At 49.5% G+C, this 60948-nt stretch overlaps 6 protein-coding genes and 1 long non-coding RNA gene across 8 annotated transcripts; 5 read left to right on the forward strand and 2 right to left on the reverse strand.

The window, feature by feature from the left end:
• Positions 1-15967: 15967 nt before the first annotated feature.
• Positions 15968-20370, forward strand: LOC132329705 (early activation antigen CD69-like). The gene is made up of 6 exons (XM_059851043.1): positions 15968-16258; positions 18070-18459; positions 18789-18887; positions 18990-19174; positions 19358-19458; positions 19549-20370. Exons 1-6 carry the CDS (start codon positions 16228-16230, stop codon positions 19664-19666), a joined length of 924 nt encoding a protein of 307 aa, XP_059707026.1. The 5' UTR covers positions 15968-16227; the 3' UTR covers positions 19667-20370.
• A 967-nt stretch (positions 20371-21337) lies between these two features.
• LOC132329605 (uncharacterized) lies at positions 21338-24217 on the forward strand. Its single transcript, XM_059850800.1, has 6 exons — positions 21338-21434; positions 22089-22316; positions 22673-22765; positions 22867-23051; positions 23639-23786; positions 23917-24217. The coding sequence occupies exons 1-6, from the start codon at positions 21338-21340 to the stop codon at positions 24033-24035; spliced, it is 870 nt and encodes a 289-aa protein (XP_059706783.1). The 3' UTR covers positions 24036-24217.
• A 3189-nt stretch (positions 24218-27406) lies between these two features.
• ECD (ecdysoneless cell cycle regulator) lies at positions 27407-46097 on the reverse strand. Its single transcript, XM_059851035.1, has 13 exons — positions 45878-46097; positions 44985-45102; positions 44547-44634; positions 43364-43542; positions 42475-42670; positions 41455-41583; positions 41181-41306; positions 40340-40425; positions 39477-39583; positions 38883-39060; positions 38370-38437; positions 38072-38292; positions 27407-28118 (listed from the first exon to the last, which is right to left on the reverse strand). Exons 1-13 carry the CDS (start codon positions 46065-46067, stop codon positions 27906-27908), a joined length of 1899 nt encoding a protein of 632 aa, XP_059707018.1. The 5' UTR covers positions 46068-46097; the 3' UTR covers positions 27407-27905.
• Positions 28430-28738, forward strand: LOC132329706 (uncharacterized). The gene is made up of 2 exons (XR_009487129.1): positions 28430-28568; positions 28640-28738. It is a non-coding gene; the product is annotated as an uncharacterized LOC132329706 (long non-coding RNA).
• On the forward strand, positions 34111-37677 carry LOC132329699 (uncharacterized). Its single transcript, XM_059851033.1, has 2 exons — positions 34111-37507; positions 37579-37677. The coding sequence occupies exon 1, from the start codon at positions 35075-35077 to the stop codon at positions 37178-37180; it is 2106 nt and encodes a 701-aa protein (XP_059707016.1). The 5' UTR covers positions 34111-35074; the 3' UTR covers positions 37181-37507; positions 37579-37677.
• On the forward strand, positions 46085-59544 carry FAM149B1 (family with sequence similarity 149 member B1). Of its 2 annotated transcripts, XM_059851036.1 has the most exons (15): positions 46085-46176; positions 46788-46892; positions 47033-47144; positions 48062-48204; positions 48559-48678; positions 49281-49451; positions 50365-50552; positions 50778-50905; positions 51462-51515; positions 51939-52051; positions 52737-52916; positions 54092-54218; positions 54548-54673; positions 55185-55266; positions 55981-59544. In XM_059851036.1, the coding sequence occupies exons 1-15, from the start codon at positions 46142-46144 to the stop codon at positions 56052-56054; spliced, it is 1758 nt and encodes a 585-aa protein (XP_059707019.1). In that variant the 5' UTR covers positions 46085-46141; the 3' UTR covers positions 56055-59544. The 2 variants fall into 2 exon arrangements, with proteins under 2 accessions (XP_059707019.1, XP_059707020.1); XM_059851037.1 differs by lacking the exon at positions 51462-51515 and having other exon boundaries at positions 46135-46176.
• DNAJC9 (DnaJ heat shock protein family (Hsp40) member C9) lies at positions 58031-60699 on the reverse strand. The gene is made up of 5 exons (XM_059851041.1): positions 60446-60699; positions 60063-60200; positions 59693-59947; positions 58969-59052; positions 58031-58571 (listed from the first exon to the last, which is right to left on the reverse strand). Exons 1-5 carry the CDS (start codon positions 60623-60625, stop codon positions 58440-58442), a joined length of 789 nt encoding a protein of 262 aa, XP_059707024.1. The 5' UTR covers positions 60626-60699; the 3' UTR covers positions 58031-58439.
• Between the last annotated feature and the right edge of the window lie 249 nt (positions 60700-60948).

The raw sequence follows: 60948 nt of genomic DNA on the forward strand, positions 1-60948 counted from the left end.
AAGTCAGCAGCCCAGGTCCTTGGAGTCAGATTGCAGGAGGTACATGGCACTGTCAATCTAGCCTTACTTGCCATGGGTGCATGCTTTGGTCTGGGAGGAATCCTGCGCAATGCCGAATTTCAGGAGCCAGCCGGCCACTCTGAGCCACAGGCCCTGGAACACATAGGCAGGCCCTTCCACCTAAGAAACAAAAGTCACCAGCCCAGGTTCTTGGTGTCAGTTTGCAGGAGGTACTTGGCACTGTCAATCCAGCCTGACCTGGCACTGGTGCCAGCTTCACTTGGGGAGGCATCCTGCGCAATGCCGAATTTCAGGAGCCAGCCGGCCACTCTGAGCCACAGGCCCTGGAACACATAGGCAGGCCCTTCCACCTAAGAAACAAAAGTCACCAGACCAGGTTCTTGGTGTCAGATTGCAGGAGGTACTTGGCACTGTCAATCCAGCCTGACTTGGCTCTGGTGCCAGCTTCAGTCAGGGAGGCATCCTGCGCAATGCCAAATTTCAGGAGCCAGCCAGCCACTCTGAGCCACAGGCCCTGGAACATAGAGGCCGGCCCTTCCACCTAAGAAACAAAAGAGAGACGCCGAGGTTCTTGGTGTCAGATTGCAGGAGATACTTGGCACTGTCAATCCAGCCTGACTTGGCTCTGGTGCCAGCTTCAGTCGGGGAGGAATCCTGCACAATGCCGAATTTCAGGAGCCAGCCGGCCACTCTGAGCCTCTGGCCCTGGAACACATATGCAGGCCCTTCCACCTAAGAAACAAAAGTCACCAGCCCAGGTTCTTGGTGTCATTTTGCAGGAGGTACTTGGCACTGTCAAGCCAGCCTGACTTGGCACTGGTGCCAGCTTCACTCGGGGAGGCATCCTGCGCAATGCCGAATTTCAGGAGCCAGCCCTCCACTCTGAGCCACAGGCCCTGGAACACATAGGCAGGCCCTTCCACCTAAGAAACAAAAGTCACCAGCCCTGGTTCTTGGTGTCAGTTTGCAGCAGGTACTTGGCACTGTCAATCCAGCCTGACTTGGCTCTGGTGCCAGCTTCACTCGGGGAGGCATCCTGCGCAATGCCGAATTTCAGGAGCCAGCCCTCCACTCTGAGCCACAGGCCCTGGAACACAGAGGCAGGCCCTTCCACCTAAGAAACAAAAGTCACCAGCCCAGGTTCTTGGTGTCAGTTTGCAGGAGGTACTTTGCACTGTCAAGCCAGCCTGACTTGGCACTGGTGCCAGCTTCAGTCAGGGAGGCATCCTGCGCAATGCCAAATTTCAGGAGCCAGCCGGCCACTCTGAGCGACAGACCATGGAACACATAGGCAGGCCCTTCCACCTAAGAAACAAAAGTCAGCAACCCAGGTTCTTGGTGTCAGTTTGGAGCAGGTACTTGGCACTGTCAATCTAGCCTGACTTGGCACTGGTGCCAGCTTCAGTCAGGGAGGCATCCTGAGCAATGCCGAATTTCAGGAGCCAGCCCTCCACTCTGAGCCACAGGCCCTGGAACACAGAGGCAGGCCCTTCCACCTAAGAAACAAAAGTCACCAGCCCAGGTTCTTGGTGTCAGATTGCAGGAGGTACTTTGCACTGTCAAGCCAGCCTGACTTGGCTCTGGTGCCAGCTTCACTCGGGGAGGAATCCTGCGCAATGCCGAATTTCAGGAGCCAGCCCTCCACTCTGAGCGACAGACCATGGAACACATAGGCAGGCCCTTCCACCTAAGAAACAAAAGTCACCAGCCCAGGTTCTTGGTGTCAGTTTGGAGCAGGTACTTGGCACTGGCAATCAGGCCTGACTTGCCACTTGTGCCAGCTTCAGTCGGGGAGGCATCCTGCGCAATGCCGAATTTCAGGGGCAAGCCCGCCACTCTGAGCCACAGGCCCTGGAACACATAGGCAGGCCCTTCCACCTAAGAAACAAAAGTCACCAGCCCAGGTTCTTGTTGTCAGATTGCAGGAGGTACTTGGCACTGTCAATCCAGCCTGACTTGCCACTGGTGCATGCTTTGGTCTGGGAGGAATCCTGCGCAATGCCGAATTTCAGGAGCCAGCCGGCCACTCTGAGCCACAGGCCCTGGAACACATAGGCAGGCCCTTCCACCTAAGAAACAATAGTCACCAGCCCAGGTTCTTGGTGTCAGATTGCAGCAGGTACTTGGCACTGTCAATCCAGCTTGACCTGGCACTGGTGCCAGCTTCAGTCAGGAAGGAATCCTGCGCAATGCCGAATTTCAGGAGCCAGCCCTCCACTCTGAGCCACAGGCCCTGGAACACATAGGCAGGCCCTTCCACCTAAGAAACAAAAGTCACCAGCCCAGGTTCTTGCTGTCAGTTTGCAGCAGGTACTTGGCACTGTCAATCCAGCCTGACTTGGCTCTGGTGCCAGCTTCACTCGGGGAGGCATCCTGCGCAATGCCGAATTTCAGGAGCCAGCCCTCCACTCAGAGCCACAGGCCCTGGAACATATAGGCAGGCCCTTCCACCTAAGAAACAAAAGTCACCAGCCCAGGTTCTTGGTGTCATTTTGCAGGAGGTACTTGGCACTGTCAATCCAGCCTGACTTGCCACTGGTGCAGGCTTTGGTCTGGGAGGAATCCTGCGCAATGCCGAATTTCAGGAGCCAGCCCTCCACTCTGAGCCACAGGCCCTGGAACACATAGGCAGGCCCTTCCACCTAAGAAACAAAAGTCAGCAGCCCGGGTTCTTGGTGTCAGTTTGCAGGAGGTACTTGGCACTGTCAATGCAGCCTGACTTGGTACTGGTGCCAGCTTCACTCAGGGAGGCATCCTGCGCAATGCCGAATTTCAGGAGCCAGCCGGCCACTCTGAGCCACAGGCCCTGGAACACATAGGCAGGCCCTTCCACCTAAGAAACAAAAGTCACCAGTCCAGGTTCTTGGGGTCAGATTGCAGGAGGTACATGGCACTGTCAATCCAGCCTGACTTGCCACTGGTGCCAGCTTCAGTCAGGGAGGCATCCTGCGCAATGCCAAATTTCAGGAGCCAGCCAGCCACTCTGAGCAACAGGCCCTGGAACACATAGGCAGGCCCTTCCAACTAAAAACAAACGAGAGCAACCCAGGTTCTTGGTGTCAGATTGCAGGAGGTACTTGGCACTGTCAATCCAGCCTGACTTGGCACTGGTGCCTGCTTCAGTCGGGGAGGAATCCTGCACAATGCCCAATTTCAGGAGCCAGCCGGCCACTCTGAGCCAAAGGCCCTGGAACACATAGGCAGGCCCTTCCACCTAAGAAACAAAAGTCACCAGCCCAGGTTCTTGGTGTCATTTTGCAGGAGGTACTTGGCACTGTCAATCCAGCCTGACCTGGCACTGGTGCCAGCTTCAGTCGGGGAGGCATCCTGCGCAATGCCGAATTTCAGGAGCCAGCCCTCCACTCTGAGCCACAGGCCCTGGAACACATAGGCAGGCCCTTCCACCTAAGAAACAAAAGTCACCAGCCCAGGTTCTTGCTGTCAGTTTGCAGGAGGTACTTGGCACTGTCAATCCAGCCTGACCTGGCACTGGTGCCAGCTTCAGTCGGGGAGGCATCCTGCGCAATGCCGAATTTCAGGAGCCAGCCCTCCACTCTGAGCCACAGGCCCTGGAACACATAGGCAGGCCCTTCCACCTAAGAAACAAAAGTCACCAGCCCAGGTTCTTGCTGTCAGTTTGCAGCAGGTACTTGGCACTGTCAATCCAGCCTGACTTGCCACTGGTGCCAGCTTCAGTCGGGGAGGCATCCTGCGCAATGCCGAATTTCACGAGCCAGCCCTCAACTCTGAGCCACAGGCCCTGGAACACATAGGCAGGCCCTTCCACCTAAGAAACAAAAGTCACCAGCCCAGGTTCTTGGTGTCAGATTGCAGGAGGTACTTGGCACTGTCAATCCAGCCTGACTTGCCACTGGTGCATGCTTTGGTCTGGGCGGAATCCTGCGCAATGCCGAATTTCAGGAGGCAGCCGGCCACTCCAAGCCACAGGCCCTGGAACACATAGGCAGGCCCTTCCACCTAAGAAACAAAAGTCACCAGCCCATGTTCTTGGTGTCAGATTGCAGGAGGTACTTGGCACTGTCAATCTAGCCTGACTTGGCACTGGTGCCAGCTTCAGTCAGGGAGGCATCCTGAGCAATGCCGAATTTCAGGAGCCAGCCCTCCACTCTGAGCCAAAGGCCCTGGAACACATAGGCAGGCCCTTCCACCTAAGAAACAAAAGTCACCAGCCCAGGTTCTTGGTGTCAGATTGCAGGAGGTACTTGGCACTGTCAATCCAGCCTGACTTGGCTCTGGTGCCAGCTTCACTCGGGGAGGAATCCTGAGCAGTGCCGAATTTAAGGAGCCAGCCGGCCACTCTGAGCCACAGTCCCTGGAACACATAGGCAGGCCCTTCCACCTAAGAAACAAAAGTCACCAGCCCAGGTTCTTGGTGTCAGTTTGCAGCAAGTACTTGGCACTGTCAATCCAGCCTGACTTGCCACTGGTGCATGCTTTGGTCTGGGAGGAATCCTGCGCAATGCCAAATTTCAGGAGCCAGCCGGCCACTCTGAGCCACAGGCCCTGGAACACATAGGCAGGCCCTTCCAACTAAAAACAAAAGAGGGCAACCCAGGTTCTTGGTGTCAGATTGCAGGAGGTACTTGGCACTGTCAATCCAGCCTGACTTGGCTCTGGTGCCAGCTTCAGTCGGGGAGGCATCCTGCGCAATGCCGAGTTTCAAGAGCCAGCCCTCCACTCTGAGCCACAGGCCCTGGAACACATAGGCAGGCCCTTCCACCTAAGAAACAAATGTCACGAGCCCAGGTTCTTGGTGTCAGATTGCAGCAGGTACTTGGCACTGTCAATCCAGCTTGACCTGGCACTGGTGCCAGCTTCAGTCAGGAAGGAATCCTGAGCAGTGCCGAATTTCAGGAGCCAGCCGGCCACTCTGAGCCACCGGCCCTGGAACACTGAGGCAGGCCCTTCCACCTAAGAAACAAAAGATAGCAGCCCAGGTTCTTGGTGTCAGTTTGCAGCAGGTACTTGGCACTGTCAATCCAGCCTGACTTGGCTCTGGTGCCAGCTTCAGTCAGGGAGGAATCCTGAGCAGTGCCGAATTTCAGGAGGCAGCCGGCCACTCTGAGCCACAGGCCCTGGAACAAATAGACAGGCCCTTCCACCTAAGAAACAAAAGTCACCAGCCCAGGTTCTTGGTGTCAGATTGCAGGAGGTACTTGGTACTGTCAAGCCAGCCTGACTTGGCACTGGTGCCAGCTTCAGTCGGGGAGGCATCCTGCGCAATGCCGAATTTCAGGAGCCAGTGGGCAACTCCAAGCCACAGGCCCTGGAACACATAGGCAGGCCCTTCCACCTAAGAAACAAAAGTCAGCAACCCAGGTTCTTGGTGTCATTTTGCAGGAGGTACTTGGCACTGTCAATCCAGCCTGACTTGGCACTGGTGCCAGCTTCTGTCGAGTAGGCATTCTGCGCAATGCCGAATTTCAGGAGCCAGCCGGCCACTCTGAGCCACAGAACCTGGAACACATAGGTCAGCATTTCCACCTAAGAAACAAAAGTCACCAGCCCTGGTTCTTGGTGTCAGTTTGCAGGAGGTATTTGGCACTGTCAATCCAGTCTGACTTGACACTTGTGACTTCATGGCTCTGTGAGGCATCCTGCGCAATGCCGAGTTTCAGGAGCCAGCCACCCACTCTGCTCACACGCCTCGAAACTCCAATACCCACCCTTTTCCCTGGGGAATAAAAGTCACCAGGCCGGGTTCTTGGTGTCAGTGTTCAGGAGGTACTTGGCATTGTCAAATCAGCCATTAAAAACTCCTCCTCTCTTATCTATATATCACTACCTCTAGCCCACCAAAAAAATCACTACTAAAGCTAATAAAATCCATCATTATAGGTTTTTATTTCTAACCTGTACTTCACGCATAACCCATAGAAACCATCGAACACCTTTAAAAACCATTGCACGCCTCGGCAAAAAATATATCTGACAATAAAACTCAATTCAAAGCAAACCTTTATCATCACCACCTGAACCGAGAGCCATAGCGTTCAGGAAGAACGCTCTATCCCTTAGCATCCACCAACTGTAAAGAGACCAAAACGATGCAATAGATTCCCAAAAACGACTTCAAAACCACGACATCAGAGAACTTTCAGAAATCGAAGCCCGCGCTCCCGGCACCGGACGGAGCGCGGCTCCCGGCAGGAAAGCGGCTCCTCCCGCGGCTCCTTTGGCACGCAGGGGCGGCGCCTCCCCGGAGACCCCTGCCCGCTCCCCCTGCCCGGCGGGGCCGGCACAGGGCCCAGGCGGCCCCTGCGGCGCCCGAGCCCCGCGCCCGGAGCGGGCAGAGCGGCCGGCCCCGGCCGGGCCAGCGCAGCGCCCGGGCCGCCTCTCCCTCCCGCCCGCCGGCCCGGCACAGCTCCGCTCGGCTCCGCACGGCTCGCACCGGCGCGGCTCCGGCACTGCCGCGGCAGCCCGGCCGCGCCAAATTCCCCGTCCGCCTCAGCGAGTGCCCGGGCGGTGCCGGGAGGGCTCCCGAGCGGGAACGTTCGGTGCCGGGCCACGGGCAGAAGAAGCGCCCTCAAATGCAGCGGCACAGCCCGATTGCAACCCTGTGAACGCTGCGAGAGCTGGGGGTTCCTGCAATTGAACCCCGAAACTGACGCCGCAGGCGGGGCTCGCCTCGCTTCAACAAGGGCAAATAAATGTGTTCTCCCCTTCAATTTCATTCCCAGTAACAGCAGAAAAGAAGGAGGGTTCCTCAAATGAAACCCTACAAATGACAGAGAAAGAGGGATTTTGACCTCAATTCAAACCCTTGAAAAGGAGAGACACCTGGGCTGCCCCTTCCATTTAAACCTTAGGATGATGAAAATGGGGTGGCTACCTTTAAATGAAACCCATAATACGACAACAACATTTTTCCCATTCCCCTTAAAATAGAATGCAAGGATTCCCTGTCACCCCTGTGATACCCCTAACAGTCTGGAAAAGGCAGATTTTCCTTCAATCAACACCCTTAAAACCACAAGTGAAGGGGGATCCCCACCGCTTCAAACACAGACAATAATAGAGGAGTAGCTGCTTCCCTCTCCTTAATTTCTTTTGTCCTCATAAGCTCCATTTCTTTTCCTGGGGGCACCGGGGAGGGATTGGCAAGATGAAATTGAAAAGGGAAAGGACAAAAGTCCCCGCTCCAAATCCACACGGGCTCACCCCTTCGGCTGCTGCTTCCCGGCACAAAGCTTTGTCCCTCGGCACCTCCTTTAAGCAAAGCTCCACGTATCCAAGCGCGTATCCTGGTGTTCCCCCAGACCCTGGGAGAAGCTCTCACCGTCCTTCTATGAGACAGCCCCGGGAGCCCCCCATAAACTCCTCTACTCAGCAGCTCCATGCAAAAGGGAGCTGAGGCAAACCCTCTCCCTAAAACAGCCTCCCCCCGGCTTGAGCCGGCCCCCCATCATCGTCACAGCTCCCACCTGGGGCTGCTCCGTGCCCCCCATCATCCTCACAGCTCCCACCTGGGGCCGCTCCGAGCCCCCATCATCCTCACAGCTCCCACCTGGGGCCGCTCCGAGCCCCCATCATGCTCACACTCACACCTGGGGCTGCTCCGAGCCCCCATCGTCCTCACACTCACACCTGGCGCTGGTGCCACGCTCCAACAGCGCCTCTCCCTGTCCAGCACACAGCCTGCTTCTCACAGACACACAGCAAACAGAAACCTGCTGCGGGTGTTGGCTTTTCTCAGTCCGTCTGGTTCCACAATTAAAACACGTTAGTGCACTGATGGCATTGAGGGAAAGCTTTCCAGTGGAGAAAACGGTCATTCTGGTAGCACACTTTGATACACCTTCAGAAAAAGCAGAATTGGCACCAACTCCTAAGGCCCCTCCTGAGGAACCCAGCCCTCCTTGGGACACCCAATATAGCAGACCTCGAAAAGGGAGGGGAAGAGTCAAGCTTGGAGTGGAAAAAGAGAATATAAGGACACCAGCCTTTAAAAAAGTCTTCGCACAGCAATAGTGGGAACCAGCCACATTTCTTCTTTCCCTGCTTTCTGTGATGACATCAATATGAAGTAAAAACACCCACATGAAACACAAGGCAGAGCTTGGATTTTACAGGTCTTTGTTTTGGCACTCTGGATGACAAATGCCTCTTCCAGGACTGCGACAAGATTTGGGGACTGGCAGAGAACAGAGGCATAAGGTGCCAGAGAGCCCTTTCTATTCCCTACGGCCCCTGCAGCTGCTCTTACAGTTTCAGGGCACGGCTTGGTTCATTCCTAGATAAAAACATTACGGCAATATTTTAAAACTACACCCCATCTCTAGTCAGAGTTTCCTACATTCCTGGGTAGAGAGTGGATAGAGAGAGGGTTTCTTCCCAAATGAATTTAGAGACAAATTCCTATTCTTGACCATTACCTATAAAAACGAATAACTTGACAGGTTTTAGCATTCTACACCCACCCCTCCCTGTGAATATTGTGGCAGCTTTGGGTCCCTCTGGGGGACGGCACCCAGCATGACCCCCCTCGCCCGCCACCCATCTGCTCATCCACCCCAGTGTGGCTCCCTCTCCCAGGGACCTTGGGGTGCCCCAAATGGCATCAGAGCCCCGAGCCTTCACCCCCTTTTCCTCACCCCCCAAAGAAGGCACAGAACGAGTCCAGCTGCCCTGGACAGCAGCGCAGCGCTTCCGTCAAGCCCTTTCCACACGTACATCCCCCCAGAAAGGGATTCTGCAGCAACAAGAAAGGGGACAGCCCTCGGAAGGGCTGAGGTTCCTCCCCGGGCTCGCTGTCACGGGCGAGGGGCAGCGAGAGGGAGTGACAGGGACGGCGGGGACGGGAGGGCACAGAGCGGGGCCACTCTCATCAGCGGGATGTCGGGAAAGCCGCAGGTGCGGCGGTGTCGGGCGGGCTGTCTGACCGGCACGGGGGGATCCGCCGAGAGCCTCCGGCCCCGTGCGGGGACTCCTGCAGGGGCCGAGGGGCGCCGGGCTCCGGCCCTCTGGGCTTTATTCTCCGGCACCCCGAGCCCCGCGGCTGCGGGGGAAAGAAGGAAAGGGGGGACGGGAAGAGAGGAGCCATAGCAGGGGATGCGAAAGGGCAAGGAGGGAGGGCGGGCTGTGGAGGAAAGCGGGAGGGGAAGGGAAAGCCCGGGAGGGGGGAAGAGGGAGGGTGGACAGAGGAGGGAGAGAGGGGGAATAGAATGGAGTAGCGGCGTAGGGACAGGACAGAAAGGAGCCGGGCTTGCGGGGACGAGGGAATGGGGTAAAGGGAGCGAGAGAAGAGGAGGAGGGGATGAGGAAGGAGGGATAGAGAGAGGGACAGGCGGGGAAGCCTCACAGAGCCCCGGCTCCACCCCGAGCCCGCCCCGGCGCCCCGCCCTGCCCGGGATGCTGCGCTCGGCGGAGCTCGGCTCGGTTAGGCGACACTCTGCTAGAGTCGGCTCTTGGGCTAAATTCAGCTGCGTTTTGTTAAACTCGGCTATTGTCGGCTGCATTCAGCTAGATTCGCCTGTTCGGCAACGCTGGGCTCGCTTCGGCCGAACTCGGAGCCGCTCTGTGCGTTCGGCGCGGCTCGGCTCGGTTCGGTTCGGCTCCCTGAGGTCGGGAAAGCGGCGCCGCCTCACGTTAAACTCGCACAGCTCGGGGCTCTCCTGCTGCCGTGTCCCGCGGGCGGCCCAGCCATCGCACGGACACGGACGGCAGCGCGGGCTTGGGCAGGAGCTCATTAGGCTGTGACCGCACTCGCGCTAATTAGCGGGCACGCGAGCAGGCGGCGTGTTTGGGCGGAGCTCGCTTCGGTTCAGGCAGCCTCGTAAGTTTCGCCTCGGTTCGGTCGAGGTCGCAAGGTTGGGCCGGTCTCGCCTTGGTTCGGCTGAGCTCGTTCGATTCGGCCGAGGGCGGCGTCGTTCGGTTCTGTTCAGTTAAACTCGGCTAAATTGGGTTTGTTTCGGCTCTTGGGCTGAATTCGTCCTAACTCGGGCATATTCGGTTCTTCGGCTACACTTGGCTGTTTTGGTCCATACTCGGCTATCATCGGCTCTTCGGCTACACGCTGCTATTATCGGCTAACCTCGGCGGGCTGCAGTGCCGCGCTCTGACCACAGAGCGGCAGCACTGCCGCCCATCCCAGCCCCCAGCCCTCTTTGCCACTGGTTTGGGGAGGAGGGAAGAAGGGAATCGGGGATCAAGTGAAGCCCAGGAAGGAGAGAACATTGTGGCGAAGGTGCGATTTTAGGTTTCGGCAGCCTACTCATTCCCTTACTATGATTTGTTTGATAGTGAATTCTATTAATTTGCCCAGGCCTGTTCTGCCCATGATGGGTGAGAGATCTCTGGCTGCCTTTATTGAGACCCCCGACATTTCCTGCTGTGCTCTGTTGCCTGCGCAGGGGCAGCAGGAGAGGCACAGAGCGCTTTTGCTGGCCCCGGGCACCTGGCCTGCCCCAGCCCAGCCCAAGAATCTCTGCGAGAATTCACTGTTGAAAGTCCCAGAAGCGGCTGCCCCGGGTCTGCGCTTCTTCACTGGCTCCAACGGAGTGGGGCCCTTTTTCTCAGCACGCTTTTTTCGGGACACGAACGTCGGTGCCCCCGCGGCGCGCCACACGTTTTGCCGCCTCGCTCGCTGCTCCCACACTGCTCGGGATCATTGCCGCACTCTGATGAGCCAAAACCTCCCACACCGACAGCCCCGAGCTGCGGCGGCACCAGCCCGAGTGCCCGCGGAGTCTGGCCGGGATGGGAGCGGCGGCGAGCGGCGCGTTCGGCTCATTCCGCAGCGGCGGCGGCACCTGGACCCCGTGTCAGGGCTGGCACGGGATGAACTTGAACGTGCCTCAGAGCCCAAAGCGCTGCAGGCGCCCAGTGCGGGCAGAAAGCGCCGCATCCTGCCTGCTGCGGGACCGAGGCTTCTCGGCGCTGCCCTCTGTGCCAGGAGCCGCTCCGTGCTCACAGGCAGGGAGCCCCAGCGGCCGTGCCCGCTGCGTTAGAATTTAGTGCCAGCCTTTTCTTGGCTCCTCCATTGTCTTGCCTCCTTTTTTGATTCCAAATCTGAAGAGGCCTCAGCTGCCTCCCTGCTTCTTTCCTCTCTCACCTTCCAGGTCCTGTTTCCCAGGCCTTGTTCTTTCCTTATAAAACCCTTGATAACCCGTTCCCCACTTCAGGCTTTGTTGGATCCTTGTTTTTCCGCCTTCTGGCTGCTGTGGGTGAGGGTCTGGCTTTGAGGAGCTCACCCTGCTCCCTCTGCTCCAGAAACCAGCCTTGAAGTTATGCCAGTCTCCTGCAGCTGAGGGCTTCCTTAGGCTCATGTGGAAATCAGAAATATCCAGGAAGCTTTTCCTTTCTTGAGGTTAGAATGGTTTCTACAAGTCCTTGAGATGTGAGCATGATGGTTAAAACCCCACTGAGCAAATTAAGATTTTCCCTTCTTCCCCCCACTGCAGGCTCTGTCCTCTCCCTTACTTTGTCATCTCAACAACTGCTAAGGAAACCTTCCTCATCTTGTCAATTGGCAATGCAACTGCTCTTTAGTTCAGGTTTAAAATAAATTTTAAAGTCAGGCTGTGCCCAGGCTATGGATTTGAATTTTGGATGAAGTTGTTGGTGCTTAGCAAGCTCTGTGCTGCTTTAAAGCCTTTCTGCAAGGCTCAAAGAATGACCCTGGCAGGGAGTGCAGGAGCGTTGTGCAATCCTTGTTTAGAAACCAGGTTGTTTTAAAGGCCATCTGGAGTAAGTGAAATGAAGGCAATGGAATTCCTTTGGGAAATGCTCCATTTAGGACAGACCCACAGTGCCAGAGGCTGTTTGTCTGATGGTCAGTGCATGCTCTGATCAGTGCAGGGCCAGCCCCTCAAGAAATGCATGAGCCAAAGCCAGCCAGGAGAGGAAATGTCACGAGCTGAGCTCAGAGAGCTGGCCAGAGGAATCCCCACAGATGTGCCTGGAGCATGGCCCTCCCCAGCAGCTTTTCTTACAGTTCAGTGTTCCAAAAGCTGAAAGCTGATGCTCAGGACTTTGGGATCTGGCTTGTAACTGCAGAGAGGATGAGCTCCCTTACTGAAACTCAGGCACTGGAGTGCCACAAGCCTGCAGCCAGATTGCTTCTCCTTCAGCTTAAATTATAAATAAAAGAAAAAAAGAAATGAATGTTTATTTTTTTAAGTGTTCTTGGAGATGCTACAAGTGAAAGAAGAGAACAGAAATGGGCTGGAGGACCACTGGCACAGTAATTGGTATTTTATACTTCCTCCTTTCCTTTTAAAAATATATGTAGATAAAATGAACTTTTAAACTTTCTGGTTTGGGAGAAACACACTTTTCCCCCTTTCTTTGGTGGAAATATGCAAGTCCTGAGACTCTGGGCTAATGCTCTCTGCATTTCATTAATGTTTTAACAATTAAACAAGGGTCTGATAAGATTGACAAGGAAGATGAAACTCAGGAACTCACTAGGCAGCAGCTCCCAAACTCTCTGGGTGATGCAGAGAGCAGTAGGGTGTGAAGACTGCTTTCCGGTGTGAGATTAATCCATAATAACCTGCTCACTGACATCAAAGTCACTTCTGAGAAGCCACTCGTTATTTCCCGAGGTGCAGGAGATGGGGTGTTTGATAGAGCCTGGGCAGAATGATGAAGAATATTCCTGTCAGATTTCTCCTTCCCTTCCTGCGCCAGCAAGAGAAACCCATCCTCGTTAGGGGTTTTGTTCCTGTGGGACAGTGTGTAGGTCAGAGCTAAAGCAGTGCCCGGGAGCATTAATGATTTAATCTGCACTGCCCCCCCAGCCGTGTGAGCTCTGAGCAGGGCGCTGGGAAGTGGGGCCGAGCCAATTTCGGGCACTCGGACTCGGAGCCTGAAGGGTTTGGAGTCAACAGCGGAGACTGAGCTCCCTCTGTGGTCAGAGCGGGGAGACACCTTCCTCTGCAGGGAATGCTTTTCCAGCCGGGGTTTCTCTCCTGACAGCTCAAGCCTTGCCTCTCCAAGAGCAGACCACGCTGTGCCCCCGGTGCTTTGACACTGGGAGCACTGGGAGAGATCCTGGGAACACTGGGAGGGAACTGGGAGCACTGGGAATGCCAGGAGGGAGCTGGGTGGGAGAGTGGGAGCAGCGGGAGTGACCAAGAAGGAGCACTGGGAGGGATATCAGGAGCCCTGGGAAGGAATAATGCTCCCAGCTCCTGCCCAGTGCTCTCCCCATCCCTCCCGGGGCTTGCCAGGAAGAGGGATCCTGGCAGGAACTGGGAGGGAACTCCTCAGCACTCTGCAAGGTGCAGCAGCCCCAGGGGTGACCAGTGAGGAGGGGGAAGTGCCCCCAGTCCCTCCCCAGTGCCCACAGAAATGGGGGGTGGGGGGGGGTTCGAGGAGAAAATAGATTGAAATGGAGAGGGGAAAGCTTTTCTGTAATTGTGTTTGAACTGGGGAGGATCCCCACTCACCTGTGATTGGAAGGGTCTCAGTTGAAGGAGAACACAACTCTTTCATCATTTTGGGTGTCTCCCTTGCCGGGCAATCACTGCTTGCCATTATTTTCATGTTAAAATGGAATGAGATAATCTTTATCATGTTCTTTGGTGGGTTTGAATTGAGAGAAAGCACCTCAGAACATCTCATCATCTTTAGGTTCAAATTGAGAGCAAACACGGCTGTCCCTGGTCTGAAAGGGCTTCCCTTGAGAGGAACCTCTTGATGTGCCACTGTAAGAGTTCCATCGAGGGGGACCCTCCATTTGAAGGGACCTTCAGAGAAGAAAAAGATGTCCAAAAGCCCCCAGAATGGTCGCTGTTGAGGGAAATGGAAGAGGGAAACTGCATTTCCCCTTGTTTTAGGAGGCGAATTTCAGGCAAATCCCCTTCTGTGAGAATACCTGGGGCTGGGTCTGATCCCCACAGAGCAGAAGCTGCCTTGCCCTCAGCAGGGCACAGCCCTGTCCCATGAGGATGTGTCACAAAAGGGTCGGGAAAGACCACAGGACCTCAGCTCAGATGAGGCTCTCCACAAAGCCCAGAGATCTTTTCCTGGAGCTCTGAAAACACAGGAAAATCATGAGACAGCCCTGGGTCAAGGCACAGCAACCCTGCTGGAACAAGAGAAGGGACCAAAGGCTGAGCAGGCAGTGCAGGGAACAGCTGCAGACAGCCTGGTCAGAGAGATGCACCTGCAGCTGGGCAACAAAGCAGAGAGATCCCAAAGGGACACGTGTCTGTAGATAGTGACACAAAGGTCTGTCAAAGTTCATGGAAAGCCAGTTATCAATAAGGTAATGATACCTTATGGATAATGCCTGTTATAAAAATGAGTGAACTCACATGATGGAACCAATAGATCAGCAGGGACTGTCTCAGGAATTGGAGACAATATTCTTCCAGCATTCCTGGATCCATACCAGTGAAACACTGAACAGCTGACAATGGATAACAGCCATAATGCAGAACAACCCCCACTCTGCTGTGTTACCTATGGAAGATAAACCAGAAGAGATGACAATGAATGATCCTGTCAGGCAGTGCAGCCCTGACATCTGTGCAATCTGTGAGAGGATCAAGGGCCCAACAAACTGTATCTGCTTCTATCCAAAAGCAGGTGTTTATCAGTGTTTCATCACAGCTGTTTCAGCTGGATCTGTCTTATCTCTAGAAGAAAATAACCACATCTTGCAATGTAAACATCATATTTAGAGAAAATTAACTTAGGACTTAAAATTAGTTGCAGTGGAATTCAGTGTCACCTCAGTGGCATTAGAGGTGTACTTAAAGGAACTTAAAGTTAAAATCAATTTTTATTCTCTATTAAAGATGTTAATAAAACTGGAAGGGAACACAAAATGGATTAAAGTGAAGGAGACTGAACCTTGACTTCATCCAATCTCAGCAACACTCAAACCTGACAGAAATCCAAATCCACCTCAATCCACCTCAGAAATTATTAGTAAAAAAATTAATGGAGAAATAAATAATAAATTAACATGACTCACATCTAACTTTGTTTAATGTTACCAACACTAAAATCATATTCAAATAAAACAGAACTGAACTAACAATCAGTGTCCTTGAAAGTTGTGGGTACTACAAAATGCAACTTACTTTGATGCTATTAATACCCAAAGGCACTGAAAATGTGAACCAAGTGTGGTTGAAATAATGGCACGATGGATTTACTGGAGGGATTAGAGAAGTGTGACAAATAGTTTGACCCTATGTCATTTAACATTGAGAAAAAATCATGGTAGCTGCAAATTTTCAGGAACCATAAATTTACTAAGCCCTTTTAAAGTGCAACTGTACCGAAAATAACAACAATGTAGAATTCGGCAAACTGTCCAACAAACCGGGAGCTTCTCGAGATTGTATTTAGTGTAAGAGCATATGGCAAACGTTATCAGCATTTCTGTTAAAGAAATTAGATTGTGTTATGTTGCACATAATAAATAAATAAAAAAATAATAAGGCACTGCATTTACCGCTTAGAATCTCTCCAGTAACAATTCTCAGAGAAATCAGTCCACGGAAAACACAAGATGAACTTTAGAAAAGCATTCCAACACTTTCTTACGGCATTCTAACACACGCTGCGTGAGGCTCCAGCAATCAGGGGCAGTCAGAGACCTTCCGGCAGATGTTGGGGCTTCGCACCGCCTCAGGCTTGGGGAGCCACGGGGGGCAGTGAGGTCTCCCGGGGCCAACCGGAGCCGCCGTGCCGGGCCGGGCAAAGCCGAGCCCCGGGAGTGGGGAAAGCCCCGGCGGCAGCGAGGGGTTCGGCGGGGAAAGCCGAGCTGCGACCGCGCCCGGGGCTCGGGGTGAGGCGGGGCAGCCCCGCGATTTTCCAACGCGCTCAGCGGAGCCAAAGGGACTCGGGTTCTGAGCCCCCAATCCGGGCCGGCAGCACCAGAGCGGTGCAGGAACCGAGCCCGGGGAAGGCAACGGGAGCGCCGGGGGCAGGGGGCGGGGCTAACCAGCCGCACGGCGGGGCCAATCCGCGGATGCGAGCAGCGCTTCCGAGCCGCGATTGGCTGCGCTCCCGAACGCTGATTGGCCAAACCGGCTGAAACCCCGCCCACAGGCGCAGTTCAAACGTTTGGCGCGAGCAGCCGCTCCGTCTTTACCCGGCCCGCGCTGCGGGAGCGGCTGCGGGCGGCGGGACCGTGACATCCCGGAGCGGCGGGACCGTGACATCCCGGAGCTGCGGGATCGTGACAACCCGCAGCGGCGGCGTCCGGAGCCCGGTGAGGGGATGGCGGACCTCAGAGGCTGCTCCAACCCAGGTGGAAGCGGTCGGCGGTTCCCCAGCTCGGGGCTGGCTGCGGGCGGAGGGGGCCGTTCTGAGGGGCAGGGGCGTTCTGGCGAGTTCCTTGTGCCGGCTTCCCCCGTTCACTGGTGCGAAAAATAGAAATCACTGCTTAGTGCTTTTGAAAATTTAATAATAATTATAGCAATAGGATAAAAAAGGACAATATTTCCAGCGCTGGGTTCTCCTAGCAAACAGCCAAAGAACACACCAGGCTATACAGACAATGTCATATTTATACTGTTTCCTCGCTACGGCACTTGGATATTCATGTCTTTCATGCATTATTCGAACATTCTTTCGAAATTTCTGATATTTCTGGAACTCCTTTTTCTGACTTCTTGACACTCCGGCTTATATGTATGACATCCTGGGTGTCAGGTCAATATATTCTATTTCTTCTGGTGCCTCCATCCTGCTGTTTCACACCCTCTGATAAGACTTTAGCTGTACTCCTTAATTTTAACATGGTATTCTATGGCTCTCCTCCGGTGCTCTGGTTTGTGTCCCGGTTATCTTATCACTTGTGTGAGAAACAACTGCTCACTTTGGAAACTTAAAAAGGTTTATTAAACCTTAACAAAAATACAATTAAAGAGCTACAGAAGAAAAAAGCTGCAGTGCTGGGAACTGCCCCTCATGCATACCACGAGGCCAGTTCATCTTGGAGATGGATGCTCAGTCTTTTTTTACCCCTGGGGGTTGCATTGGCCAGCCCAGGCCCCTCCCAAAGTCTGTCAGCCAGCTCTTCTTTGCCGTTTATCAGTGCAAACTGCTTTCTTGTACCTGGACTGGAGGTCAGGTGTTGCCATGCCCACCACCTGAGCTTTTCCATCCCCATCTGCCCCATGCAAGGGACCCATGTGCAGCCTTCTTTTACCTGTCCTAGACAGCCCAGGCTGTCTGATGGCAGCAACACAGGGGGGAAAGGGAACTGTGGAGAGAACAGAGGACATCTAAACTGCAACAATATAACTGTACATCACTAAACCTTTCCTTATTTTCATACAATATTTCTCATTTAATTGCGAGAGCCATTCACCTTATTACCTATACCAATTGGATGGGTCGGTCAGTGGATGGCCTTACAATGATTTTAGTTACACAAAAGCCTTTTTCACATCTCATGTTTTGCTAAGGTCTATAACACAATACACTTTTCACACTGTTATTTCAATGAGTGCTACACGGATATTATATTCATTGCACCACTATATCTATGACGAATACAGTGCATAATTAAGGTGATATATTATATTACACTTCCATCCACCTAAAAAAGACTTATAACTGATGCTATATCTAAATACTTATAATCAATAACAACATGCCTATGATAATGCATAAATGCCTAAGCCAAAATTACCTGGCCGTTTTTCACACAGGCAGGGAGGGAGCCCCAGCGGCCGTGCCGGTGCTCGGTGTCCCCGGGCTCCAAGGCTCCGGGGCAGGGAATGCGGGGCACAGTGGTGAGCAGCCCGGGGCCGCCGCTTCTTGCCCCTCGGCAGGCGGACTCCGAGCCGCAGCTGCCCCGGGCCAGCAGCAGCCGGCAGCTCGCAGGCGCTCTCAGCGCCCGTCCCGGCACGGAGCTGGGCTGCAGCGGCTGCGGAGCCCCAGGGGCCGCGGCTGCGGGCACCGGAGAGCTGCCGGAGGCTGCGCTTGTCTCCGCAGCTGCTGTCGCACCTCTGGGCAGCGGGGAGAGCGCAGCCAGAGCTGGCAGCGCCCTCCTGAGCCTCGGGGTCCCGCAGGGCCGGCACCGGCAGTGACCTCTCATCGTGTCCCTTCCAGGGTGCCATCAGCGCCGGTGTAAAGCTGTTCCCGAGGCCGAGCTCCCAAAGGCTTTGCCAGCACTCCTGATGTCTCCGGTGCAAAGTGCTGTTTGTTCCAGGCAGAGTGATGGGGCCTGTGAGCTGGAGGAGAGTGGATCCAGCTCCATTAGTGGAGCTGCAAATGAGCCCCCGCATCTCCAGGAGGGACCAGCAGCCGGGCTTCCACACTTGCCTGGGATGCAAGAAGCCTCTTGGCATCAGCAGGGGGATGCCACTTGTGAGCGTGCAGTGAGTGCAGCTGTGGAGAATGGATTCTGCACCAGGGATAGGAGTGTGAGGGAGCCCGTGAGTCCCAAGGGCAAACCAGCAACCAGCAATGAATACAAAAGGAACCTCAACCGATTCCTGGGTAAGTGCAGGGCCACTGTCCCCTCCCAAGGGCAGGGCTGGCAGGTGTGTGGCTGTTTCCCGATGTCTGGAAGAAGCCTCGTGCTCTGCTGGGCCCCATCAGTGGCTGGAAGCAAGAGCCCCAGCTGCCCCCAAGGCTGTGCAGTTCTCCTGCTGCAGCCTGTCCCCACAGCTGTGTCCCTGCCTGTGTCCAGGCTCTTGGCTCTCTGGCTGCCAGCTGAGTGAGGGCCACACTGGCTCAGGGCTCCCTGCTCTGCTCCCTGGCCATGGGCTGAGCAGATTGCAGGGCCGGCTCTGCTTCTGGCAGCCAGCAGCTCTTTCCTGCACCAGGTGAATGGTTCAGGTCCCAACCCGTGGGCGCGGCGCTGCTGATTCTGCTGCTCCTGGTGCTGGTGCTGGCTTTGGGGGTGGCCTTGGCTGTGCTGGCAGGTAAGGGAGGGCCAGCAGCCTGGGCCCAGCCCCTCGGGGCAGAGCGGGCTCCCTGCTCCCTGCAGAGGGGAATGCTCAGACCTTCTCCTCTTCCCCCTCCAGCAGCCCCACAGGTTCCAGTTCCACCTGCAACTCCACAGTGTGTTCTGGGCTGTCCCCATGGCTGGGTCGGGCACAACGGGGTCTGCTACTACTTGTCAAAGGATTATGGCACCTGGGAGCAGGGTCAGGAACGGTGCTCCCAGCTCAATGCCTCCCTGGCCATTGCCAAGGATGAGGAGGCCATGGTGAGTGAGGGGCTGCGGGCGGTGCGGGGTGGCTGAGGGGAGCCTGGGGGCGCTCCTGGGCCGGGCTCGGTGCTCGTAGGGCCGGGGCTGCAGCCCTGGGCCGGGGCCTTGCAGGGAAGGAGCCCCGGCGGGCGGGGGCAGCCCCGAGGGGCCAGTCAGCTCCCACTCCTCTCTCCTGGGCAGGATTTGCTCTTCCACCTCTGCAAGAGTGGTGATTTATGGCTCGGGCTGCGCAGACAGGGCGAGCACCTGCAGTGGGAGGACGGCAGCAGCTACAGCTCCCGGTGAGTGCCGTGGAGTCGGGCAGGGCCTGGGGGAGCAGGGACACAAGGTGTTCCCCTGGCAACTGGCGCTGGTTCTGCTCTTTCCTGCAGGGTTCCCGTCCTCGGCAATTCCCAGTGTGTGTACCTGGCTGACGGGAAAAGATTCAGGAGTGACTTCTGCTCCACTGAGCGGCCGTATGTCTGCAGCAAGGCCCAAGGTCCCCTGTAACAGGGGCTGCAGAAAGGACCTTCTCCAGGCTGGGCAGTGCCAGCTTCACCTCTGAGCCCAGCACTGGGCTGCCCTTCCTCAGCTGCACCCTGTGCCTTGCACTTCCTCTCAGGGTCACCTCAGTGCCTCTTCATCCCCAGTGCCAGCGCTGGGCTGGGGCTGCAAAGGAAAAGTCACTCCAATCCATCCTGCCCCCGATGCGGCCTGGAGTCAGGGCGTTGCCCTCATGACACAACAAGCTCCAATGGGAAATCCAAATCTGCCTGGCCTCTTGGAAATCATCACAATCTGGCCTGAATGTGACACTTTTGGGCTGTCTTTGGAAGAGGAGGAAGAACCGCTGACATGTGCTGAGCAGGAATCCGACTTTTGGCATCAGGTGCCTGACTGTGGAGAACTGTCTGCTGTCTATCTGTCTGCCTGTCTGTCTGTCTGCTGTGAAGGATCTGATTGTCCTCCTGTGGGAGGAGTCCCAGGCTGGAGCAGGACAAGGATTTGTCTCTCGGAGGGAGAAGCAGTGACATAATGTGACTGTAACCCCCATCCCTCTGTGCCACTGTGTGGGGAGGGGGGAGGGAGGGAACTGGGGACAAAGTGGAGCCCAGGAAAGAGAGAAGAGTGTGGAGAAGGTGAATTTTTACGACTTGGTGGTCATCTCATTCTCTTGCTCTGATTTGTTTGATAATAAATTGAATTAAAAACAATATCCCCCAGTCCGGGCCTGTTATGCCCATGATGGGTAAGAAACCTCTGGCTGCCTTTATCGACACCCTCCAGCACCGCGACCACCGGCGCCGCTCGCTCCGCCCGCGGTGCTCGCTTCCCCGTCGCCGCTCGCTTTCTCGTCGTTGCTCGCTTCATCGACGTCGTTCTCTTTCACGTCGTCGCTCGCTTCCTCGTCGGAGTTTGCTTCCTCGTCGGCGCTCTCTCTCACGTCGCCGCTCGTTTTCTCGTCGCAGCTCGCTTTTGCGTCGCAGCTCCCTTCATCGTCGCTGCTGGCTTTCTCGTCGCTGCTCTCTTCACCGTCGCTGTTCCCTTCCTCGTCGCCGCTCTCTTTATCGTCGCTGATCGCTTCATCGTCACTGCTAGCTTCATCGTCGTTGCTCGCTCCGCCCGCGGGAGCAAAGGCTTTCCAGCGTGAGGAGGAGAATGACAGAGCGGTTTTGCTGGTACCGGGCACCTGGCGAGTCCCAGCCCAGCCCAGGAATCCCTGCGAAAATTCACTGTTTAGAGCCCCAGAAGCGGCTTCCCCGGGGCTGCGCTTCTTCACCGGCTTAAACAGCGTCGGAGCTCACCACCGGTGTTCCGGGACAGGAGGGACATGACGCCTCCCCGCCCCTCACTGCACTCTCCACGCCGGCCCTCGATTCTTTCCCGCACGCTGATTGGTCACAACGGGCAAAACCCTTCCCACGGCCAGCGGCTTAAAATGCGGCGGCAGCGACCGTGCGCGGTGCGCAGCGTCGGGATCGGAACGACGGAGGGTTCGTGGCATTCCGGAGCGGCGGCGGCACCCGGAGCTCGGAGGCGGCTGAAGAACAGGTGCGACCCGCGGTCGGTCGATGCTGCCCCAGCTCGGGGCTCGCTGCGGGCAGAGGGGGCCGCGCTGAGGGGCGGGGGGTTCTGGCGAGTTCCTTCTGCCGGGGCCTGCCGTGTCTCCCCTGCGCTGAGATGGCCGAGGGAGCGGCTACTCGCGGTCTCCTCCGTGCCCGGATCGCCGGAGACGAGCCGGTGCCGCGGCAGCGAGGGCTCATCCCGGCTGCTCTCGGTAGGACGGAGGCGGCAGCTCCGTGCCCGGGACAGTTCCCATCCGTGCGGCACCGGGCTGGGGGCCGCTGCTCGGGCGGGAGGTGTCCGTGCCACCCGTGTCTGGGCTGGCACGGGATGAACTTGAAGGTGCCTCAGAGCCCGAAGCTCTGCAGGCGCCGAGTGCGGGCAGAAAGCGCCGCATCCTGCCTGCTCCGGGACCGAGGCTTCTCGGCGCTGCCCTCTGTGCCGGGAGCCGCTCCGTGCTCACAGGCAGGGAGGGAGCCCCAGCGGCCGTGCCGGCGCTCGGTGTGCCCGGGCTCCAAGGCTCCGGGGCAGGGAATGCGGGGCAGAGCGGTGAGCAGCCCGGGGCCGCTGCTTCTTGCCCCTCGGCAGGCGGACTCCGAGCCGCAGCTGCCCCGGGCCAGCAGCAGCCGGCAGCTCGCAGGCGCTCTCAGCGCCCGTCCCGGCACGGAGCTGGGCTGCAGCGGCTGCGGAGCCCCAGGGGCCGCGGCTGCGGGCACCGGAGAGCTGCCGGAGGCTGCGCTTGTCTCCGCAGCTGCTGCCGCACCTCTGGGCAGCGGGGAGAGCGCAGCCAGAGCTGGCAGCGCCCTCCTGAGCCTCGGGGTCCCGCAGGGCCGGCACCGGCAGTGACCTCTCATCGTGTCCCTTCCAGGGTGCCATCAGCGCCGGTGTAAAGCTGTTCCCGAGGCCGAGCTCCCAAAGGCTTTGCCAGCACTCCTGATGCCTCCAAAGCAAGATGCTCTTTGTTCCTCTCAGAGAGACTCCGGCTGTGAGCTGGAGGAGAGTGAATCCTGTTCCATTCATGGAGTTGAGAATGAACCCCTGGAGAACAGATCAGCAACCAGCAATGAACACAGAAGGAACCTCAGAAGATTGCTGGGTGAGTGCAGGGCCACCCCTGTGGCCCCTAGGGAAGGGACAGTGTCTCCCTCCCAAGCACAGGGCTGGCAGGTGTGTGGCTGTGTCCCGATGTCTGGAAGAAGCCTCGTGCTCTGCTGGGCCCCATCAGTGGCTGGAAGCAAGAGCCCCAGCTGCCCCCAAGGCTGTGCAGTTCTCCTGCTGCAGCCTGTCCCCCCAGCTGTGTCCCTGCCTGTGTCCAGGCTCTTGGCTCTCTGGCTGCCAGCTGAGTGAGGGCCACACTGGCTCAGGGCTCCCTGCTCTGCTCCCTGGCCATGGGCTGAGCAGATTGCAGGGCCGGCTCTGCTTCTGGCAGCCAGCAGCTCTTTCCTGCACCAGGTCAATGGTTCCGGTCCCATCCTGTCGTTATGGCGCTGCTGAATCTGCTGCTCCCGGTGCTGGCTTTCGGTGTGACTATGGCTGTTCAGTCAGGTAAGGGAGGGGCAGCAGCCTGGACCCAGCCCCAAGGGCAGAGCAGGCTCCCTGCTCCCTGCATAGGGGAATGCTCAGACCTTCTCCTGTTCCCTCTGCAGCAACATCACAGGTTCTGGTTACACCTGCGACTCCACAGTGTGTCCTGGGCTGTCCCCATGGCTGGGTTTGGTACAAGGGGGTCTGCTACTCCTTCTCAAGAGATTACAGTACCTGGGAGCAGTGTCAGGAACGGTGCTCCCAGCTCAATGCCTCCCTGGCCATTGCCGAGGATGAGGAGGCCATGGTGAGTGAGGGGTTGTGGGCGGTGTGGGGTGGCTGAGGGGAGCCTGGGGGTGCTCCTGGGCCGGGCTCGGTGCTCGTAGGGCCGGGCTGCAGCCCCGGGCTGGAGCCTTGCAGGGAAGGAGCCCCGGCGGGCGGGGGCAGCCCTGAGTGTGGAGAATAGTCTGCTGTCTGTCTCTCTGTCTGCTGTGAAGGATCTGATTGTCCTCCTGTGGGAGAAGTCCCAGGCTGGAGCAGGACAAGGATTTGTCTCTTGGAGGGAGAAGCAGTGACATGACACGACTGTAACCCCCATCCCTCTGTGCCACTGTGTGGGGAAGGGGGAGGGAGGGAACTGGGGACAAAGTGGAGCCCAGGAAGGAGAGAAGAGTGTGGGGAAGGTGAATTTTTAGGATTCGGTGGACATCTCATTCCCTTGCTCTGATTTGTTTGATAATGAATTCAATTAATTTCTGCACTCTGCGCCTGTTCTGCCCGTGATGGGTGAGAGATCTCTGGCTGCCTTTATTGAGAGCCCTGAGCCTTTCCTGCTGTGTTCTGTTGCCTGCCCAGGGGCAGCAGGAGAGGCACAGAGCGCTTTTGCTGCCCCAGGTACCTGGCCTGGCCCAGCCCAAGAATCCCTGCCATCATTCCCTGCACCATTACCCAGTACCACGGCGGCTCTGGCTCCGCAGGCTGGCGGCTCCAGGAGTTCAGAGTGGGCAAAATGGGAGCGAGGGAGAGGAGGCAGCCGGTGCCGGTGGGTGAAATGTCTTTGCTGGAGCTGGCAGGGAGAGCAGGAGGGAGAAAGTGGATCAAAGTAAAGGGGAGAGAAAGAGGGACGGGGTGGTGGGGATGGCCATGGGGCAGGCGGACATTTTGCTTTCCAGATCTGTGCCAGGAATGGAAGAGCTGTCAAATCCACGCGGGAAAAGAGGGGAGAAACAGCAGGTGGTGGAAATGGACGACAATTGGGATTCATTTGATCTGCCTGAAGTGCAAAACCTAGAGTCTTCAAAGCAGCATCAGAGTTGTGATGTGCCTTGCCCTGCCGCTGCCCTGGCTGCAGCTGCCGCCTGTTGGGACGGGCCCTGTTCTCTTAAAGAGCTGCACCGAGGGACCATTGGGGCAGTGCTGGTTAAGAAGTGAGGAATGGGAAAGGGTGGGAATTGTGAAGGGAATAAAATAGAATGGCATAAAAAATGATAACAGAACTGCACCAGGAATGGCCACTGACTGCTGCCACTAAAGGAGCTGAGCTGAGGGAAGGCCTCACGATTCCATTTCCACATGGAAATGGTGGGACTTGCCTTCTCCTTTCTTAATAACCATCAGTGGCATTTCCAAGGCCAGCAGGTACACGAAGAGATGTCCAGAGGCATCATTACACTGGGGAAACTGGGGTTGGCATCAGCCAGGACAAATATGAGGAAGAGCACAGGCGCAGAAATACAGATTTCCCACCTCCCTGCCAGGGAGAACAGTATCAGCACAGGGACAGAAAATGCTGATCTAACATCCTTTCCCACTGGTCCCTGTGCTCAGCTGGAGGTAGCAGCCTTTAGGTAGTGCTCTCCAGTGTTTTTACCCATGGAAATACTGCACAGGGACACAGAAGATTTACTAGCATATTAAAAAGAAGCTGAAAGACCAGGAAGGATGACATTTGGGATAGGGACAGAAGCAAATTCACACATCATATGACAGTTAAATATGGCTGCTCTGAGTATGCAGCATGGAGGACAGCTAGATTAAACTAAATATATTCCAAAACTATTTGGCCTTATTACTGCAGCTAAGGTAAAGAACCCTCACCAATTAAAAAACAAAGGAAATATACTCGGAACTAATTTGGATCACCATCCCAGCAGCCATGGGGTATCATGATTCCTTTTTCCCACCAAACTACAAAGGCTTTCCTGGAAATCTCTTTTTCTGTTTCCTACCTGCAACAGTGCTCAAGTGACCTGTGTGATCTCTCTGAATGAACTGAGCTTTACCTTCACATCAGCTCTGCTCTTCACTTCCCAGCCTCGTGCCCTTGGGAATTTCCACCGGGGAGCGCTGGCCTGCTGAAGGAGAGGCTCTGTTCCAAACACCCACCCTTTGCAGGAGTACCCCACAATGGGATGTTCTCCTGCCTGGACTAATCCCAGGACTAATCTCAGCTCCAGTTGAAAAACCTGGCAGTTGTTAAGGGCCCTTGGCCATGGCATGGCCCCACCCAGCTGATTCCCAGCCTGGCAGCACAGTGGGCACACATTTCCAGCCCTGGCTGTTGTTTCCATCCCGCTGCAAGGAGCCGACTTGTTCCCAAGTGTTCCTGCAGGAATCGAGGTCCAGGTGTCTGTGGGGTCTGGAATGGCTCTCTTGGGGCTACGTGGGGGTGTCTGTGGGATTTGGGAGGGGGCCTGAGGTGTGGGGGTGTCTCTGGGATTCCTGTTCTTTTTCCCTCATATTTCCCACCCTTTTCTCCTCACCTTTCTAGAGCTTTCCTGCTGCCTAAAGGCCACCTTTTCACCATTATACCATCTCCATTTTTAACTCTTCCCTGCCTTTATCTGCTACCTTTTTTTTTCCTCTTATTTTTCCCCTGCCTTTTTTTGCTGCCCTTTTGACCTCTTTTTCCTCTTTTTTTCTCCGCCCTTTTTCCCCTGCCTTCTCTTCCTGCCATTTTTTGCCGCCTTCCCCCCCCACACACTTTGCTCCCCTGTACTTTTTTCCCACCCTTTTCCCCCACCTTTTTTCTTACCCTTTTTTTTCTGTTTGCCCCCTTTGTCATTTTTGCCGCATTTTTTCCCAGCCCTTTTTTTGCCCCTCAATATAAATCCCTCAAATGATGGAATCAGTAAGGATTTCTGCCAATTTAAACCCTAAAAGTAAGGCACAACAGAGATTCCATGGCAATTTACACTGAAAGATGATGAAAACTGAAGGTCTGGTCTCATTTCAAACTGATAAAATCCCATCATAAAAAGAGTGTTCCCTGATCTATTTCAGCAAGAAAATGGGGATTCCCCACCCATTGATACCCCTGAAGTAATGGCCAAGGCAGGGCTCCTTTCAGGTGATACCCTTAACACTGCACTGGGGAATTCCCCCACTGGGGATTGCCCCAGTTGAAACACAGAGAGTAAGGGAAAATTACCCAGTTAAACAACTTCAGAACACACTTTGACAGAAATCCATTGAAAAAGAACCACACACCACCTGTCTTCCCTAATTAATTCCATCAGGCTTCCTTCCCTAAAAACACTCAGAATTAAAAACAAAGATGCCTCGTGTGTCACCTCAAAGCAGTGGAAGAAGCATTTCATGGAAATGCTTCTTCTTCCATGGCAAACTGTCCTGAGAGCACTCCCAGAGCCTTGCAGGGCTCCACTGTGAAGCTGCTGAACAAATGGAAATAGTTGGGATGAGCACAGCCCCAGAGAAATCCCAGCCCCACTGAGGGAAAAGTCAGATTATCCAAGCAGCAACATCAGCTGGAGTGTTTCCAAAAGAGCAGCTTTGTTCTGACCCTCAGCTCAGGAGTTCTCCTCATGCACTAAGGGAGCCCTTCCATCTCTTTGGACCTTTTGTACAGCACAGGCCACACAGCAGTTCAATGGGATCATGTTCTTCAACTCACTTATGTTTTAAAGTATCTAAACTTGATCTACCTACTCAGCAGTGGAGAATTTTATGTAGTTTCAGTGTTAATTACCTTCCCTGGTCAAACACCAACCCTTCCCAAGGTTCAAGTACCTTTGTTTTCCACCACTAACTGCTCATTGTCCTTGTCTCCATTAAAAAGCCTCTGTTAACCCCATTTTTCCACCACAGATTTGTCTGAGTCTCTCACCTCCCAGGAATCCAAATTCCTTGAAATTCAGCAGAACCTTCTTCACACTTCCCAGCTCTTGCTGTCCATCTCTAATCCCTGTCCAACCTGCCAGTGCTCTCCCTGAACTGCTGCAAAGTAAATTACTCAACATCAGTGGAGGACAACTGATTAATTGCTGAATGGAAAAGAAAACAAAAGATAAAGTTAGAAGCTGATTTGGACCTGGCATTGGACTGCATTGCTGGTGTCTGTATATCAAGAATTTCTATGTATTTTATTTCAAATTTATCTTGTTGAAACTAAAGTTGTCATATTTGAAATAGATTTTTCATTCCACATGAAAGCAACATGCTGCATGCCTTCCAGCCACATTTTCACTGAAAAAAACCCCAAACTGCTCAGCCTGGGCTCACACACAGCTACTGCTGGCATGATACCAACATTCAGCAATAATGGAATCCATTCAGAAAATGAACAATTACAAAAATACTTTCACTCCAGGAACTGATACTGCACAGAGGAAGTTATGGATACTTAAAAAAAAAAATCAGTAATCAAGTTTTATTTCTGTTTTTATTGAAATAAATTTTAAAAATACTTCTGGCCAATATTTACACATTTGATCCAATTACTCTTCCTGCAGTGTGGTATTTCCCCAGCTCCCCCTGAAGGCAGCAGCATTTTCAGAACAAGAACTGCTCCCCAGATATTGAACCCACTCAGCAATGGGTAAAAGGACATTTTAGAAATGTGGCAAATTGGATCACTGATTGGAAAAATGGAAGAGAAGTTTTGTAATAAAAGAAAACCTCATTTCATTCAACATCATTTTTCAGTTTTCTGAAATTGTGTTAGAACAGGGAAAATCTCATTTCCACCCAAGCCAGTGTCCAAACAGAAGCTTTTGCAGGTAAACTCACTCTGCTGAAGTGACACATAATGAACAGAATGCTCAAATTAAAACCTTTGGCCTCTTCTTCCACATCCTGCTCGTCTGTCTGTGCTCCATCTCCCCACCAGCCATGTCCTGTCCAAAGCCTCTCCCTGCCTTGCTCAGCTGCCAGAGAGCTCTGTGCTCTCAGGTAAATTCACCCCCAGGCTCTGTAAAATGTTCGAGGTGGGTCCTGCCAGGCCAGCCTGGGCACTGTAGGACTCCAGCAGGTTTGCCACCAGGTTCATGTCCACATCCAGGGGTGCCAGCTCAGCAGCCTCAGCTCCAGAATCAGGGCCAGCACTCTCACATGGGGCTGCTCCAACAGAACTTGCCTGCAGTGAGTACAAAGAGAAAGGTTCATCAAATTGCATGAGCAGATTTAAGGGACAAAAAAAAAAAGGGCAAACCACAGGAGAAAAGAAATAACAATTCTGCAGCCAACAGAGTCCAGTACACTCCTGAGTCTGGACAGACAGGAATTCAGACACCAAATGCTCATGTTGCAGAAATGATTGAAAATTATATTCTAGTTAACAGATGCCTAGATTAGTGAAACAATATAAAGTTAGCATAAGTAGCAGTAGTTATGCTAAGGCCTCATAGGCCCGGTAAACTTCAAGTGAACTTTAGCGCTTTAGTGCCAGGTAGATCGGAAGATGTATTATCTAGAAAATGTACTAAACCTTATCTATGGAATGCACCTTTTGGCTGAGTAACGGATGTCAGGGTGTACCTAATAAATCTCTGTATGCTATCTCTAAAAGTGTGCAGGGAGATGTTGGGTGTATCATGACGTTGATTAAAAATGCTTAGCAATGCACATGGAGTAAATGAAGCAATCATGTTAAGAAAGATATATAAACCCTGTAAATTCTGTGGCAAATTGGGGCTCTGACTTTGGACAATAGTCCTCAGGTCCCCAGGGCCCTCAATAAAGCACCGCATAAAACAACTTTGTTGTTTTGTGTCTTTCTACTCGGATCGGGCAACAGTTTTCTGGCGACCGCGGCAGGACTCCGAAGGTGGCTGGGGCAGTTCACGTCCTGATCCACTCCACGCCGGCACCGAGGGATTCTCGGGGAGTCATCGGTTCGTGCCCGACCCCTGCGCCTGTCGGACGACTGTGAGGAGGTAAGCCCGAAGGTGCTTTATTTCTGATATTGGTATTGGGGTGCCTGTCCATAAGACGAGGTGGTAATCCTCGCAGGATTGGGCTAAGACGTCTGGTTGGGAAGCCTAGGCGCCGGCTGTCAGACGCGGCGAAAGCTGCGCAGGTCCGGCACTTGCCACTCGCGGCGACGAGAAACGGCAAGATTGGTTTTGGTTGGTTTGGTATCTAATAATAATCACGCTGTTGTTTTTGCTGTTTATTTTTGCTGTTTATGTTTGAAATAATTGAGCTATTGATATTTATAGTTTTGCTGGTGGTGCTTGGTGTTGTATTTGCTGTTTGTTTTTGCTGTTTATGGTCGGAATAGTCGAGCTGTTGATATTTATAGTTTTGCTGGTTGTGCTTAGTGCTGGTGTGTATTGGTGGTTGCGGCTGATTGCTGTAAGGTTATTGAAGTAAGATGCCATTTAAAGCGTTTAAAACTATGGCCCAGTCTAACAATAACATACCGGGAAATACTCCGCTAGGTTGCTTATTGAAGCGGTGGAGGAGTGAAGGATTTTATCAGGATTTGGAGAAGGAAAAGATGATTGATTATTGTAATCATTGGTGGCCGGAATATGAAAGGGTAGGACCGGAGTGGCCGGTGAATGGGTCTGTGGATTATGAGGTGATCACTCCTTTAATGCAGTTTTTAAGACGAAATGAGAAATGGGATGAGGTGCCGTACTTGGATTTATTCTATCTCCTAAGGGAGAAAAAGGAGTGGCAGAAGGAATGTGGAATAATGGTTTTGGAGTTAAAGAATGCGGAATGCGGAGGGTGCAAAGAAAAATCTAAATGTACTCAGTGCTTGGCTTTAACCTCCCGACTAGAGGAGGATTTATCCCCGTTCGTGGCTCCAAGTGTTCCCTCAGCCCCTGCTCCGGTTTCCCTTTCTTCATACCCGCCGCTACCTAGAGATAGTAGTAGCGATGATAGTGAGGAGGAAAAACCGGGGGAAAGTAAGAAGGAACGCAGAACTATAAAAATACAGCCTCATACCCCCTCTCCCGGCCCTTCTGGAAATGTGCAAAGAACTCCTCTTGCGAATAGGACAAGGCAAGGGCGAAGAAATCTTGGGGAACCCAAGTTAATAGCTCCCTTGAGGGAAGCGGTGGGACCCCAAGGGGATAGGGTACTGATAAAGGTGCCCTTTTCCCCCGGAGATCTGGTTATTTGGAAGCAGTCTGCAGGAAGCTATCGGGAGGATCCAGAAAGGATGGCGCGGGTGGTAAAAATGATAATTAGAACGCAGAACCCGGACTGGAATGATTTGCAGGTGTTGTTGGACACATTGATGGATTCCACAGAAAAGGAGATGGTTTTAAAAGCAGCAAAGGAGAGAGCTAGAGAGGCTATAAGGTTACAGTTAGCAGAAGGAACTGTTAATGATTTGGTCCCGAGTGAAGATCCGGGATGGGATCCGAATACAAGCGGGGGTATGAGTGCAATTAAAGAATACCAGGAATTGTTGCTGGAAGGGATCAGAACCGGTATGCCCAAGACATTGAATTGGTCTAAACTGTATTCAGTAAGGCAGGACAAAAACGAGTCCCCATCAGCATTCCTAGAGAGACTGAAGGAAACTGCCAGAAAATATACTAATTTGGAAGTAGAGGATGAGCCAGGGAAGCTACAGCTTGCATTAATCTTTATGGGACAATCTCAAGATGATATCCGAAAGAAGTTACAGAAATTAGAGGGAGAGGATACCCGCAACTTGGATAAAATGCTGGAGGTAGCCTGGAAAGTATATAACAATAGGGAAAAAGAGACTGCCAAGAGGCAGCAAGCAGGGATTCTAGCAGTAATTCAGCAAACTGGAAATAGAGGGAGGGGTAGAGGTGGATCTATGCGGGGCCGAGGAATGGGTCGCGGTAGGGGAGGATTTCAAAATACAGGGGGACGGGGACAAATTCTGGGACCCAACCAGTGTGCCTTTTGTCGCCAGATAGGCCATTGGAAGAACGAATGTCCGGTAAGGAACGGGATGAACGGGGTGGGAATGAATAGCAGTATGCCAGCAAGCTACCCGATGACTCCAGGAGACGTCGCTCAAGCTATGGTCCTGGGAAACTATCAGAATCAGAGCTGACTAGAACAGGATTTGAAGGTTAGGTTAGAAATCGAAGGGAAAGAGCAGGAATTTACTATAGATACTGGGGCCACTTATTCGGTTTTAAATAAACGATTGGGACCAATCAGTGACACTACAGTGCAAGTAGTAGGAGCAATGGGCCAGTTGGAAGAAAGGCCGTTCCTACAGCCATTAAATTTAAGATTTGGAGGAAAAGAGTTAGATCATCAATTTTTATATATGCCCAATTGCCCCAAGTCACTATTTGGAAGGGATTTGCTATCTCTTTTGAATATGAAAATTCTGTTTGAGGATGGAAGAGTTAAAGTAGAAGTCCCTGAGGAAGAAATAGCCAAATTATTTGTGATCAAGGAAGTAGAACCCACCCCTATCCCTGAGGAGGTGGAACAGGCTGTGGTACCATGGGTATGGGAGACAGGAGTCCCGGGGAAGTCCAAAGCTGCTCAACCAGTAATAGTGGAATTAAAAGAAGGGGCACAACCTGTGAATATAAAACAGTATCCTATTAAACTTGAAGCCAAAAAGGGGGTCGCTCCTCTCATAGCCCAATTTTTAACACAAGGAATACTGGAAGAATGTGAATCAGAATACAATACCCCTATTTTCCCCGTAAAGAAGCCTAACGGTAAGTATAGATTGGTACAGGATTTACGGGCAATTAATAACATTGTTAAGGATATTCACCCGGTGGTTGCAAATCCATATACTCTGTTAACATCTGTGTCTGAAAAATTCAAATGGTTCACTGTGATTGATTTGAAGGATGCATTCTTCTGCATTCCCTTGGCATTGCAAAGTAGGAAATATTTTGCCTTCGAATGGGAAAGCCCAGACACCGGTCGTAAGAAGCAACTCACCTGGACGAGAATTCCCCAAGGATTTAAAAACAGTCCCTCGATATTTGGGAATCAGTTGGCAAAAGAATTGGAAGGATGGCAGATGACTGAGGTAAGAGACTCACCGTCCTCATACGTGATTTTGCAGTATGTCGATGATATTTTTCTAGCCACTGAAGAGAAAGAACTGTGTTTGAAACTTACAATAGCATTGTTGAACATGCTGGGCCAGGCTGGATATCGAGTATCAAAGGAAAAAGCACAGCTAGTAAAGGAAAGTGTGATTTACCTGGGTTGTGAAATCATTCAGGGTCAGAGACGGTTGGGAATCAACCGAGTGGAGGCCATTTGCGCCATCCCGCTCCCGAGGAGTCATCAAGAATTAAGATCTTTCCTGGGGATGGTAGGATAGTGTCGATTGTGGATTCCGAATTTCGGGTTATTAGCAAAACCATTGTATGAGGCCCTGAAGGAACCACAGCTGAACTGGGACAGGTTAAGGAAGAATGCCTTTCAGAATTTAAAGCAAGCCCTGAAGGAGGCTCCGGCTTTAGGGCTCCCGGATCTAAGCAAGGACTTTCAGTTGTACGTGAATGAAAGACAAAAATTGGCTCTGGGAGTGTTAACTCAACGGATCGGGTCATGGAAACGCCCGGTGGGATACTTCTCGAAGCAGCTGGACACAGTCAGTGCTGGTTGGCCGTCGTGCTTGCGGGTGGTTGCGGCCACGGTGATCCTCATTCAAGAAGCCAGGAAATTGACAATGGGCAAGAAAATGGAGGTATTTGTGCCCCATATGGTACTGGCTGTTTTGGAACAAAAGGGGGGTCACTGGTTATCATCTAGCCGAATGCTGCAGTACCAAGCCATATTGAGAGAGCAGGATGATGTAGAATTGAAAATAACTAATCATATCAATCCAGCAGAATTTCTCCGCAGTGAACAGGAGGAAGGGGAATTGGCGCATGATTGTGTGGAGGTTATCGAGCAGGTATACGCGAGTCGGACGGATCTTAAGGACACACCACTGGAAGATCCAGATTGGGAACTGTTTACGGACGGATCAAGCTATGTGGAACGTGGTACCAGGTATGCAGGGTATGCCGTGGTGACTGTTCATACGGTGGTAGAGGCAAAAGCTTTACCTCCTGGCACCTCAGCTCAGAAGGCAGAGATAATTGGGCTTACACAAGCCCTTATTCTGAGTACTGGAACGAAAGTTAACATTTGGACCGATTCTAAATATGCCTTCGGGGTAATTCATATACATGGGGCATTGTGGAAGGAGAGGGGACTACTCAGTTCACAGGGAACTTCTATCAAATACAAAGAAGAAATCCTAGCCTTGCTGGAAGCAGTACACAGGCCGACAAAAGTTGCGGTGATGCACGTAAGAGGACATCGGAAGGAGGAAGGAAAAATTTATCGTGGAAATGATTTGGCAGATGTGACGGCTCGAAAGGTGGCACGAGAGGTATGGACTCAGATGGCATTAATACCTGTCAAGGTAAGCCCAGTGAATCCCTTCCTAAACCAGGCACCCAAATACACAACAGACGATGAGAAGCTGGCAACGTTATTGAATGCACAAAAGAACACGACTGGATGGTATGTGACAACAACGGGACAAGTAGTGGTACCAGCAAAAATAATGAAAGTCATCCTTGAAACAGAACATAACAAATGCCATTGGGGTGCGGAGATGCTCGTAAAATTCTTACGGAGAGAGATAGTTTCGAACCAGATGTTAACACTTGCAAAACGGGTGAATGCAATGTGCCCAGTCTGTTTGAAAAACAATCCGATTGTCAGGAAACAAATTCAACTGGGGAAACTACAGGTAGGACCGGAACCAGGAGATTATTGGCAGGTAGATTTTTCCGAGTTACCAAAAGCACAGAATTTCAAATACTTATTAGTGTATGTCTGTACCTTTTCAGGATGGCCAGAAGCCTACCCCTGTAGGACAAATCAGGCTAAAGAAGTGGTCAGGACATTGCTCAAAGAAATAATTCCCAGGTTTGGAGTACCTCTAGGGTTATCATCGGATAGAGGTCCACATTTTATAGCTGGAGTCGTTCAAACAGTAGCCAGGATGCTGGACATATCATGGGACTTGCACACACCTTGGCGACCTCAATCAAGTGGTCAGGTTGAAAGAATGAATCAAACATTGAAAGGGCAAATTAAGAAAATTTGTCAGGAAGCTAAAATGCAATGGCTGCAAGCATTACCGTTAGCTCTATTGCGAATTAGGATAAAGCCCAGAGAGAGGTTGGGAGTAAGTCCTTATGAGATTCTATATGGGAAACCTTATCATGCTACTGTACTGAAGGGAGATTTGCATGTACAAGGGGATCAAGTGATATTTAATTATGTAATGTCACTAAACAGAACTCTCAACAGCCTACGGGGCGCCCTGCAGTGGAACCGACCTCTACCACTGGAGAACCCCGTCCATGACATCCAGCCTGGTGACCGAGTGTATGTGAAAAACTGGTTTACTGATCCACTGAAAGAAACATGGGACGGTCCTTACCAGGTGATCCTGACGACATACACAGCAGTAAAGGTGGCGGGAATCGACACCTGGATCCACTACACTCGAGTCAAGAAAATTCCAACACAATGGGAGGCTCAGATGGTCTCCCCGACGCGAATGACATTTCGCGCAAAGCCGCATTCTTAATTATTCTGTTACTGGTAATGATGAAATTGATACCTGCTCAAGGTGTTGTGGTTGTTACTGTTTCAGAACCTGTTGTCGGAATCATGGAAGGGATGGATGTGAATCTGACCTGTGCTGTTACCAATGACCAGAAAGCTGAAGCCCGAGATTTACGAGTATTCTGGAAACAAGGAGCTGGGTACCCCAAGGCAAGTTTTACTACCGTTTGGGATAGGGATGCACAGAAAGGAAATACCACATTACAATTAAAGCAAGTAACCAAGGAAGATATGGAAATCTATATGTGTATAGTGCAAATTAAGTATAGCTTTGACTATAAGAAAATCAAATTGAGGGTGGTATCTTGGAGATTACGGGAAGGAACTGTCTCTCAGGAATCGGTGTCAGTTAAGCCAACATCCACTATTCAAGACATGTGGGACGGTCCCCCGTAAAAGCTCAATTGCCCATTCACGCTGACAGAAGCATGTAAACAAGATGTGAAGGTTAAGTGGTGGAGAGAACAACAACAAATGTGGGAACAAATTGACCAGGGGGTGAGTTGGTGGAAAGTAGGGGACAGAGGAATTGGGTGGTTAAACATTTCGGGCCCTAAACAAGGCATGGATGAAGGGCGTTATCTGTGTTTAGTTATGTGTGGATTAGATGCAGACTATGGTATCCGATCGTCAATAGCTAAGGCACATTTGGGAGAAAGGGTTAAAGCAACACGTGGAATATTTCGAGCAGTACGGAACAAGGCAGTCATTCTAGTCTGTAAGATAGAAAGGGATGTACAGTTTATTGAATATGGATGGTGGTTTAAGGGAAACAATATATGGGACAAGGAAGGGAAATATCGCAGGGAAAAACGATCAGACCAAACTGTCATCCTTATAATCAAGGACGTACAGCCTGAGGACGAGGGATATTACTGGTGCTGGATTAGCAAGGATTCTTGGTGGGGACATTCAAGGACGATGGTCTCACTCACTCGAGGGAAACCAAGAGGAGTAAGAGAAACCAATATCACTATTCAAAATGAGCAGGAACAAGAAAATCTGATAGTAGGATTGATCAGAGATTTTGGGACAGTACAAAATGTCTCACGAATCACAGCATGTCTTCCGCTCCCACAGGCAGCTGGGGAACCTATTCCATGGGGAGTGATTCCGGTCCCAATGCCTCCAACAATACAAGGGAACATGACAGTTATGTGTCAAATGGAGGTTGTGGAAAAGGAGGTAGTAGAGATTAAAGAAGGCTATTCCCCTGTATGGAGATATTCATCAATTTGGGATTGTCGGGAAAAAGGAGGTAGATACGAACCAAAACCTGGATTGTATGGAGGATTAGGAAATTATGGTTGGTGTTTTGATAAGCAAGACCAACAAATCAAGAGGAAGCAATTATCCCGGGAAATGCAATGTCATAATATGACACAAGAACAGCCCATATGGGATCACTGGGAGGCAATTTGGGGTCCAAGTTTGCTGGAACACTATAGTTATATTGGGCCTGTTGATTGGTGTGTACAGTGGTCAGGAAGTAAAAACCAATCACATGACGAAGTGTCGGAGATATATACCTCAACTAGAGAGAGGGTGATAACAAAAGAAAACTGGAATTGTACAGAAGTTTATACATGTGATACTCCAGGGGATCAAATTAGCCTAGTCCCGGTAAGGGTCCTTTTGAAATGGGGATGTGAATGTAGGAAATACAATCATACAGTACCAGGCAAACCCCTTATGAATGGATTTTATGGAAGGGTCTCCTGTAGAACAACTACACTCAGAAGTCCAGGAAATTTGGTGTGGGTAATGGAACATGGACAGTGGACCACTCATCTCCCTTTGGACGGACCAGTGACACAAGTAACTTTGGAAATACCAACGCTATGTCCTTTGTGGAAACAGTCTAAGTTAAGGGAATCAGGGACTAGGAGAAAGAGAGAAATTGATGATGATTTGAATTTATTAGGAGATGAAGATCAATGGCATGAACCAGACAGCGGGGTGAAGTTTGGATGGGCATTGGAATCTTTGTTTGCACCAATAGCTACATATAGAAATAGAGAAATGTTGTTTAAGTTACTGGGACAAACAGAGAGACTGGCAGTAGCAACTAGAAAAGGGTTCACTGATTTGAACTTACAGTTGCAGGCTACTTCCCGTATGACTCTCCAAAATAGAATGGCTCTAGATATGTTGTTATTGAAGGAGCATGGAGTCTGTGGGTATTTGAACAAAAGAATTGACCACTGTTGCATCCATATCCCAAATGTAACAATCGAGGTAGAGAAGGATATCTCCCAACTAGAAATAGTGGAATCTGGAACAAAGGAAATTGAAAAGGAGGCCCAGCACAATTGGATAGGAGCCTTGTTAGACTCAATGGGGCTTCAGGTTTCTGGTTGGATATCGTCAATACTGCAATATATATTGTTGTTTGTGATTGTACTAATTGTTGCTTGGATAGCATATAAGTGTGTTTTAGGAATAATAACCAAGGAAACAAGACGAACCCGAAGATTGGTAAAAGCTATAGGAAGAAACTACGGATTGGGAATTCCCCCGCCTAAATACGAAGAGGTGGCCCTTCCTGCCCTTCCTAGAAGAACCGAAGCTGAAGGTTGAGCATCCTTGCAGAAGATCTGAAGAATGCTCAAAAGGGGGGACTTGTTGCAGAAATGATTGAAAATTATATTCTAGTTAACAGATGCCTAGATTAGTGAAACAATATAAAGTTAGCATAAGTAGCAGTAGTTATGCTAAGGCCTCATAGGCCCGGTAAACTTCAAGTGAACTTTAGTGCTTTAGTGCCAGGTAGATCGGAAGATGTATTATCTAGAAAATGTACTAAACCTTATCTATGGAATGCACCTTTTGGCTGAGTAACGGATGTCAGGGTGTACCTAATAAATCTCTGTATGCTATCTCTAAAAGTGTGCAGGGAGATGTTGGGTGTATCATGACGTTGATTAAAAATGCTTAGCAATGCACATGGAGTAAATGAAGCAATCATGTTAAGAAAGATATATAAACCCTGTAAATTCTGTGGCAAATTGGGGCTCTGACTTTGGACAATAGTCCTCAGGTCCCCAGGGCCCTCAATAAAGCACCGCATAAAACAACTTTGTTGTTTTGTGTCTTTCTACTCGGATCGGGCAACACTCATGCCAGCTGAAAATCACCACTGTCCATTACCCAGATTAAGAGAAGGGAAAAAAGAGTTGCTGAGTTCTGGCTCAGCTTCCTATGGGAGAAAACTACTACAGGAACTCACAAGTGAAGCTGCAGCTGCTTGCCCTACTACTAAAAACAGGGAAATGGATGTAAGCCTTGGAAAAGATGGGCAAATTCCAAGCTTAGGTAAGCTTTAGTTTGAAAAAAAAGTATGATGGTGCAGGTGAAGCACACTTTGCTTGCACGTGGGAAGGTTCTGATCCCATCACTCAGAATGGCCACTCGCAGCACATTTCCTGTTTGGAAATTACTGCTGCAAATCAGAGATCAAGGCACACTCACCCCTCTCTGGTGGCTGCTGAAACTTTTCCCAACATTGGTCTGTGCCAGCTCACGGTCCATCTCCTTCATGTACGCCTTGAGACTGCCCACGAGCTCCTCAGGAGACACCTTCTGCTCCTGCCTTTCATTCCCAGCATCCAGGTCTTCCTCATCCTCATCTGAGAAACCAAACTCCTCCTCTTCATCCAGGTCATCAGAATCCAGCTCCTCCGAGTCTGCCCCTGGACATGATTTTGTGTCAGCACAACAGCAAAGAAATCCGTGCTGGGATTTGTTTCAAATAAAGAAGCAATCTCACCTAAAATTCTGTCCAGTGCTTTTGTAAAAGAATCCACATCAAAGGTAACATGGGATTCATCAGATAACCTGAAATAGAAAATATTTTAAAAGAAATAAATCTTTAATACTTCCATAAGCCTGACACAGGCACAAGCCATATTGATTTCTCTCAAGCCAGGACCAAAGTTGGGACATTTGAATTTAAAAGTCCTCAGAAGTTTGAAGCTTGTATGCATTAGACATGAAACAGTGAGTGGAAGAATTCTTGGCATAAAAGAAAAAAATTGTGAAGACCACAAAATCCAACTGAGTGACAGAGAGCAGCTCAGCTTGCAGCACTTGAACCTGCACCAGTGCCAGAGTGGTACCAAGCTGATTTAAAGCAACTACATGTTTCACTGCTCTGGCTTTGCTTCAGGCCCCTGCTCAGCACAGCACCTTCAAACTCTGATTCTCTACATCACAGAATCAACCACAAGGCTGCAGCAGAGTGCAACATTCTACACCAGACCCAAACTCCAAGGGCTACTACCATGGCATTTCTGCTCCTTCATGTGTGGAGACTTTGGACACAAAAGCCTTCATGCTCTCAGCAACTGTTTCCAAGTCATAGTTTTCCTCTTCCTCATTGGTGGAAGGAAGGGACTCATTTCTTGTCTCCTTCAGCATCTGATCCAGAGCACCTGGTGTAATATCCAGCCAGCTGTCATCTGAAAGAACACAGGACAGATCTGTTACTCTGCACAAGCCTGCTGGCCCACAGGCCCAAACCAGCTGACTGACAGGACTGCAACCATCCTGCAGCTCAGTTCTGCAGTTCAGTTTTTGTGCTGATCCTGGGCCACACCTGGCAAAGAGAGAGGCTGAGAAGAACCGAGTGGAGATTTCATTTCACTACTTAAAAATTCTGCTTTGCTGAGTTCAAACTAAGAGAGACCATTCTAGTCACTGAGAAGCCTTTGGCCACTAAGTGGAGGAAGAAAGGCTTACTCCAAATTGGGAGAGCCAATCCAGTGTTTAGTCTTAAGGAAGGCTGGACTGGCTCTAACTTCACAGCTGTCAGCATTCCCCCTCTCCCCCACAAATAATCATCTGTAATAGGAATAATTCCCCCCATCCAGCTCACCATCCTCTGCAGGAAGACAAGCCGCTTCTCTCTCCAATTCCTTCAGATCAATGGGTGTTGTCTGTAGTAGTGTCAGGATTTCATCACCTGGGCTCACTTCATCAGAGCTAGAAGAAAATAAATCAATTTACTGAAATGGATTCAATGGGATCGCATGCTCTGCATTTAGGTTTTCACTCAAATTCCTCATTTTTCCTTCTGTGCAAACACATCAAAAAGGGAAATGAATCTGGGGGAAGTACCAGAGTACTACACAGAGCATTGGCCAAAACAGGACACAGTCAGTCCCTGCAATTCCCAGCTGATGGCTCCAAAGCCCATTGGTCATGGCTTTTTTTTCTTTACATTTAATTTGCCTTGGTAAATATTAAGATTACCTGATCCCAAACAGCACAGATTGGAAATTAAAAAAACTAACAGTCAGGATATTATAAGCTGGCAAAGCCTCAGATATTTTAGCAGTGATTTATTTTTTGGATTTGATCTTACAGAGAAATCCACAGCCAGCTCCTTGAGCAAAGGAGACAGATTACCCTGTATTCATTATTCACTGGGACTGCTTTTCAATGAAACTTTTATCCACTTTCTACAGTCAACCAAGCAAAAACTGCTTTGCAGTCACCACTTGGAATCCACTTGGGAGAGCTCAGCATTTCACAAAACCAAGATAAAAGAGTTACTCAAGCCAGAACTCCTCCCAGTGGAGTATTCCAGAGGAATTAGTACTTGTATGCCCTGGCCACAGCTCCCATGTTAAATGTGCAGTGGAGAAAAGGGTTCAGGTGTTTGTAACAAGGATTTCAAAGGTCACTTAAAAGGATTTGTAGGGTATATGACACTCATGAATTTCAAGTAGTTCTCACCTTTCTGGCACAGCAACAGATTGCTGGAAGTGATCTTCTGCCATGTGCAACAGTTCCAGGTACTTGGCAGATCCTTCCATTTCTCCCTATTTAATGCAAGTCACAGGCATGAACCCAAACAACTCTCCCTTCCCTTCCTCTTCACAGTCAGGCTTCCTAAGGATGACTGTCACACACAAATGCTGAGACAACCAAAACAACTAAGACCTCTTGGCCATGTACACTTGGAACTCAATACAGCAAAGGGACATTCCTATATGTGAAGTATATTAAAGGATATTAACCCAATAATCTCAATAAAGTTGTCCAATTTATAACCTTCAAATAATTACTCAATTTATGTCCAATTTATTAACTTCAGAGAAGTAGTCAAAGGCATCTTTAAAAATAAACCCAAATCCTCACCAAAACCCCCAGAAGTCACAAAAACCACACACACACACAAAAATTACACTTGCATGGGCCCAGATAGGTCTATGCTGTTATGTATGGATCTTTAAGAACATTTAATTCTAGAGGGGTGGAAATGAAATGCAAACCAGTGAAATCTGTTACACCTCACACAATCACATGGTGGTTTTCTTCATTCAAGGGTATTTCTCCCCTTGCTTTAGATGAATGAATCAATCCCCAAATCTTGCTTTTTCCTTTTTAATTTCCAAAACAAATTACTTTCAAAGTGGAACAACCTGCACATGTCCCCTTTAAACACATTAATTCATTTGACACAGAGATAAGGATTCAAGCTCTTGCCCCTCCTTACTGCAACTCCTCACACAAGCTCAAGGGTTAAAATGTATTTTCCCTGGAATGTTTAAAAGCCACAGACACACTGCTTCACCTTGAAATAATCCTTCTCCTTCAAGCTCCTGAGGAATCTCTCCCACAGAGGACCACTTAACACGTTTCTCTTGGCATCAGGAGCTGCTTTACTGCTCTTGGAGCACAGAATTTCAAAGCCATGAGCCTGCAGATAAAAGATGCAACAACAAGAGGTTCTCAAGGTGTGACAGACTTTGCTCACATTTCTCTGGACAAGCAGGCAACTTCCAGACAAGGACCCATTCATCCTGGACATGCATGAACCAAGCCCAAAATGCACCAAAAACCATTACCAGCTTCATGCCCAGCTCGTAGGCTCTGTACTGAGGATGAGATGGGGCGGGCAGGGTGTATCCACTGCGTCTGTCTGGAACAAACTGCTGCTGCACCAGCTGTGCATATAAACACCGAGTGAAAGTCACCTGAAACAGCCAGAGCAGAAACAAACACTCCCTGCAGCAGGACTGGGCTGGGAACAGGCATCAAACTCCCTCCAGGCTCACCAGGGTGGGTTTGAAGGTGCCCATATTACAGGCAGTACCTGAGACTGCATTCAAAATGTATCTTAGATAGATTTTTCTGATAAATTGCTTTTCAGGCTATACAAACTTTATCCCAAATTGAAATACCCAAGTAAATATGAACTTTTGTCAGTCTAAATACATTAGGAAAAATCATCAGTATTTTGTATTCACATTAACAAGGTGTATTTTCAATTAAAATGAAATTTGCTTAAAAGATTTCAGCAACTGTTTACAAGTCCAAAATTTGACTCCAACGCTTCTTTTCAGGAGTCTAGTGGTACAACTCTGTAACAAAATACATCAGATACCACAGTGCTGGGACTGATGTTATTAATAAAACACTTCATAAAAGCATTTACAGAGCTGTGAGAGCACAGCTGAGAAGGTGAAAAGCCTGGGAGTGAACCACTGGTTAGGAGCAACTGCTCCCGTTGGCTGGCAGGGCTGTCAAACTGCTCTGATCACACAAGGAGATCAATTTACTCAGCAGGCACTTCAGCAGAGGAACTGCTATCACAATCTGTGGTTTCAGAAACAACTCTCTCATGTTCACTCCCCTGAAAGTCCAGCCATATTTTCCAGAGCAGCTATTAATGTAATGACCTGGAAATTCATCCCTATAACTCATAATTTTAAGTTAAATCTCCGTGTTTATACCACTGGCCACAGAACCCTTGTCAGTGACAGAAAGGAATTAAGTGACAAGGCTTTAGGAGAGCACTTACCACGGCCATCAGAGGCTGTAGAGGAGCACACACCAGGGCCATCAGAGGCTCTGAGAGCACTTACCAGGGCCATCACTCGCTGCTCGGCAGGGAAGGTTCTGAAAGGGTGCCGGCAGGCCCCCAGATCGCCGGGATCCCGCAGGTAGAAGGCCTGGACTGCCGCAGCCACCAGGGACGGGCGCAGCCTCAGCACGGCCACGATCCCAGCCGGCAGGAAGCAGCGGGCGCGGTGCAGCGAGGCCTGGATCTTCTCGGGATACCTGAACGGCAACAGAGCATAGGGAGGGCACTGCAAGTTAACCACTCCTTCTTTATCAGGAGGCCCCTTTCCCTTTAATATTGACCTGGATCATGGGTCAGAAAATTACTCTGGAGTTAAAACCTGGCCAATCCAATGCGTAGAATGGCTGTTTCCATAATACATACTTATATAATATGAATGTACACGGCTCATAAAATTGAATCTCCCACATGGGTAAGATGTGTCCCTGAGGACTTAACCAACATATCCAGCTATGCAGTACTGTTTGCCATACTTGCTGTCAAATCCTTGCAAAAAATAAAGCACAGGGCTCAACACAGCTGTGACAAGCTGAAGCCCTGACAATTCTGCTGGTTCTACATTTTAGGTCAAATCCTCTTTTTTCTCGGGCACAGGGCACCTAAAAGGTCACGGAACTTTCAGATTTTTCAGTCTAAGAAGGGTGTGAAGGAAGAGTAACTCTTGTCATTGTCACGGGTAGAATTACAGCAGTGAACCAGTTTCAGATCCCCAGACCATAGCCTACAGCACACTGATCCCCCTCTTTCCAAGAGTGCCACAGAAAATCCTCCAGCTGCTGATTTCTGAAAAGGAACCAACTTTATTCCATCTGCTGGGGGAACATTTAAAGCCCAGGGAGCACAGCACCAAACCCCACAGCTGCAGAGGACCAAAATGCAGCCCCACGTACCCATGGATGCGTTTATTCAGCGCAGCTCTGATGGGCTCTGCAGCCAGGAACTCCTCGGAGCGGGTGGATAACAGAGCCAGCGCCTGAGGCACCGTGGGACAGGGAGCAGAGAGGGCCCAGCCCTGCTCCGAAAGCTCCAACGGCGGAATGATGTGCAGCTCTCCTTTGTAAAAGAACACCTGGCAGGCAGGAATGCTCTCATCACACAGGGGAAGAGCAGTCACACACAGAGACATGGAAAAATTCATTGCATATACACATGCATCTGTTTGAACACTGAGAATATAAAGGACAAATAGAGAACCAATGCAGGAAGCAGCACAGCTTTTCTAAAAAAGTTATTTGAGATGCCAGAGGCCACAATCCAACCAGGAAAAATCTCTATTTTAACGGCAACAAGTTTTGTCAAATACATCTTATTTCCTTAACAACAATAATACCACGATTCTCTTCACTAGAGAAGTGCTTCAGGAGAACCACCATAACCTAACTGCTTCAGACCATCACAGGCATTAAAAAGCATTATTTCAGGTGCCACGTGCGACCTCTGCTGGTTCCTGATCCTAAGAAAAGCCCCGAATGCAACGTTCCCAACTTCCTCACTCTGTCAGTTCCCTCAAACAAAAGGAAAATATGAGCCTGACACTCCAGGTACACACTTGCAATCAAGTTTGGTGTTGTGTTCCAGCCCTTTTAAGAATCTTGGAGTAGGGGAAAAAGAATTAAACTATTTTTTGCTAATGACCAAATTAATGATCTCTACTTTAATCCATTGCCAGTAGCAACCATCCACATCCAGGTGAAGGTGTCTGCTCATCATTTCACCTGTACCAGACAAAGCCTGTGTCCTTACAGAGACAGCAACACTCCAGCCCTCAGCATTCCCTACTCTGAGGGCAGCAAATCCTCTAGCCTAAACACTCCACAATATGGTAAAATAAAAAAAAAAAAAACAAAACAAAGAAAAACAAACAAAAAACCCCCAAACAAGTGGTTCTAGTAGAGCTAGAAAACTCAGTTGGATACAGGAGTGCTCCTGAAAGGAGCAACAGTAAGGAACAGAAAGCACTCTGGATTTTCAGAGGCAGTCAGACCACTTAGCTAGAAGCGCAAGAGAAAACTCCAGCTGCTACATGAAAGGCCACTGGGTCCCCCTGGCCAACTGTACACAAGTTTTACTCACCCTATTTTCACTGTTCTCAGGATTCAGCCACTTTGGCAGAAAATCAGCAGCTTCTATCAAGAGAAACTCTCCATCGTTGTCATCAATACTGGCCAAGGAGAAATTGGAAATTTAGCAGGAAAAGCCTTGCAGAGCACAACACACTTCTGAATCCATGTCTGCTGGGTTTTTTTTAATATTCATAAATCCATAGAAAGGCTTAGGTTAGAAGGGACCTTAAAGATCAACACCTGGTTCCAACACCCTTGCCACAGGCAGGCACACCTTCCACTAGCCCAGGCTGCTCCCAGCCCCATCCAACCTGTCCTTGGACACTTCCAATATGTGGGATGGGTAAACACCTCCAAGCATGGGCAATGGTAAGACAGGACCCCCAGAGCACAGGCACTGCCCCTTGGCAGCCCTCCCACAAAAGCAGCTCGGCAGCACCCGCCTCACCTGGCTGCCAGCCCCGGGAACTCCCTGGTGATCTCCCGCAGCAGGTACACAATGAACCACTCATCCTCCACGTTATCCCCGAACACCGTGGTGCCGCCCAAGTGCGCCGGGCTCTCACCTGCACGGGGCAGAGAGAGGAGAGGCGGCTCAGCAACGCCATGCCCAGGAACAGATTGTCCACACAGGCTGCGGAGTCTCCCTCACCGGGGATATCCCAGACCCTGCTGCCAGAGTCTTGTGTCCTGTGCTCGGGGATGGCCCTGCTGCAGCAGGGAGGTGGCACCAGATGCCTGACTGGGTTAACCCGTGCTGTGACACCGAGAGTCGGGGAAGCCGCCGGGTGCCCCTCACAGGCTCCCGGTTCCCCTCACACGCTCCCGGGTCCCGGCCGCCGGTTCCCCCTCACACGCTGCCGGTTCCCCCTCACACGCTCCTGGTTTCTGGCCGCCGGGTTCCCTTTACACCCCCGTCCTCGGTTCGCCCTCACACGCCCTCGGTTCCTGGCCACGGGGTCTTCTTCACACGGCCCAGTGCCCCCACACACGCTGCCGGTTCCCGGCCGCCGGACTCTCCTCAATACATCCCAGTTCTCGGCCGCCGGGTTCCCCTCACAGCACCGCTGGTTTCCCCTCACACGCTCCCTGTTACCTGCCGCCGGATCCCCTTCAAACGCTCCCCTCCCCGGTTTCCCCTCAGACGCTCCTCGATTCCGGCCGCCGGGTTCCCCTCACCGCGCCCCCCCCCCCTCCGCCGCTTCTCTCCTCAAACGCCCTCGGTTCCAGGCCTCCGGGTCCCCCTCACACGCTGCCGGTTCCCGGCCGCCAGGTGCCCCTCACAGTCCCCCTGCTCCGGACGCTCCTCCCGCCGTGCCTCCCGGCCCGCTCCCGGCTCACCGCGGCGCGGCACGTAGCGCAGGCGGAACGGCTGCCGCTGCCACACGTAGGAGGCCAGGAGCGGGGCGAAGCGCACCAGGGCCAGCTCAGCGCAGCGCCGCAGCAGCGCCTCGCCGCCCGGGCCCGCCGCCGCGAACAGGCGGTACCGCACCGCGTCCTCGGGCAGCGCCGGCCGCCGCAGCGCCTCCATCGCGCCGGGGCACAAAGCGCTCCGCCTCCGGGGAGGAGCGGCGCGATGGCGGCGGCGGGGCGGCGGCGCTGAGGATGATATCGCGATACGCGCGGAAACCGGTGCAGCCGTGAGTGGCCGCCGCTCCCCCGGCGCGGCCCCGAGCCCCATCGCGGTCCCGGTCGCGATCCCCGACCCCGCTCCCGGGCCTGCCGCCCGCGCTGCCCCCAGCACCAAGCCGGGCCCCGTGACGGCCCGGTCACCCCCCAGTCCCTGACGGGAGATGGTTCCCGGCATTCCCGGGATTCCTGAACACCGGTCCCGGCCGGACAACGGTGTGACAGAACGCTGTTAAATCCCTGTAACTGGCTTTTATCCCCTGGCCCAAGAGTTGGGTCAGTTCTGGCTTATTCGGCTAGTTTACTCTTTTTCTATTTCATTTAATTCAGTGTAATTAATCTACAGGGATAATGGCGTTGTCTCTGCTTTTAGGGAGCTGTAGCCCAATTCACAGCATCTTAGGTTTAAGTTTAACTGATTTTTAAGCCAAGACCTTTAAGTCCATATTTATCCTAGAGTTATTTTTGACACCTTAAACCTAGAGTTTAAGCGACAAGAATTAGCTTTGTAATGCTAATAAATAAATACTCCTTGAGAAGCAGGAAAGAAAAACCTATAAAATTTATCGGGGACTCTGTAAATTCTTGTAAGTTATGTGAAGTTGCACTTCTGTTTTTTCAGACAAGGACTCCCCAAACATGCCCTGAGGCATCACCCACCGCCAGAGCCGGGGGCTCAGGTGTGCTCAGCCTCAGCCACGGCTGAAAAGCGTGCCCAGACCTCCAGGTACTTGTCCTGACACATCTGATCCAGCTGTTCTGGTACAGCCAGGCTTTGTGTGCTGACACACTCGATCTGTCATTGTTTATTGTGGGCTGTATTGCTTTCTCTTTGTTTTTGTTTTCGGCTCGACGCGTGCATTTCAGGGAGTCGGGAATCGGTAAGGGATCGGATGATCATGGGGATGCACGGACTGCGAGTCAGGGTTGTGCTGACACCTCCACAGAAGACAGCTCAGTCTTCTCCTGGGGCTATGATGTGAGTAGAACATAATCATCCAAGCCAAATTGAGCACAGAAAGACACTTCAAGTACCACTTCAAAGACATCTCAGAACAAAAATGATTGGATCTGTCAAAAAGTCATGGTACTGATTAGAGAAAGAACATTTTTTTTTTTACTGCTTTCCATCTTTCTGTTCAAAACACATTAGGCTCATACTATTCTGTTAATATTCTGCATTTCCACTAAAAATTTTGGAAATGCAAATCATTTAGTGCATGAGTGTATCTATAAATGCTGTTATTGTGGAACCCCAGCCATGGCTGGATGACTTTCAGATAGTTGGTGTGAGTTGATCAAACTTCTGCATCTTTGCATATTTCTCAAAATATGGGAAGCTCCTAAAACAGTTTTTTTTATTTAGAAATGTTTGATTTGTCTCCTTCCACCAAAGCCTAGTCTGTTATTGCCTTCTGGGAGGTGAGATGGAGCTGTTTAGATTTAAATGATCCCATAACTGACCCCATTTTCTGTCTACATGTAAGAAAGGGCCTGACCATCCTCAGGTTCAGTGCTTCCCACCAGCCTGCATTGCTTTTTGTGTTGCTGCTGTTTGTGGACACTGGCAGCAACAAATCCTCCATTGCATTAAAATATCACTGAATTTTATCCTTCCTGTTTCTATTCTTTTAAGTCTTGTAGCTTAATATAATAATACGGATATTTCAAAATGTTTTAATAGTTTTTTCTGCTGTGTCAATATAATCTTTTTATGTGGCTGCCATCCATCTTAAGAGCAGGCTGCATCATCTCTGGGAGAAAATAATTAAAGTTAAAATCTTTTGCTGCAGTCATGCTAAGCTCTAAACAGTTGTGACTTCCAATTATATTTTAAAAGATCAATTTAAAAAACCCTGCAAATGCTATTCACCAAGTATTTTCTTTCCTCTCCAGGAATTTGACAAAGCTGCCACACAACAAGTTCAGCAGATGTTCAGACAAATTGATGAGCTTCTGTATGAGCAGAAAGAGACTGTTCATGTGGAGGGACTGAGGGAAGAATGCCACCAGTGGTCCTCCAGCTTTCCTCATCTCAGGTATTTTATTAATGGGCTGGTGCTGCTGCCTTCCCTACCAGGCACACAGCTGCTTTTAAAACAGGGTTTATGCAGTTATGCAGTAGAGATAAAAAGATCACTCTGGTGATGTGCCTGCCTGTCCTTAATAAACATCCTCTTACCTCACACGTGGTTCCTTGACAGAGGTTTGTTGCCATCTGTGACTGACTTGGCCTTAACAGAGCAGAATTCTCTTAGAAAACTGAAAGTATCACCAGGAAAACTGCACAGCCTCCCAGGAGAGCTTTTAGGATTTGCTGCTGTTCTTACACCCTTCAATAACTGCACTGCCAAGGTTTTCTGCTTGTTTCTCCTTTGCTTTTGCCGTGGCAGGGTGGTGGGGAAGCAGGTGGTGGCCCCCACAGATGAAGGCTATGGATGGTACTCCAGTTCCCCCTTGGGCAGTTTGGCTCCCTCGGATGTAAGTTCACCACAGGAGAAGGATTCTGATGAGTAAGTACCAGCAGTGAGCCTGGATCATGCCAGGGTGGGAGGGCAGGTTTGTTCTCTGCTTTTTAAGAGTGCGCAGCCTTCTTGTTGGGCTGAGTTTTGAACACAGCACATTCTTTTTCTTTTCCTTTTTAACTGAATTTCCTTTTTTCCTTTTTAACTGAATTTCCTTTTTTCTTTTTTAACTGAATTTATTACACTTAGAATAGCAGGAACACGTAGCTGTGCTTTTGCTGACTACAGTGAAGTGGCCAGTAAATAGAAATATCTTTGCTGCTGCTGATTTCTTAAGAATACATATGTACTGTAGCTGGTTTTATTATTAATCATCTGTTGGATTTGCCTAGGCTTTAAAAAATACGAAGTACTGTTAGTGCTGCTTTTATTATTTAAAGTTTCAGAATGCTTTCTAATAGCTTTGGACATTTTTTTCCTGAAATTTCAGGTTCCTTAGCAAGAATTAAAAGGTATCCAAACCAGAAGTTGTTACTTTAATGAATAGTTTTTTTGGCCTCTACTGCTTGCCCTTAACAACCATGCTTGTCTCAGTTATTTGAGGAGGAATAACAACTCATCTTTCTTTCTGCTTTCTGAAAACTGTCCAGATTTAGTGTTTTGGGCAAGAAGGTGCCTCTTTTTGTTGCTCCTGCTCACAAAAAGGCCGACCCTTCCAAGCCTCCCACCCTGTGTTCCTCAGAGAGGGGTGAAGGGGAAGAGGAAGTCATTCTGTCTGAAGGCATCGTGGAGGAATACTTGGCATTTGACCACAGAGATGTGTAGGTATTGAGGATTAAAATACTCTCCTGGGGTTCCTGCAGTTACGATACACATACTTGATGAATTGATTTATCTTTTCTCTACAGAGCTTTCTAAGGCCTGAGGTTGCCTGGGCACTGGGAATTTTCCCAACCTATTTCCTAGGGCAATTTCTTTCACTAAATTATGTTTAAGAATTTTTTGATCATTTTTCACACTGTCTATTTTTGTGCTTGGTTTGAATAATTCATTCCATCCTAACTAAGGGCATGAGTATTTAATAATACATGTTTAAACACCATTTATTTTTTACACTGTGTCAAATTCACTGCTGTTAGTTATGCAACAGCAGTGTGCTGCTTCTGTTTTGGGTGGAATTGTACCTTTTTGGATTTTTTTTCAGTGGTGTTTTTAAGAACCAGAGTGGATTTTATGCTTGTCAAGAAACAATTACCACTCTTTTTATCTTTTTACCCCCTTACATTATTCAGCCCTTCAGTATGAACATATTGGCTGGGTAAGGACTCTGGAGGATGCTGTCAGTTCCTGACTACTTAATTGGTTTTAATAATTAAAGCCACTCATCTACATGGACCATTAAATTAAAATTGTTATCTTTCTTGGTTTTACCAGACTAGAGAGACATTGCTGCAGCAAAAAATATCACTCTCTTGTCTTCAGGATTCTATCCTGTCATTAGATATGGAGCCTAACAATGTGATGAAGAAATATCACTGTAACAAATAATTCTTTTTTTTTTGCTGTGAATTTGATCTCATGGGTTAATTATTGTTCATGGACTATGATTTATAATCATTCTTTATAGGGAGACCAGGGTGGGTCAGTCATTTCTCACTGAGGTCAGTGGGAAAACTGAAAATAAATATAGGGCACAATGTGTTTCTGGTGCAGGTAATACTTCCATTTTTGCAGGGAGGAGGAGTTGCACGAGAGGAACATGGGACTGTCCTCTGGCAGACGGAAATTGGGGTTTCCTCCTGTCTCTCCCTATTCCTGCATGAAGGATTCCGTGCTCACCTTTGTGTTTGATGATGTGTGGAGCGAAGTCCTGGTCTGCATGGAAGAATTGATCTGCAGGCACTGGGAAGGGTCAGCCTCTGGTAAGGATTCACAGTTAAGGTGAGGGCTCAAAAGGGGATTTCAGCTACTTTTGCAAAGTGATTTATTTGGGAATGATCTCTTCAGTGTTAACAGTGTGAAACACATCTTCAAAAACTTAGCAGAGCTTATCATCCAAGGGGACTCTCTCTAAAAAAAATTTAAATTATAGCACTGTCCATGACTGGCAATGCCAATATTGACAGGAATTCTGTTGCTTTGCACAGATGATGAGAAAAATATAACAGTGGAAACGCTCCAAGCAGATGCCAGAAGCCCTTTGCAGTTGGATCCTCTGCCAGCCCTGTTACCTCGGGTGCCACACACGAAGATGCCCTCGGTGGCATCAAATCTGGTAAAGATTTTTAGCCAGCTGTTGTTTTGTGTGAGTGAATCACAGTGTTGCCTCAGCAGACAGAGTGGTTCTGTTTAGGTAAATAATTGGTTTAGACTTTGTGTGAATGCTGGCTGTCCTTTCTGACACTTCAGTCCTGTTGTTACTCAGTTGGAAGTTTTAATTCCTACTTTCCTCCTTGAAACAGTATTTTATATCTGTGTGTGACAACCATGTGGTGGCTGTTGATTCAGGATGTAGTTCTTTCCACAATTTAATGTTTCAGTTAAATGGTGAGATTGAGGAGTGTGTGTGTGGGATTCCATTCTCACATTAATAGTTAATTCATCCAGCAAGAAGGGAGAAATCTCTGCAGTTCTAAACCAGTTTTTTTTTTTCTCAGACACTGATTTAACTGTATAATCTACTTTAGATGATTTGCATCTAGAGTGGTGAGCACCAAAGTGTTACCTATTTATTCCATTTTAATTCAGCTCTTTCCTTCTTATTTCTTTTTATTTTTCTCCTTTATTTCTTTCCCCTGCCTCTCCCTTGTGTCCCCTTATTGTGTGTGTAGTGCCCAAAACCCAGAGGTGGCCGCAAAAGCAAAAAGAGGAGAAAAACACCTCAAGTATGTATGGGATTAAAGCTCTGCTATTTTCTATTTGCTCTTTGTATGGTGGGTGGAATATGATGGTTTTTTTCAGATCAGTCTGCATCTCAGAAAAGGACTTTGCAGATCTGTTCTTGACATAAAATGTCAATATACACTGAAAATTATTTTTGTAAAGCTTCTGATGATAGTCATTGTTGGAAGATCAGCAAATGAGCTGCTCAGTTGGAAAATCCTCAGTGTTAGGACATTTTCTAAGCACTGTCATTCTAAAAAAATTAAATGCTAAGATCCCTTAGCTGGGGAAATAATATAACTGAGTATTTATCTGGATATCATGGAAGAAATTAATGACTCTTCTCCAAAGTGATATACAAAGCCTATAAATATTTGTGTGTGTCTCTGCCAAACAATAACTTACTTATTTTGTTTTAATTTCAGGTAAGTCTCTCTCAAGGGTCAAGTAGTAGTTCCCAGCGTAACCTGAATGGCTTGATGGTGATCCATGGGATCCAGTTACACCAAAGGAACCTGCCTGTCATGGAGAAAACACTGTAAGAGCTACAGATCACCTGTAGTAAATAAAGTAGAGCACTCTCACAGTGAGAGGGATTCGACCCAAAACCTTGTAAGATAAATTCCTCTGCCAGAGAAAGCAATTAGTTATTTTCCTGCTTGGTTATTTGTTTATTTGTCCTCTGTGAAAATTGATATAGTTACTGTCATAGTAGTATTCCCTGATTGGGGAATAATGAGCATTGACTCCATGATTGTAGAAGGCTGATTAATTGCTTTATTATACTATACTATACCATATTATACTATATTACTAAGAAACTGATCATCCTTTTCAGACAGTCCAATACAGACAGATCTAATTGATCAATGAACCCAAACACCATCACTAGTGTTCAATTAAGAAACCACCCTTTGGTAAACAAATCTGCATAACACATTCCACACATGCACAACAACAGGTGCAGCAAGTGAAGATAAGAATTGTTTCTCATTCTTTTCTCTGAGCTTTCTCACAGCTGCTCAGGAAAATCCTGGGAGAGCTATGTCTCTGTTCAGAGAATATGTGATTACCACAAGTTACATTAAAAATCAACACACATAATTTCTACCCACATATTTTATGATTAAAGTCACCTGTAGGTGAGCACTTTGCAAACAGCAGTTGTCATGCTGACCATCTCCCTTTTGGTCTTGTAATTTTGTTGTTGTTGTTGTTGCTAGGGAGCTGGATGACAAACGGCCCGGTTCGAGCTCCCTCCTCTCTACCAGGGCGTGGCCAAACCGTCCCCTGGAGCTCAGCACCTCGTCCCTGTCCCGCTGCACCAGGAGGAGGAACGCCCCCCCACGGACCCTGCATCCCATCGGGACCCCGCGCTCCGGGGACGACGTCTGCAGGCGCCTGTAGGTCCCCAAAACAGCACCAGGGTCAGAGAGCAGCCTTGGGTAGGGAGAGGAGCTGCCCCTTAAAGCACAACTCCCCTGAGAGGGCTGAGTTCTTAAAGCTGATGTTCATTGTGCTGCCGGCTGTGATTCAGTGGATCACACACATTCCCATGTTCAGGTAGTTTTGCAAGTGAGCAATAGATCTCAGTCTGTCCTCTGCAAGCAAAGTGAATGCCACCATCTCCTGAGAGAAAGAGACCTGGCTGTCTCTTTCTGCAGCCTATTTTCAAGATAAATTTAAAATTCTGCAGTTTTTGGAGGTCATACTGCATGTTGTTATCCTAGCCCAGAGTGGACTATAAAGATGTTCAGGTGGGTTATCTGACTAACCAAAGGGCTCTTAATGAGCCCTTAATCATATCTAGAATATCTTTCTTTTATTTTGCACAGTGACCTGACTGACTGGAGTCATTTACAGGGACCACAGGGTATCAGGAAACACTGCAGGATTTGATAGACCTGTCTATTTCACATGTTCTAAATTGATGTAGCTTACTTCTAGTTTTGTTGTTTATCATCAAGTCTGTTGCCTTCTTGTCACATACTGTTGAGAGACTTACTCCTTGTCCCTTCATAACTGGTGTTTCTCCTTCCAGTATTTTGTGTTTCTGTTCCCTTTCCTCAGGCTTCAGTCAATGTAAGAAATACTGACATCTCTGCTTTATTAAAATGTGTCTAGGTTTGGAAAGACAGGTGTCTGCTAAGGAAGGCAGGAGCCTCCCTGAAATGGAAAATGTAACCTCCCCCCACTCTGAATTGCTATAAATTTTAAATTAAGGGGCTCTCAGGTAAAAAATATGGGGGCAGCAAATAACAGAAAATAAAAAGATAAAATAAACAATGCAGTAAACCAAAACAACACTGACAGAGTCAGAACACAGCTTGACACCCTGTGGGTCAGGGTATTGGTAGCAGTCCAATTGGAATTTCCTTGACAATCCAGGACAAAACATATTGTAAAATGTAAGCAGAGAGCACTTAGGAAAGTCTTTTATAAATGGTTTGAAGCTTTTCCAAGTTATTGTTACAGAACAGTCAACTCCAGAAGGCCAAAGAAACTGGCAACATTACACCTTTCCACCTGCCAAACACATTAACTGTGTGTTTTTTCTGTTCTTACTGGTTCATTCCAGCCTGACTGCACAGGAGCAGCTGACCTCGCCCTCCCCACTGCTGCTAAACAGAAATCACCCCCTGCCACCCATTGCCACCAGCACTGGGGCAGAGCGTGGGAGCACCACAGGACCCCACAGGCAAACGGTAACAGGCACAAGAATCTCATTTTATTACTGGGTAATCTAAAGTTGTTATCACTGCTGGTCTAATTACCCAGCCCAAGAGTTCCAATTTATTTGTTGTTTTGTGACAGAAGGTCAAATAGTTGATCAAATAGAAAAATGTTATATCGGTTTTGAGCAACAGCATCACCCATGCTTACCTGCTTAGTTCTAATGCCAATTGAATGTTTCCCTCTTCATAACTAGGTATAAAATGATTAATTTTGAAAATTAGCTTTAATTCCTGGGTTAATTATTTTCAATGAACTGCTGCACTAAGAAAAAGCCATAACTCTGTTACTCTCCTTGCAGAAACCTCGAGGGAACTCGAGCCGTGCTCACAGTGTCATGACACAAGAAGACACTCACCAGCAGCTCCAGGAGCAGCTGTCCTTACCTGATCCCTTCTCCAGGCCTAGCACAACCAGCACATCCTCGGTAAAGCATGGCTAATTACACCAGATCATCCTTAATTACTGAAAAGGGTGCTTTGAGAATGAACATCAATTCGTGTCCAGTCTGTTTCAGTATCAAATGCTCTCAGTTTAATAACTCCTACTCTACTGGTACCGTCTTGTATCTAACAATGTGTTTTTATCTAAGCTTTGACAGCTGTAATTTCGGCACAGCTTTTAAATAGCTGCTTGACTGGTTTCTGTGTATAATTTCAACATCCTGGACTCAGCAGTTATAAAATCTGCTTTGGAACAGTGCAATATCTTGAAATGGAAAGACTGCCTCTAACTGGCCCAGTGATCATTTTAAATTAGTGTTAGAAAAGTGTATTTTCTACTCCTAAAGTTGATTTGACCCTTCTTTAAAACTTTCCTTAGACCTTCACAACATCTAACTCATTACCAAATACACGTGTTTAAGTAGTTTTGAGTGGTATTATAATCTTGCTGATTTTTTTTCATGCAAACAGAAATAACTTGAGCTGTTTTTCCAGCCCCATTCCCAGCGCCGCCATTCTTGCACTGTTACTGATTACAGTAATCAATCCTGGACAAGGAGAGGATCCACGAGTTCAGGTATGCCTATCACTCACAGGGTTTAGTAAGATGCAACAAAGGAGATGGGACAGGGATGCATTTCTTGCAGGGGTACATTCCTACAGGTACTTTCCACTTCTTCAAAGTTCCATCCATGTCTTTAATTTGCCATTATACAGATGTTATCCTTGCTCTGTCCTACTCTACTCCAGAGTATAGCTGAATGCATTTTTTTTGTTTGTTTGTTTTTATTACCACCAAATATTTAAATCAAGTAAGGAAGCTTAATGTCACCAGCCCAGTGCCTCTCAGTGTCCAAATTTTCAAAGCAGTTCTCAGCTTAAACAGAAATAGTAACTTGAGGTTAACAAAGGCACTAATACTGAAGTAACTTGTTTTTAAACAAGCAAGGAGTGGTTCCTACTGAAATTAAATAAATATCTGCCCTCCCCCCACCAAAAAAAAAGCAAGATGAGTTTTATGACTGCTGTATTGACAAAACCAATTTAAATTAGCAGAAAAGCTTTGTAGACATGAATACTTAGTGAAATATCAAGGAATGCAGTCGCTGCCTGCAATGCAGCAACTCAGCAAGCACAAGCTTTGCACTTTTTGGAAGTTATAAATAATGCAGTTGATAGCCATGTGTTAGACTAAAAAGAGACTATAGCTTTAGGCTAGAGGAGATGTATTTGATACTTAGCTGTGATTCCTTCCCAAAGTCTTGAGGCTGTCCATGATCTCGTTTGTCAGGTCTTCCATCGCGTGGTTCTGTGAAAGCCCACGGCCGAAGTGGATCAGGCACAAAGAGCAAACAGAGGCACTGATGTGCCATGGAGAAGCATCCACCCATCCATCCCTCTCCAGAGAGTCATGAACCACTTCTCTTTCCCAGCAAGGTCAATGTTGTTTACACAGAGTTTTCAAACACCCTTCCGTACAGATACTTATTTTTATATAAATCTAAGCAGCAGCTGCCAAAGATTAGAAGGGGTGCACTTAAACATTCCTTTTCCTACCAGTAGAGAAAGTGATGCTCCAGAGGAAGGGTGAATACATTCCAGTGAAGCCCAACTCCTAGGAATCCCAGCAAACACTCAATCTGTGCTTGTGCTCTTTTCCATGAGGCTGGTGACAGGTTCATGTCCTTACAGGCACTGCAGGACCTGCTCATTTTTTCCCTTAGGAAGGTTAACCCGGCCTTCCACAGCTGTAGTGATTTACATTTTTTAAAAAAGTGTATTTATATATTTCAATATGTTTGAAGCAATATTGTACTAGCAAAAGCAAGCACTCAGGCAGGTGATGAATGCTGTAGTAGCTGCAGCAGGTATGAACAGAGGTGTGTAGAACTAAGGCAGCAGAGCAGGGGACCTGGCAGCTCCAAGGGCAGCACACCACTGCCTCTTCCTGAGTTATAAAACCTTTTACCTGTTCCTCAGTGACTGAAGGAGGTTGAACAGGCAAAAAGAAACTTCTTACTACAAGTAGTTTCAAAATCAAATCTTCCTGGTGAGACATTTTATGGTAATTTCACAGAGCAGCTCAGTGTCCCTTTGTAAAAAGTTTACACAAGATTTCTTCATTCCAAGGTAGAGCTCCAGAAGCCACTGATGCAATGGAGCTTTCAGGAGCTGTGTCTGCCCTGTGTGACAGACCTAGCAGAGGCATTTGCTGGAGTTGGCCTTGTGGCTCCAGATAAGACAAAACCATGAAGTACAGGCTTCTCAAAATAAGTGATTAGCTTAAGGTCTTACTCCCAAACAGTAAGTGCCAGACTGAAATGTAAAAACAAGCTGAGGTAACCACTGGCTATATTTAAACAGAGTTAGGACTCTCCACAAAAAGTTGTTCCTTTCTAGTCCAATTAAAGAGCACTGTTTTCCTGTATTTTCTTATTCTTCTTCAAATAATAGTTCAAATTAGGAAAAAAACCTTGTTAGTATTCTTTATGACATGGCTCCCCTATTTCCCCACTCCAGACCAGCTAATAATTTTTCATCCATACTGAAGTTCACAAGTCCAGTTGATCCAAACATGCTTTAATCAAAAACAGAGAACTGTGCAAATATAACTGGGTTAACCTGCCTTTGCATTTCCAGAAGTTTAAATTAAAAAAAAAAAAAAAATAAAAAGATATATAAAAAATAAAATAAAAAAGCAGCTCTGAGCTCAATTTTAAGTTTTCAAAGAGAGAAGCTGATGCATACCAGAGACCTCTACTCACTAAACCACTTCAAAATACAATTTCTCTTCTGGAACACTCTGCAGTGTGTCAGTTATGTCAGGCAAAGTGCAGATAAGCATCTCATTTGTATCCGTGCCATTCCTCAGGGACCAAGTGAGTTTTCAGTAGCACAAGAGTTACAAAAGCAGACAAATAAACTTGAATAGACTTCTGTAAACATGATGTAGTGTTTGACAGCCTAGAGGAGTCAGTGAGTTTAAAAAATGCAGTCGCCTCCTAAGGCCATTTTTGTTTTTTGTACAGATGGCTGACACCAGGGACTGCTCCTGGACTGTTATTATTTTGTGTAATAAAAGCAACCTTCAAGCCCTGTGCTATAAACCACAATGACATGCTCTACTTTCTCAGAATCAGGGTTCTTTTTCAGAGCAGACAAGTAAAAGGGAACAGAGAGACCATGTTCCTCTGGCTTTCCCCCAGGAAAAGCTGTTAAAGCTGTGAGAGCCTTCAATCCCAAAGTGTTCACCTCAAGACTCCTACACCTTTGAAAAATGATCCTCCCTGGAAGTGTGCAGGATTTATTTGACTGAAATCAGAAGAATCAACACAATTGGCTTGTTTTAAATAACTTATTTAGAAAACATACAGAGAACTGAGAAAGCAAAACTCTGAAAAAAACCCCCACCTTCTTGTTTATTAAATCAGCAATTTTCCAAACTATCTTTATAAAAACTACTGGAATATCTGAAAAAGACCTGTTGAGCTGATGTGCAAAGACCTTAAAAAATAGCAGGAGGTTTGTTACAGAAGAAATGTGTGAATAGCACACATGGATCTCAACTGTAGAGCACCCAAAGGGTTGGAGACAACAGGAATGCCTTGTCTTCTTTGTTCAGCATGGATTCCATGTCATGCCTCCCACTTACAGCCAGTCAATGCACACAGTCTGAAACAGGGGCCCAGAAAACACCCAAAATTCTCCCAAATCCACTTTTCCACACAAAGTGAAACCTGGGATTTCAGTCTACGCTGTTCCTTCTGCCTTTCTTTTCTTGCCTGAGGTCTTCTTTCCTCCTTTCTTAGCAGTGCTGCCATACTTTGCTTCCAGCTGGGCTAAGAAGTTATCCATTTTCTTTTCTCGATCTTTGCTTCGGCTCTGGGCAGGGGGAAAAGAAAACCAACCAAGCTCAAACCTTTTGGAACTTCCCAAATAGCTTATCCCACTGAAGTCTGATAGCTACACAAAATCCTGGACTATATCAAACACATTAAAGACAAGCTACAGAAGTTTAGTATCATCATTAAAACTCCCTGTGAAACCACCTAAAACTAGAAGTTATTTCATAAGTACTCCAAATATTTAACTCTTGTAAATTTTTAAATAGACACAGGTAATAAAATCCATACTGTACTCTGAATCTAATTAAATTAAAGCCAGGTTTTAACCTCAGGAATTCAGAAGATATGCAAGGATCCCAAATCAAAGATGCTCAGGGAAAACACAATTATAAGCCAGTAACAAAATCATCTGCAAGAAACAGAAGAAGCCTTACTTTAATCAGTGCTTGCAGGTCATTTTCTTCACTAAGGCCCAGCTCATCTATAGTCTTTTTTGCCTCTTTAGCTTCTTTTTCTGCCTAAAAGAGCAAATAAGGTTTTTTAAATAAGTATTTTGCATCTTATCTGACCATGTCTTACAGATTACCAAATGCTTTTTGGGCATCAGGGGAGTGCAAAGGGTTTCCAAGTTTGGCCACAAATAAGGAATCAGCAAGGGAAGCCCATTCTGGTTCCACTATTTAGCAAAGCGGGAAGTTTTTCTGCTCTTTCACAGTGTTGCATGTGATGTTTCCCCCCACCCCTTTTCCCACACCCATTTTTTTGTTTGTTTTTGGTAGATACTACAATAATTTAAAGGTTACTGTGATTTGCATATAGCATTCTACAAAGTGTCTGAAAGCATACAGGAGTCCATTTAGGCCAGAGCCAACAAAATGTGTTTTCACCACTTGCTGGTTTTTGTTAACTCCAGCAACTCCCAGCTTTGTAGATAAATGCAGAGACACGCTAAACTGTAATAAGCCATTGTATATAATAAAGAAATAAAGAAGTAGAAAAGCCTTTCACAATGATTTGGATTGGGGGGTGATGACCACGGGTGACCAGATGTGAACAGTAAGGTGTGTAACCCAGCAATCCTGTGACAAACATCTCAGGAACGGCGTTACTTATTTCTGCCAAGGGAAAAAGTTCTGGTAAGTAATTGCTGCAACCTACCCGCTTTCTTCTGGACATCATCTTCTGCTTTGACTCCTTTACAAAAGCCTTGTAGGATGGCACCTCCCCGGAGTCGATGGCTCCCTCGATCATCTCCCGTATCCTGGGCTCATCCGTGTAGTCCACGCACAGCACAGACTCCATGATCCGATCCATGTCACCCTTGAAATTCATGTACGCTGCCTTCACATCAGCCAGCTCTTCCTCCGAGTTTTTGTAGCTACTCTTGAACTCTTCGATGTCTTTCACGGTGACCTGGAGCAAAGAGGTGATGCTTTGTGACTTACAGGACTTACTCACCAGGAGGATTTAAGAAAAAACACATAAAAACAAAAAGGGGAGGTGTCTCCCAGCCCCGTCCCGCTCTCACCTTGAATAGCAGCTGCCAATACTCCAGCCAGTCCCGCCCGTCCTGCAGCGCCTCGGCATCCTCATCCACCATGCCCGTCTCATCGTACACTGCGCGCTGCTTCTCATCGCTCAGCACGGCGTACACCTTGCCCAGGATCTGCGGGACGCAGGAGTGGCCGGGAGGTCACTCAGGGAGCGGTCACTTGGGGGTCAGTCACCCAGGGAGAACTGGGGTGGACAGTCAGGGTCGCTTGCCCGGGGTTCAGTCACTTGGGGGGCAGCGGATCAGGGGCCCAGTCCCTTTTGGAGTGGTGGGTCGATCTCACCCGTGGCCGCCACCGCTCCCCTACCTCTCTCTGTCTCTTCTTGCCTCCCTCCCTTTCTCCCTCGGTCTCTCCTCACCTGGAAGCGGCGGGTGGCCTCCTCCTTCTGCTCGGCCGGGACGCGGTCGGGGTGCAGGCGCAGCGAGGCGCGGTGGTAGCCGCGGCGGATGTCCTGCTCGGACGCGCCGCGCCGCACGCCCAGCACGCCGTACAGGTCCGCGGTACCGAACGCGGCCTCGCACTGCTGCGACAGCGCCATCCCGCCCCTCCAGCACCGCCAACAACGCCCCACCGTCCTTCCCGCCCGCTCCGCGCCCGGGCTGCTGCTCCGCGGCTGCGCCGGGCGGGAAGTGCCCGCGGGCGAAGCTGAGGGGCGGTGCCGAACCTGAGGGAAGGCGGGGGGGCGGCCATGATGGGGGGAGGCTGAGGGGAGGCACCGCTGAGGGGAGGCGGGGTATCGGCCATGATGGGGGGAGGCTGAGGGGTGGTGCTGCTGAGGGGAGGTCGTGATGGTGCGGCGGCGCCGTTGAGGGGAGGAGGCGACGAGGTGGTGGCGCTGCTGCTGCTGAGGGGAGGCAGACG

Source organism: Haemorhous mexicanus, chromosome 7, assembly GCF_027477595.1.
Source record: "Haemorhous mexicanus isolate bHaeMex1 chromosome 7, bHaeMex1.pri, whole genome shotgun sequence".
Classification (NCBI taxonomy): domain Eukaryota; kingdom Metazoa; phylum Chordata; class Aves; order Passeriformes; family Fringillidae; genus Haemorhous; species Haemorhous mexicanus.

Bases quoted from the DNA above. Each gene is read 5' to 3' on its own strand.
- LOC132329705 (XM_059851043.1), top strand. From the start codon at position 16,228: ATGGCGGACCTCAGAGGCTGCTCCAACCCAG. The intron at 16,259-18,069 runs GTGGAAGCGGTC...TGTCCCTTCCAG, and splicing joins CAGAGGCTGCTCCAACCCAG to GGTGCCATCAGCGCCGGTGT. The intron at 18,460-18,788 runs GTAAGTGCAGGG...TTCCTGCACCAG, and splicing joins GAACCTCAACCGATTCCTGG to GTGAATGGTTCAGGTCCCAA.
- LOC132329605 (XM_059850800.1), top strand. From the start codon at position 21,338: ATGGCCGAGGGAGCGGCTACTCGCGGTCTCCTCCGTGCCCGGATCGCC. The intron at 21,435-22,088 runs GTAGGACGGAGG...TGTCCCTTCCAG, and splicing joins GCTCATCCCGGCTGCTCTCG to GGTGCCATCAGCGCCGGTGT. The intron at 22,766-22,866 runs GTAAGGGAGGGG...TTCCCTCTGCAG, and splicing joins GACTATGGCTGTTCAGTCAG to CAACATCACAGGTTCTGGTT.
- LOC132329699 (XM_059851033.1), top strand. From the start codon at position 35,075: ATGTGGGAACAAATTGACCAGGGGGTGAGTTGGTGGAAAGTAGGGGAC.
- ECD (XM_059851035.1), bottom strand. From the start codon at position 46,067: ATGGAGGCGCTGCGGCGGCCGGCGCTGCCCGAGGACGCGGTGCGGTAC. The intron at 41,307-41,454 runs GTAATGGTTTTT...TTTTATCTGCAG, and splicing joins ACGAGCTGGGCATGAAGCTG to GCTCATGGCTTTGAAATTCT. The intron at 38,293-38,369 runs GTGAGATTGCTT...AATCATGTCCAG, and splicing joins AGCACTGGACAGAATTTTAG to GGGCAGACTCGGAGGAGCTG.
- FAM149B1 (XM_059851036.1), top strand. From the start codon at position 46,142: ATGATATCGCGATACGCGCGGAAACCGGTGCAGCC. The intron at 46,893-47,032 runs GTACTTGTCCTG...CGTGCATTTCAG, and splicing joins AAGCGTGCCCAGACCTCCAG to GGAGTCGGGAATCGGTAAGG. The intron at 55,267-55,980 runs GTATGCCTATCA...CTCGTTTGTCAG, and splicing joins GAGAGGATCCACGAGTTCAG to GTCTTCCATCGCGTGGTTCT.
- DNAJC9 (XM_059851041.1), bottom strand. From the start codon at position 60,625: ATGGCGCTGTCGCAGCAGTGCGAGGCCGCGTTCGGTACCGCGGACCTG. The intron at 59,053-59,692 runs GTAGGTTGCAGC...TTGCTCTTTTAG, and splicing joins TGATGTCCAGAAGAAAGCGG to GCAGAAAAAGAAGCTAAAGA. The intron at 58,572-58,968 runs GTAAGGCTTCTT...CCCCCTGCCCAG, and splicing joins ACCTGCAAGCACTGATTAAA to AGCCGAAGCAAAGATCGAGA.